This window comes from Cucumis melo, chromosome 6 (genome assembly GCF_025177605.1).
Source record: "Cucumis melo cultivar AY chromosome 6, USDA_Cmelo_AY_1.0, whole genome shotgun sequence".
Taxonomy (NCBI): domain Eukaryota; kingdom Viridiplantae; phylum Streptophyta; class Magnoliopsida; order Cucurbitales; family Cucurbitaceae; genus Cucumis; species Cucumis melo.
This window is the reverse complement of record NC_066862.1, coordinates 14,803,101-14,875,189: the sequence shown is the minus strand read 5'-3', so window position 1 is coordinate 14,875,189 and position 72,089 is coordinate 14,803,101. Positions and strand designations below refer to the sequence as shown.

The 72,089-nt window shown below is 34.6% G+C and overlaps 1 protein-coding gene and 1 long non-coding RNA gene across 13 annotated transcripts in view; both read left to right on the top strand.

Annotated features, from left to right (window-relative positions):
* Nucleotides 1–32,694: 32,694 nt before the first annotated feature.
* LOC103503978 (uncharacterized) lies at nt 32,695–38,973 on the top strand. Of its 11 annotated transcripts, none has more exons than XR_007821376.1 (11): nt 32,695–32,912; nt 33,218–33,349; nt 33,781–33,929; nt 34,434–34,604; nt 35,234–35,547; nt 36,074–36,196; nt 36,889–36,921; nt 37,391–37,477; nt 37,760–37,853; nt 38,553–38,603; nt 38,770–38,973. It is a non-coding gene; the product is annotated as an uncharacterized LOC103503978 (long non-coding RNA). The 11 variants fall into 11 exon arrangements; XR_007821373.1 differs by having other exon boundaries at nt 32,705–32,912; nt 33,239–33,331; nt 37,361–37,477; nt 37,750–37,853; XR_007821378.1 differs by having other exon boundaries at nt 32,705–32,912; nt 33,239–33,349.
* Nucleotides 38,974–68,832: 29,859 nt separating this feature from the next.
* Nucleotides 68,833–72,089, top strand: part of LOC103496845 (pyridoxal kinase) — a 7,988-nt gene continuing 4,731 nt past the window's right edge. Inside the window, exons 1-7 of one of the 2 annotated variants that reach the window (XM_008458855.3) lie at nt 68,833–69,209; nt 69,614–69,707; nt 69,860–69,964; nt 70,230–70,313; nt 70,685–70,758; nt 71,019–71,083; nt 71,661–71,724. In XM_008458855.3, the coding sequence (XP_008457077.1) occupies nt 69,132–69,209; nt 69,614–69,707; nt 69,860–69,964; nt 70,230–70,313; nt 70,685–70,758; nt 71,019–71,083; nt 71,661–71,724 (564 nt within the window). In that variant the 5' untranslated portion in view covers nt 68,833–69,131. The remainder of the gene's footprint in view (nt 69,210–69,613; nt 69,708–69,859; nt 69,965–70,229; nt 70,314–70,684; nt 70,759–71,018; nt 71,084–71,660; nt 71,725–72,089) is intronic. The other variant, XM_051085516.1, reaches the window with a different exon arrangement.

The following is a 72,089-nucleotide window of genomic DNA, read 5'->3' as shown; positions in this document are numbered from 1 at the left end:
CAACCAGGCTGCTGATGCTCTAAGTCGAAAACAAGAACATGCAGCCATATGCCTGTTAGCTCACCACCGGGGGAGCGAGATTGGTGGGTCGGTTAGAGACACCTTGAGATAGTTCCTACAGAAAGATCACGCCGCTCAGAATGTCATGAATTTAGTGAAGGCGGGTAAAACACGACAGTTTTGGGTCGAAGAAGAATTGTTAGTCACAAAGGGCAATCGGCTATATGTTCCTAGAGTAGGGGACTTAAGGAAGAAATTATTGTATGAGTGTCACGACACTCTATGAGCTGGCCATCCTGGATAGCAGTGGACGTTTGCCTTGCTGAAGAAGGGCTACTCTTGGCCGAATATGAGAGATGATGTCATGCAGTACACTAAGACGTGTCTCATCTGCCAATAAGATAAAGTAGAGAAAGTGAAGGTTGTTGGACTTCTTGACCCTCTACCGGTTCCAACAAGACCTTGGGAGAGTGTATGGACTTTATCACCCATCTTTCTAAGGTAGGCAACTTTGAAGCCATCTTAGTCATCATTGATCGTTTTTCAAAGTACGCCACCTTCATCCCCACCACCAAACAGTGTTCAGCCGAAATGACAGCTCAATTGTTCTTTAAGCATGTTGTTAAGTTGTGGAGAGTCCCGACAAGTATAGTGAGTGACAGGGATGGTAGATTCATTGGCTCCTTCTGGACGGAGTTATTTTCCTTCTTGGGGACAAGTCTGAACATATCCTCAAGCTACCACCTCCAAACTGACGGCCAGACTGAGCGATTCAACTGCATGCTCGAGGAATACTTGCGCCATTTTGTAAACGCAAGGCAAAATAACTGGGTCCAACAATTGGACGTAGCCCAATTCTATTTTAATGCTCAGATAAGTTCATTTACAGGGAGAAGCCCGTTTGAGATTGTTTCTCGGAGGAAACCAGTATTGCCACACCTTGTTGATCATCCCTTTGCAGGGAAGAACCCTCAAGCCCTCAATTTCACAAAGGAGTGGAAACAGACAAACGACATCGCCCGAGCGTACTTAGAAAAAGCGTCGAAGCGGATGAAGAAGTTGGTGGATAAGAAGCGACGGTCTCTTAAGTTTTGGATAGGAGACCAGGTACTCATCAAACTACGACCAGAGCAAGTCAGGTTTCGAGGACGCAAAAACCAGCGTCTCGTCAAGAAGTACGAAGGACCAGTTGAAGTGCTGAAAAAGGTAGGGAATACTTCTTACAGAGTAGCGTTGCCCACATGGATGAAAATCTACCCAGTAATTCATGTTAGTAACCTGAAACCGTACCATCAAGACACTGAGGACCTGCAGCGAAATATCGTAACTCGCCCAATTATCGACCTTAGTCAGAAGGAAGACAAAGATGTTGAAGAAATTCTGGTCGAGCGAGTAAGAAGGGGCAGAAGACCCACACGAAGGATCCACGAGTATCTGGTAAAGTGGAAGAACCTTCCTATGGAGGAAACCAACTGGGAACGTGTCGAAGATCTTGAAGCGTAGAAGCAGAAGATAGAAGATTTCCAGCTTCGCCAGTTGACGGGGACGTCAACCATTTAGGTGGGGGAGAATGTCAAGGGCATACTTGTCCAAGGTATTATTTATCTATGGTCGTATGCCCGAATACCCCTAAATCGCTTTATCTTTATGTTTTGAAAGTAGTCTAGGTTAATTCTTTCGTTTTCGTGTCGACGAGCCACAGTTTGACATTTCGGCTTCCTCATATGCAAGCCTGCCAAGGCTAAAAATCTCAATATGTACTATAGGGGGTATATGAGTAGTCGTACACCCGCCGAGCCTTGTTGCACTCTTTGCAAACTAAGCTTTTTCTTTGCAACTGACAGTCTTCAATGCTCACTTTTATGATGTTTTCAACAATTTATTTTCTCTCTCACGTTTTATAAAACCATTTTCTCAAGAACGTGAAGGGAGGCTACGTCATACCGCGAGTTTGTCCGCGGATTCCGAATTTCGAACGGCTGACTTGTTGATTGAGCTAAGCAAGTGTCGCACAATCGTGTTGAGAAGTTACGATTGTGACATAGAGCGCGTTTGACAACCTCAATATATTCTCGTATAGCATCAGCCCACTAAGGAAGTGGATTGGAAATCTATCTCTCATGCACACACAAATGATGTTGTTAAATGGAACAACATCTGAGATATTGGCTTGGCCTCATTATGTAACGTTAATGGACATAACGTGAAACGCAGCTCTTCTCGCGAGATTCCAGGCATATTAAATTAGTCATAGATAGAGTAAAAATTGCGGATGTGAGCTGAGGATCCTCGCGTGGATGTCCTCCAAATTGTTCAGCGTTCTATATCATCTGGAGCATGACATGTTTAAATTCAAACCTTGCATTCTTGCCAAATACAGGGTGTGCGATACCTGGATTGAAGTCATACATGTTTGGTGAGGCGTATGATATAATGGGTCGAATCTAAATCATGGGCTAGATAAGAAAAAATCTATCCTCAGGCATTTTGGTTGGCAAGGTTGTTTTGGTTCTTCATTCACTATTTAACCTCTACCTCTCCCGTCTGTTTCTCCAAAAGGTTCACCCTATTTTAGGGTTAAGTCTGAATGTAGGTTGTTCACCATCACTCATAAACTTGTTCGGGTACTCTCTAACTAAAGCACGTGATTCGGCTGAAACAGAACTTCTGCATGATATTAACGCAAAATTTAGTTAAAAGGAAACATTAAATTCCCCGAAAATGGTTCCAAAAACTTACTTGTTTGTATGTGTGTTATATTTTTACAAATAATATGTTCATAGATTCGATATGATGGAATCTAATTGAGTGACTGTTAGGCGACTAAATAGGGTTATGCATTAAAAAATGCAATCGTGTTCATGCATTGCTAAATCACTAAAGATATACGTTATCGTGCAAGTTTTCCTCTTTATCGTCCAAGTGTAAGTGGAGAGAGTTTTCTAGTAAGTCCAAGGCGAATACAAGTAATTTATGCTTCTAAGTTATCCTATTGTGCAACTAAATCATATGGTATATGCTATACAGTAAAGTTATAAACATTATACTAGTTATCCTAACTATTTACACTACTGTGCTTGGCGATGTAAGTTGGACATGGCGAGATGGAAAAATAGATTATAAACTCAATATAGGCATGCTGGGGAAGAAATAGTCTAATTATCTAAACATAATAAATTGTGCTTTAATACTTCAAGGCGATACAAAACATATTTTAACTCTGAATTAGGTCGAGCAACCTCTCGACACTTTCGTCATACTTACTCGCCTTTCGAGATACAAATACTCAAAGTTAAGCTATGATTTATATCTAATCATCTTGAATATGCTAGTAGTAACTTATCCTAAATTAAGGCAGGCAACATCTCGATGTTATCGCCACACACATTGGTCTCTCGGTTATATATGCAAATGATGAGTTTGGCGATAAGATTGTATTGCTACAATCTTCTTACAACTCACTTTGCTAAATGTTGGTTCTCACTTGCCAGGCGATTACAATCTATATCATTGTTCTTCTCTCGAATGTACAATGCTTAGATGTCTGTGTTTAACTTAGCAAAACTCATAGTACACACATTCTGATTCTCTAAATATTAAAAACACATATCGTTGCTAGCTAACTAATCAAACAGATTGAACATGGAAAGTACAAGAAATATGGGAGAATGAAAGGAGAAATGCATTGCTTTAATAAAAATAACTCTAGGCCTCTCGACCATAGTTACAAAACAATACATAAAAATACATACTGGAATACAAAAGAAGGTGTTACGCCGTAGAGTCTTATTTCTCATATTCTTTGGCTCTAATTTTTGCCTATTGATGAGGGGGAAGATGAAAGAGATAACTCTCTCTCTCTCTCTCTTATTCTAAGCTTTCACCTAAAACTCAAGAAAGGAAAGACTTAACGATGTAAGAACTTGCTCTCTGGCCAAAATGTGCACACTTTGTTCTGAAGCGAGAGGTTCTTGATGTTGACAAGACATTCCATGCATTACTAATGCCTTTGAAAAGCTGCATCAGCGTCGTGCATACGTCATTTTGTCCTTTTTTGACATTTGTGCCAACGAAATTTGTCTACTAGTACATCATGTCACCTAGCTTTCACTGTTTATCGTCGCATAGGTTGAGCACGTCTCCTCGCATAAGTATTATATCGTTGAGCATCAGTTCTTTTGCCTAAAATCCTGTGATTAGAAAACTAAAACACAATAAAACAAGGATAAGGTTCTTTTGTATCATGTGATTCGCAGATGAATCAAATCGCATACGGACTCAAACAAGCACCTCGAGTTTGGTTTGAAAGGTTAAACTTTTTTCTTTGCTCCTTAGGATTATGTTATTCTAAAGTCGATCCTTCATTAGTATACAAATTTACTAAAAAGGAAACATGTTATATGCTTATTTATGTTGACAACAGTGTGATAACATGCTACTCAGAAAATAATAAACCTGTCAAATGAAAAATTTTCTTTAGATGATCTTGGGAGATTGGCATATGTTTAGGAGTTGAAGTATCATGTCCCACTATTGGAAGATTATTTCTTTTTCAAGAAAAATATATTATATCAATCTACTTCACAAAGTTCAAACGTTTGAAGCTAATGCCATTGCAACTCCAAGCATTAGTTCTCTAACACTTTCAGCTATTCAAGGTGATAAATTTTAAGACTTTTTTTCCCTATGGAAGTACTATAGGGGTTATTCAATACGTAACTCTATCTAGACCTGAACTTTCCTGTCGTGAAGCTTGCCAATTTACCAAACCCTACATGGGCAATCCAAGAATAACATAATTCCGAGTTGAAATCACATTCTAAACTATCCCATGATAACATTTTTTTTGATAAATAGGCTGTCTCATTATACCATTTAGGTAAATTTCAATACATCCCCACTTCATGCCTATGAGGATTGTACGTACCTAGAGTGACCACTTAAGAATTATTCTTATTACTTAAGAATTAATGCATTTTCTATGCTCAAAATACTACGCTTAATTCTAATATGTAATATGGTTTCATTTGACTTTAGGCCATTTACATGTATTTTTTGAAAGAGTCTCGTAAGAATGGTTATGTCAGGCATGACTTGATATCAGAAAAGTTCACAAAACAATAAATCTTCAAGGCATGGAACTAAATAGGGCTTTGCTATTTTCAACTGAATCATGTTTCAATCATCTAGAGATCAGAGTTCCAAGATACTTAGTCTAGAACGTGAGCTTCAAACATTTTCGTATGAATGACAGAATGCTTATTATATCATGCCTAAGAACTTGCATTGAAAAGTAAAGTTACTCGAAAATTTGGTGAGATTAGTACCGTGCTAGCTAAAAGTGCTCACAATTCATAGACGGAATACATTTCAATAGAGCAACCTTATAAAGTAATGACAATTTATTATTCAAAGAGCTACAACCTGCATGAAAAGTGCTACACGGCTACATAGCATAGAACTATTTTTGATAAAATAGTTCCACAAAATGAATGAAGGTGGGGTTTTATTGGTTAAATTTTAAAAATCTTCTTCTTTAATCAAGCCCAACGAGCAACAAATCGCAGCACTAGAAGAAAAAACGAGTGGAGAGTTTTTTGCATAGTAGACATGAAGATATGAAAAGAACAAAAAGAATCCCAAACATGAGATATTTTACCTTTGTGCTTAGTAAATTTGATTTTTATTTTCAATTAATAAAGAAAGGAGAAGCTCTAGTTATTACTATTTAGCCTTGAAGCTAATTTTATGAGTCTTGGGCCTGAACGCGGGCCTAGAGAGAGTTTTAAAACATGGATCCATAATAGGGGGCTACAAAAGATTTCTCCAATTAAAATGAAATTAGCTCATGCCAAATATCCTTGAAAAAATAAACTTAAGATTAGGGGAAACAATGTTAACATTCAGATGATCTATGTGCACTTCTTTCGTAGCCATACAAAAGAGCAGTCAGATATAAGAAGATTCAATGATTCAAATCCATTCCTTTAGTAAAAGAATACTCCCACCGTCCTGGATAATATCACAATAAGTTTTACATAATAAATCGTACCAATCATTCACAACATTATCCATTTTCTATATACTGTTCAACACATATCTTAAACTGAACTTAACAAAATCTCTCCCCCTCAAACAAGAATTTCATAAATTCAAGTTCATGAAAACTCACCTTTCTATAACTCATTTCTCTTACAGAATACAAACACATACACCAAACACAATAAGATTTATACTTATTATTAGACTACAAACAACAGTTCTTAACAGGTTATTTATTGTTGCTGTTACCTTCACAAGAACTCGGAAGGTGAATTGGCATCAGGCTTCCCATTGTCATCCAATTCACCAGGATGTTGCAAATTCTGAAGAACTTGAGGTGGCAAAGCCCCTAATCCGCTGCCTAATCCATCATTTGCAGACCCAAAATATTGACAAAGAAGCCTTGCAATTACCCCCAATATCTGCATTTGATTCTGAAATGCTTCAGCTTGCATTTGCATCATCTGCTTCTCATGTTCAATCTGCATTTCTACTATTCTCTCCCTCCATTCCATTTCTTCTTCCTCCATTTTTTCTTCCATTCTCATCCTCTTTCTTCTTTCCTCCTCAAATTCCCTTTCCATTCTCATCCTGTTCTCAAATTCCCTTTGCCTCCATTGCAACTCTCTTTCTTCAATCTCCAGCTCTCTGTTATCCAATTGCTCTTCCTTTTCATTCATCAGTTTCTCCTTCTTGAACTCTATGTTCTTCATCTTTTCTTCTCTTTCTACCTCGTTTTTCTCCCTTCTGAATGCTCTGTCTCTCCTTTGTTCTTCCCGTTTCGCCGCCATGTCTCTTAACTCCAAAACTCGCATCCCCACCATTCCCAATCGCCTATTCATTGCAGACCCCTTCTTCGATTTTCTCGTCTCTGAAACGCCAATTTGACCGAATCCGCCGCATTTCCCTTCATTTCCGAGGACTTCCACCACCTGAGGACCACCGCGGTGGTCTTGGTCTTTTCCACGGCCATGTTCTCTCCGTTTCAGATCTTCATCCTCCTCCTCCTCCTCCTCCTCCTCCTCCTCCTCTTCCTCCTCCTCCAAATCATCAGAATCAACACCGATTCCGAACTCCAAATCCTCACTCCCATCGAAATCAACCGCAGCGCCGTTACCAAAGACCAGCCTCTTCCCCTTCAAATCGAGAGGCAAATCCCCGAAAACCTGCTTGTATTTCATGAAATTCTGCCAGTGATTCTCACCGTCCTTCCAATTGAAATCATCATCGGAAACCCTAATCTTCTGCTTGACGCCGAGATACTGATGGCGCATGTTCTGGACCTTGATGGATACGTCCCGCCATGACCAACGGAAGGGGAAGGTAAGAGGATCCTGAAGATGGTGAACAGAATTGACATGATCGGCAATGGGCTTGAACTTCTTCTCGCGAGTTTTGAGCTTGGCTAGGGCTCCACAGTTGAGAAGGTCGGAGTATTTTGAAAGAAGGGTTTCTTCTTCTTGCTCCGACCATTTCTTCCGCTTCATTCGGCCCCCTTGTCTCAAGAATCAACACCCATTCCATCCCCAAAATTAGGAAGATACTCCTTTTCTTTCTTAATTATATAAAATACCTTAATATTTGTCTCGAACTCTCTTTAATACTTTGCTCTTTTAAAACTAGCCTCCTCTACAAAGATCGTTTAAATATCTTTTCTAAATCTATCCACATTGTAACAATTTCTTTTAACTCTTCCCATCTTAGCTAATTTATTTTATTCGGAGAAACTTTCGACATCGAGATTTATTTCAAATTTGAATATATCTATTCTTTTACACTATATATAACAATTTAAAAAAAACACACACACGCAAGCCCACAACGTGAAATAACAAAAATACTTCACAACTAAGCAGTCACACATGCGTGAAAAATGATTTTATATCCAGTCTAAACGATCTCTTAACAACGATCTCATAGCAATGATCCTTTAACAACGATCTCTTAGTAATGATTCCTTAACAACGATCTCGTAGCAAGTCTAAAGGGTCTTGTACCCTTGTACCTAGTCTAAATGATCTGATCTTGTACCAAGAAGAGAAAAAAAAAAAAGAAGATGAGAAATGAAGAAATAAATTCTGAAAGAGCAAATGAAGAAATTGATAATTATTTACATAAATAACCATAATATTGTAAAATGACGAAGAAGTAATAGTATGAAGAAATTAATAATATGAAGAGTGGATGAATAAATCACAAAGAAGAAGAAGAAAAAGAACTGAAAAATGGTCAACATTATTCAAGGGCAAACTTGGAGTTTATGAAAATATCATGGACTTTTTTTTTTTTGTTACACGAACTATAAATATTTTGGTGTTTTATTATATTTATGAAAATTGACCTATAATCTTTCCTAATTTTATACCAAATCTTAACTAATTTTATCCAAATGATCTTAAATAATTTTTTTATACAATTTCTCAAATCTTTTACTTTATTGTATGTGTTAATTGAGTTGGCAAGATTACAATAGTAATCTTTTTTACTACAACAATTTTATATAAAATTTAGCAAGATTATAATAGAAAATTTGACGAGACTTAGTTATTGGTAAAAGATTTCATTAAACTCAATTTATTTCGGATAAAATTGTATCGAGAAAGTCTAAAATTATCAGTTTTTTAGACTTTTCCAGTACAATTTTGCTCGAAATGAACCAATATTATCAAGTTCTTAGACTTTCTCAATAGAATTTTTTCCAAGATGAAACGAGATCTATAATTATTTTTATTTCAAATATCGGTTATCTGCATAGTTTATCAATTATATTCTTAATATTTGAAAGGATAACTTTCAAATTTTGAAAAGATGAAAAAAATAGTTAAGATTTGGAAAAATATTTGGGAAGATGTGAAAAATGGTAGAATCTCAATCTAGTTACTGAGATGCACCAAGAAAACCCAAAACAGCCAAAACAATCAATAATTTAGAAAATGGTAATATTTCAGAAAAATCTCGGTAGTTGATCTCACCCAAGACGGACCAAGAAAAGATGTTTAATCGATTTCTCAAAAAGGGTGTTAGTTTTACTAGATAAAACCTATTAAATGTTGTTTCTGACAATTTTCCCACATTCTGAAAATTGTCCAATACGACCCATTCTAGGTTTATCATTTCAAAAATATCACACTTTTTGTATATTCGTGATAGTGTTTTTCCCAAGCAATCTCGACCAAAATCATCCCTGAGGTTTCCAATTTTGTATTTAAAATTCAAAATAAAGGTATGCTACAATTACCAAAGTATCCTTTTTCACCGAATAGTTGATATTCATATTTTCGAAACCAGGTGCTCATTTTCTGTCGAGTTTGAATTTCATTGCTCTCAAAATCTATCAAGGGCTAAGGAGGACATGGGCAAACTTACCTAGTGTATTCTGGAACTTAAATCTGTAAAAGTTATGGAGGATCTATCAAGGCCCAAGGAGGACATGTATTGTGTTTTTTTATAAAATATAAAATTAATTGTCTGTATAGTTTAAATAAAATATATGTGCCCCCACCTTAATTAAAATCTAGCACTTTTTTTATATTTTTATAAATTAATCGTTGACTAGTTTTTTTTAACGTTAATTTTCATAAATATAACAAAACACCAAAATGTTTATGGCTCGTGTAAAAAATTGAAAAGCTCATCAAGCTCCTTTCCATCTTCTTCCTTCTTTTCTTCTTCTATAATTTTTTTATATATTTTTTAAATCATGATCATTGTTCTACGATTATTATTATTCTTTCTTTTATATTTTTTTTTCACTTCTTCACATTCTCACTTGGTAAACGATCTTCGTCATCTCTCATAATTTTCCTCTTCCAGATCTAAACGATCGTGTACCAAGATCTAAACGATTTTTGTTCAAGATCGTGTACCAAGATCCTTTATATTTGGTACACGATAGTTTAACTCTTGGTACACAATCATGTACAAAATCTAAACGATATTGGTACAAGATCTTGTACCAAATATAAAAGATCTTAGTACACAATTGTGAACCAAGATCGTTTAGATTTTGTACATGATCGTTTAGCTCTTGTTACATGATCGTGTACCAATATCTAAACGATCTTGGTTCATGATTGTTTAGAAGAAGAATTGCACGCACTCGTGTGGCCGGTGTTGATACTACCTACACAATCGTGTATCATTTCCTACATGATCGTGTATCATTCCTATATGTCTTGTGTCATTTTTTATATGATCGCATATCATGATCGTTTAGAAGAACTATACGCGTGTGTGTGGTCGATTAATTGCGTGTTAACTGGGACATTTTTTGTATTTCCCATTGTAGGCCTGTGGGCTTTTTCTGTTTTCGAAATTGTTCTATTTACTATATTTATTTTGTCAGTTTGTAATATTTTTTTAAAAAAAAAATCTTTTTTTTAAAATACATACTGTTCACACGAGATTTTCGAAGAAATTTAATTCGTGGAGTTGAACTTGTATTGGTGTTGTATATATGTTGATTTGATGCGATGTGATTCGATCTCCAGTATTTGATCCTCTGATTCTCTCTCGGTTGGATGCCTATGCTTGATTTAAAGAAGTTGAGCACATGACGTTCTTGAAGTTGGAGTCTTGGAAGAAAAGCTTGTATTTTCAAAGAAGCTTCAATCTTTTGGGATGGTTGGCTTTAGGAGTGGGGATGGTTGGCTTCAGAAGTAAGGCAGTCTTCTGGCTCTTAGGAGAATTCTTTCTAGACCTTCTAGAGTCAAAGATTTCTAACCTCCATAAATGAATATAACTCCTCTATTTATAAAGCTCTTTGAGGGTCTTTATAGGCATGGGCCTGGTTGGTACATGGAACATACTCATGGGCTCAATCACATGGATTTGGGTAATATTTAGTATTTAGGATAAATTAAGCTTATTTTTAGGCTCAATTAAACTTTAGTTCAAATAAATAATATTTAATTGGACCAAAACAATTAACTTGATTCAACGGTCATAATGAAAACATGTGGCCTATAAGAGATCTCGAGTTCAAAACCTCCATCCTATTATAATACATTTGCCATCGTGAGCTTAGCTTAACTGGCATCTGTATGTACCTGTGAACAATAGATCTTGGGTTCATTAGAATTGGCCAATTTATGTCTTCAATTTTAATTTGTGACACATGCCAATTTTTTAATTATTCTCAAATTCAATTATTTGTATTTTTCATCACTAATTTAGTAAATGATGTGCCAATTTGTGACTAGTCTCAAAATTTCTTATTCAACACATACCTTTGTAACTTAATTTCATTTTTATTTGTGTGCACAAGTTTCTATACAAATATTTTTGGAATTTTAGACTTGTTTGGTTTGTAGTTTATGAAAATTAAAACACACAAACTGTTGGAATTAATGTCCTAAAACTTGTAGTTTGTAATCATATTCATTTCAATAAAGTCGTTATTGAGAATTTGAAAACTATATTCTTAAATCCAATGAACATAGTTCCCAAGACTATTTTTGAGTAAACTTGAACTTTATGTAGGGCAATAAACATGGATTAAGTTTGAGTAAATAGTCTAGATAGTTTATAGTATATGATTAAAGGTTGGTCGCTTTATTTTGAAATACTATCGATGCGACCCGCTTTGTAAATAATACAAACGATGTAATCCTAAATCGTTCATGTAGAGACATGAAAGAGGGAGCATCCTATGTAAAAGGTTTACATAAGACAGAACCATGAAATAGTCATTTTTACGTAATAACGTCGTTTACTGTTTAAAACTGACTATCTCGTTTATTGATGACCTAGGTAACTTAATCTTAATCCTGAGCTAACTGTGAACTCCTATTCACACGAGGTTATCCTTAGATCTGCATAGGTGAAGGAAACTCATTAGCGTTGGCCCAATAAGCCTCCCATTTCAAGGATAAGATCGGGTGAATAGTTGAGAACATAGGGTGCAAGACGGAATTCACTCCTACCCGTTTTAGAGTTAGTAGATAGGTTCTTCCCTTAAGAACTGAATCCAAGTCTTGAACATAGGGGCCCCAACCTCTCAATGGCCTGAGAGGGATTCGGTTTATAGGTTGGACCTTAAACCAAATGTTCAATAGTGGATCAGTGGGACTTAAGGAACAAGATGTAATCTCAAGGGTAAAAACAGTATTTTGACCCAGCCGAGGTTATGAACAACCTGTGAAGGATTAACTTACTGATTATGGTTATATCAGATGGACAGAAATATATCTATAGTGAGGGGAGTGCAGCTACAAGACTTTAGTGGAATGATTCATTAGTTAACGAATGTTGATTAGCTTGGTCTAAAAGAGTTTAGCCAGTTAATCTCGGATCGTTGGAGCCCATGATCTATAGGTTCATTAGGTTCCCCTGCTAGCTCATATAGAATTAACTTAAAACAACATGTTGGAATGATTAGAATTGTTCGAATTAGGTAAAGAGAGAAAACGATGAATATATATGTGATATAATTGTCACTTATAAGACTTTATATTCAAATGTGATTTGAATATCAAGAAAATGAATGCGGATTCATACTTGAGAGGTCGAAATTAGTCAAAATGGACAAAATGGTAAAAAGTAAAAATGTTGACTTTTGACTTGAAAAAGTCAAAGTTTGACTTTGACTAAAATGGTCAAATGACCATTTTGTCCTTGAATAAAATTAATGGAAATATACAAAAATCTCATTAAATGGAATGGTGAGTAAATCCACTAAATGTTAGTGGAATACAAAGTGTTGAAAAATTAGCTAACTAATTACATGCAATTATGCATGTAATTAGGTTATAAATAGTTCTTTTTCTTCAAGCGATAAGATGATGTTTTTTGGCTAATTTTATCAAAAACTTCATTCCATATTTCTCTCTAAAATTTCTTCATTTGACAGGTACCACAACCTGCTTCTTAGTCCTAAGAATAGCAGGTGAATTCTGGTGGTGGTTTCGGATGTGTGATAGAGAGAAGGTTTTAAGTATCAAAGAACTTCAAAGGTAAGGAATTTCTTTTAACCCTAACCTTTGTAATTAGGATTGTTTTAAGCATGTTAATTACTAAAGTGTTCAGTTGCATTTAGAGTAATTTTTTGAACTGTTTCCGCTGCGCTTGTATGCTTTCCAACACAAACTTCCTTTTCACATGTAATTTTTTTTGTTTTGTTATTTACTTTAATAATATTTTTAAGAAAACTTTTCATAAATATAACAAACTACTAAAATATTTACGGCTCGTATAACAAAGCCCATGAAGTTAACCATTTTTTAAATATTTCCGGTTTTCCTTCCATCTTTCATCTCCTCTTCGCTGAGATTTTTTTTATCTTCTTTCTTCTTTTCCTCATTTTTTTTCTACTGTATTTATTTCCATCGTCTTACTTCTTTTTCTCTTTTTTTTTTTTCTGTTATGATTTTTTTACATTGTCTTTCTTCTTTTCCTCTTCTTTTTTTTTTGTTACGATTTCTTTCCAGTATCTTTTTCTTTTTCTTTTCTTTTTTTATATCGTTTAGATTTGGGTAACCAAATCTAAATGATCCTGTACAAACAATAGCAAAATCTAAAAGATCATTTATGAAGAATCTTGAGAAAAATTGTTTAGATTTGAGTAGCCAAATCTAAACGATCGTGTAAAGAAAATAAACAATTGTGTACCAAAAAAATAAAAAATAAAATCGTTTAGCCAAATCTAAACGATCGTGTACCAAAGAATCTTGAAAAAAATAAATGGTCGCGTAAACAAGTCTAAACGATCGTCTATAAAAGAATCTTGAAAAAATTCGTTAAATGATCGTGTACTAAAATTATAAAAAAAATAAATCGTTTAGATTTGGGTAGCCAATTCTAAACGATCAATCTATACGATTGTATAACCAAATCTAAACGATCGTGTAGCAAAATTAATTAATTGTGTAATCAAATTATTGAAAAAATAAATCGTTTAGATTTGGCTATCCAAATCTAAACGATCGTGTACTAAACAATCGTGTACCAAATAATTGTCAAATCTAAACGATTGCATACCAAATATATTATATGTGTTGTTGAGGGGCATTTTTGGTATTTTCCATTGAGGGCCTATGGGCTTTTTCTGTTTTCGAAATTATTCTATACAGTGTAAATATTTTGCCGTTTTGTTATATTTTAGAAAAAAAAAGCCCTATTTTTAAAATATCATTTACTAGTTTAATCTTAGTTTTTAAAATTATAACTAATAATGATTTAAATTTTTAATTTTGACTAAATTGAAAATTTAAATTTTTAATTTTGACTAAATTGAAAATTTAAATTTTCAATTTAGTACCATTTTCACATGCACTCTAATAAGTCTTTTAGATGTATAATATCTAAACTTCCAATCAATAATTTGAAAATCTCATAATATAAAAAAAAATGTTTAGAAATTAATAGTTGTATTAAACAAATCTTAAAATTTTAAATCTGTAACTAATAATTACATTACTTTTATGAAAATAGATATGTATGGTACAAATTATTAGACACACAAATTGAGAAGTCACTTGTCTAGTATATCTTTGGAAGTTTCAAAACCATATTTAACACATATTTAAAGGTCAATGATTTAAAATTTTAAACTTATATAAAGTTGTGCTCCCTAATAAAATTTTAGATTTGGTCACTATTTGTATGTGATGGAAAGCATACAAGCGCAATGGAAGAACATATCTAATTTAGTACTCTAGACACATCTAAACTAATTTAGAAGTTAACATGCTTAAAAAACCCTAATTAAAACAAATTAGGGTTAAGAGAAACCTTACTTCTAAAGCCTCTCGATCTTCGTTTTCTCACAAACACGAAATGGGACTATGATTAATGTTTATTCTCCCGACTTAGAATTGGATTGTGGGACCCGTTAAGTGAAGGAAAAAGAGATATGGAATAATTGAGGAAGGAACCAACTTTTGGTTAAGAGAGAGAGGTGAGATAATTTGTTAAAAAATTGAATAGTTTCTAAAATTATCAAAAGTCATTACTTGTAAAAAGATTTTTCAAAACCTTTTATAAAAAACTAACATGCAAAATCTACATCTTTTCAAGACACCTCTTTTTCCACTTAATCTTAGTGGGCTTATTGTTACATCGCATGTAAACACTTGTCCCCCTAAGTGTTAGTGGAATTATCCAACAAAATATTGGATTTTCCCACTAACTTTAGTCCAAAGGAAAAATGGTCATTTGATCATTTAAGTCAAAGTCAAACTTTGACTTTTACCATTTTGTCAGTCTGGACTAATTTCAATCTCTTGAGCATGAATCCATATTCATTTTTTGGAAATTCAAATCAATTTGAATATAAAGCAAGTCAAAGTTTGACTTTCTAAAGTTAAAATCAACATTTCGACTTTCACAACTTTAACCATTTCCATTAATTTCAAGCTTCCGAATACGAATCTGTATTCATATTTTTAATATTTAAATTACATTTAAACATAAAACTCCATAACCGACAACTATATTATATATATTCGTCGATTTTTTTCTCTCTACCTAATTCGAACAATTTAAATTATTCCAACATATTGTTCTAAGTTAATTCCATATGAGCTAGTAGGAGAACCTAATGGACCTATAGACCATAGGCTCTAACGATCCGAGATTAACTAGTTGAACCCTTTTAGATCAAGGTAATCAACATTCGTTAACTAACGGATCCTTTCACTAAAGTCCCATAGTTGCACTCCCCTCACTATAGATATATTTATGTCCATCTAATATAACTATGATCAGTAAATTAATCCTTCAATTCATAGATTGTTCATAACCTCGGCTGGGTCAAAATACTGTTTTACTACCTAGATTACATCTTGTTCCTGAAGACCCACTGATCCACTATTGAACAATTGGTTTAAGATCCAACCTATAAACTGAATCTCTCTCAGGCCAGTGAAAGGGTGGGGCCCTTTGTTCAAGACGTGGATTCAGTTCTTAAGCGAAGAACCTATCTATTAACCCTAAAGCGAGTAGGAGTGAATTCCATCTTGCACCTTATGTCCCTAGCCATCCACCCGATCTTACCCCTGAAATGATTAGGTCAGCACTGTTGAGTTATCCGCACCTATGCAGATCTAAGGATAATACCGATTGAACAAAAGTTCATAGTTACCTCAGGATTAAAATTAATTTACCTAGGTCATCATAATTGAAATAGTCAGTTTTATACAATTAACAGTGTTATAACTTAAAAGTCACTATTTCATTATTCCAGTCTTACGTAATCTCTTTACATAGGATGCCCACACGCCCATGTCTCTACATGAACGATTCAGGATCACATCGTTTGTACTAATTACAGAGCAAACGACATCCATAGTGTTCCCAAATAAGGCGCTCAACCTTATTCATACTCTATAGATCATTTGGGTTATAAACTTGAACTTAATCCATGTTTATATCTCTACATAAAGTTCAAGTCTACACTAGATAGCCTCAGGACTTTAGTTTATTGGATTAAAAAATATAGTATTCTATTTTCTCTAACAAGTTCTCAATAACCACCTTATTTAATAGAATATAATTTTAACTACCAACTACGAGTTTTAGGACATAAATTCCGATAGTATGCTAACTAGTTATGTTTGCTTTAGCAACATTATATGATTTGAATATCATATCAATGCGTTTAAAATTATATATGTGAATTTGTGCCACCCTTACATAAAAGCCTAAATCTGCCACTAGTAGAGGTATTCCACTTTTAACAATTTGGTATTTAGGACTTTGTTTTAAGTTTTACTATAGGGTTTTTTTTATGAAATCTGAGGCGGCTGCAGGTGTATACTTAGTTGGATTGCTGAGTAGTTGGTTTTTAAGTTTATGCATGTGGTTTCATTTGATGAGTGTTGCAATTTCATCAATCTAGACTCATTTAAATGATGAACTCAGCTGAGATTGTTGAGATTGCACCAAGATTTGTTGAATGTGTCTCGTGATTGGTTTAGGTTTGTGCTTCATATGCAATAAAGTTTAATTAAAAAATAAACTTTATATTATAATGTATCACCATACATTATATTAATTTTCATAGTAAATTTGAACATTTCAAATTACAACCAATATATATTAATCTCATTACCTTTTACGAGTTAGGAAGGGGAACTAATGGACCTACATATCAAAAGCTACAATGATATGCAGTTAATTGGTTAAACTCATTAACCACATTAATTGATATTCATCAACTGTATGTACCCTCCACTAAAAACTCACAGCTGAACTCTTTTCGCTGTAGATATATTTCTGTGTCCACAGATATAGATCAATAACAGTAAGTTAGTCTTTTACAAATGTTTATAACACCAGTTGGGTTAAATTACTGTTTTACCCCTACGTTACTTCTAGTCCTTAACTACTAGTGCTCCTCTAATGAACAACCAATAAACAGAAATCACTCTCGTGCTATAAAGAGGGTAGGGCCCTTTATTTATGTTCTCGATACACCATTTAAGAGAACACTCATCTACTTACCCTAAAGTCGAAAAGGAGTGAATTCTCTCCTATGTGATTATGTTTCCAGCTCCCCCCTTGGTCTTATCCTCAAAATGATAAACATATTGAGTCGAAAATTTGGCTACTCTTACCCGTATAAATCAAAGGACAATCCCTTGCAAACAATAGTTCATAATATACTCAGGATTAAGGCCAAGTTACCTAGGTCATACTAATGAAATAGAAGTCTAACTAGTTAATGGAGTTACATCTAATGGCTATTACTTCATGGTCAAGTCTTATGCAAACTCATTGCATAGAATACCCTCACTTATATGTCACCTACACAAACACATCGGATCATTATGTTTGTATCAAATATAAAATGAGTCGTCTCCATAGTATTACCAGGATAAGGTACCCAGCCTTATCCTTATATTATAAACCTTTTAAGTTGTATCACAAACATTAATTCTTAAACCCTTCTATTTTAAGTCTCAATTGATCTCGGGATATATGTCAATAAGATTTAGAATAAAATCGCATCTGTTTTTTATCTCAATTGATTTAATTGCGCCTGAGATTTATAACATAAACCTATAGAAACACAACTGGGATGTATATCATAATGAAGTTAAAAACAAAATGTGTACATATGCAGCATGATATTAATGTCAATAAAAAATGAAATCTAGTTTTAGTTACAAATTAAAAATAAAAACAACCTATTGTTCATTGTCCATAAGTTCAGCTCTACATGTAATCTGATTGTGACCTACAGCCATGCAACGAGAACACCAGAGAATCTTTTTCTTAATTTCACCATTCGATGGGATTCACCCCATTTGACGATGACCAACTTGTCCAACTATTCATAGTGATATGATGACTCTATCGACATCCTTCTACTCTTACATTCAGAAGTATTGCAAATCGAGAAGACAGGTTCGGCGTAACTAGCCAATCAAGCAAAGGGAGCATGGGAACACAAGATTTCATAGTAACTGAACTCCCCACACATACAACTCTCGTGTAAATTAACCCAATAATTTAGATGATTATCTATAATCTCTAACTCATGGTGGTCAATTGTCGCATTATATATCTTCTAGACTTCACATCAACAAAATTCATTAGTGACTCCCTATGGTCAAACAATATTGATTCTCGTTTTGATGCAATTTTCCTACACTCGGAGAACCATTCTTGGGTCATACCTCTAATGTGGTCCTAGAAAGGAGTGATTGATAGTGTATGCGCGCCTTTTAAAATTGCATTGATGCACTCCATAATATTAGTAGTCATCTGATTGTACCATATACCACTTTGGTATACACGAGTCCACCTAGACAACCCTACTTTGATAAGGTACTATTGAACCCCCTATACGAAGCCTACTTTTTCCAGTAGTACTGAAATACAGACTCACGACATGCTTTGGCAGCAATATAAAAATTCGCACACACATTATCATTGTTAAACTTCGTCATCAAGTTCAAGCTTAGATGATAGATACAAGTGCGTGGAAATTATCTGGAAAGACTAATGGGATGAATTTAGCAATACTCTTATGATGCTCTAATACAAACACTAGTCCATTAGCAGTGGTGATAGTTATTTGTAATCTTCTCATGAACCATGTCCATGACTCATTGATCTCCTTATCACCCAACCCAAAAGCTATAGGACATACTTGCTTATTAGCATCAATGGACACCGGTACAAGCATAATACCCTTATACTTTCCCTTGCAATGTGTAGCATCTACCACAACAACTAGCCTGATGCAGTTTAAAAAACCTCTAATAAATGTCCTAAGAGCCATATACACGTACTTAACATGACCATCGGATTTCATCTCCAAATCGTATTGAGTACCAAGGTTAGAAATCTCCAACACTTCCCCATACCAAGTTAACAAAGTATAAGATTCTTTAAGGGACCCTCTAACCATGGACAATGCAACTTCTCGAGTCCTCCACGCCCTTTCTAAGTAATGTCTACCCTGTATTCTTTTAGAAAATTTTGAATTATTTCCCTTGACCTATAACCACGACTAACATCTTGATACTTCGACTGAATTGACCCAAATATTAGCTTGCGTGTGATCTTGTTTCTATAACATCTTTTGGTATGTGTGAGTACTAACGTACTTAGAAACTTTAACATATTAGAATCTCTCATTTTAATAGCCCTTAGTTTCGATAAACAGCCTGAATCAACGTATCTTAGAACATATAACTTCTTGTTTGATCTATCAACACGGTATTGAAAAGTCTTCCTAATGGAAAATACAGACAATTTCTTCCTTAAACCTTTCTTACTTAAAAACAAATAACCAACCTGGATATCTTCAATGGATGACTCGGCTAAGACGACAATGATATGATCCATCAAATTTTAAAAATGCTTCCGCTTCTTAACACTGACTAATTTTCGTCATCATTCTCCACTAAACCCTCTACCTAATCATCACAAGTCGGGTTACTTTCACTTACAAATCTTCTTTCTTCACTTAATTTTACACTAAACGTCTATTCTACCTTTGTTGCCATTGTTACATGATCGTCTATCAATTCAATATGATGTGCAGGATGAGTACTAACATCCGCCTTAGATACCTCAAACACGTCCACATTTACATCGACGTTATAATCTGATGACATCTCCATGCTAAATGCATTGTCCTTGTCGTTAAAATAATTATCCGATGACTCTGCATGTACCATGCTAACCAATCCATCTGTATCATCTCTTAGCTCAAAAGAACTTACGTAGTAGTCAATGGACTCAAATCTCAGACCTCATTCAAGACACTATTGTACTCTAGATTAATTAAAGGTTGGGTTTAGGTAACGATAAGTTAATTTTTTTTGGACAATTGCAATAGTAAATGACATTGAGGTACTCCAAGATTAACAGGTTGGTATTAATACCTTAGAAACCATAACCGCAACTTCAAACACATCACACCGATTAGAAAAAATTTAAGATGTTCTTGATTACAATAACATAAGCAGATATAAAAGCAATATACAAACATCTCATAATCAAATCATACTCAATTGAAATTATCCACAAATTCTATAAATTTCTCCTAAAATTTCCTCAAATTTTATAATAATGTCGACATTCAACCCTTTCATTTGACCTCCAACTTATTCTTTCTCAGTCTCCTTCCATTCACTACCAAAACCAACAAATACACGAGGCAACCTGCAAATATGTACAGAAAATTAATAAAACAACCAAAATCATGGGGTGAAATCATTACAAACTCGGTTGAGATGTAAAACCCTACATTAATCTTGGGGTAAATATAAATAAACTAGATCGAGATCTTTAAATTAGCATCAAGATTACATAGGAAAGAACATAAATGAAACAATCTGTAGCCTCATCAATATGCAAATGACAAAAAAAACTAAGTTGTAAACAAAAGTAATCTATATTCACCTTATTTTCCTTGATTTTTTGGAAAATATGAAATGTGGGTGTGGATGAGGAAAGAAATGAGAGGAAAGAATCAAACACTTGTAAAACTTTTATTTGGAGTTGCTCTGAAACATCTTTAGCAAGTCGTAATAATTAATATAATAACAATATTTTCATAATTGAGGGCATTTTCATCACAACCGAAAAAGTAATCTTGAGATGGATTTAACTATATTCTCTTAAATGAGGGACGAATCTCGAGCACACAAACTTCACATGAAATCTCGAGGACGATTTCGGTCGAGATTGTCCAAGAAAAGCATTATGACAAATATACAAAAAATGTGCTCTTTTATAAATGATAAACCCAAAATAGACCATTTTGGACAATTTTCCCACACTTTCTTCTCATTCAATTTATTACCCAACACCTCCTTGTTTTCTTCTTTTCTTCTTTTTATTCATTATTCATTCATTATCCTTTACTCATTTACTTCTCACTCCGTTATCTCTGAGCCTAACCTTTGAATCAAAAGAAGAAAATGGATACTTTAGCGATAGTTTAGAACAAGTTAATGTGTTTTGTTTAGTGTAAATTTAAAAAATTATATTGAGAATTTGGATTATAATTTTGAAGACACCTAGACGACCTATTGACAACTTATCTACAATTTTTATATGATATCTCTGGCAACATATTTGCAATATTTTAGCAGTATTTCTTTGAAGTAGGTAGATGTTAACTATTAGCTATCGTATGTCTATTGTTCACCACTATATTGGTAGATGGTATTAGTATAAGTTTTCTCTTTTTTGTTTTATTTTTTTTTTTTTTGTCGCATAATGAGTAAGTCTCTTTCTTCATTGCTAGTTGGCTTTCAAATGATTATTGATACATAAAAATGAAATCTTTTGTTATAAGAGAAGTAGAAGTGATGTGCATCATTCCATAAACGAAGTCAAGTTGCTTTAATAAAAAGAAGCTACCAAAAACTTGGGAAATTGCAAAAGGTAAACCAATTTTGGAGGGGTTGGTGTCTTTTAGGAGTGGGTTTAAAAAAAGTTGAGTTCTAGAACAAACTGATAGTGAAAAATCAATTTTGCCCTTAATGAAATTTCCCTTCTCCTTAACCTAAAACACAAAGTAAAAAAGAAAAAGAAAGAAAAGAAGATCATTTGATGGCCTTCTCCTTCAATAGGTCCACGAACCCTTCTCCTTCAACATGTCTACAACATCGGCAACGACAACAGTGAACGTCTACAACATCTCCAATGACCTCCATTCAAACCCATTTTCCCTTTCCACCTTTGTAAGGTCTTTCTCATTCCTCATCTCCGGTGACCTCCATTTCAAACTTCTACAAACAAAAACCCATCGTTTTCACCTACCTTTTTCCCCACCTCTTCATTCCCTTTTCTCAGCATTTTCATCTATTTATTATGAAGTTTGGAAGTTTTGTTGATCGGTTGTGATAGTATTCTTCAGTTATAGAATAATTTGTTACAGAAACCATGTGTTCGTTAAAAGTCATGAAAGAAGCAGTTGTTGAGCCTTTGTAGAATTTTCATTTCTGACTTCAAAAGTTTAGGCTTGGTCATCACTGAAGTCTTGGCTGGCTATCCATGTGATTATGAAGCTGTTCTGTTGCTCTTTATTTGTGTGGGGTTTTATACCTTTTGCTTGTCAATGAATGTTGGTTTTGTCTTAAATAGAATGACTTACTAAATTTATTGTTTGTTGATTATAACAAATTGTCTGTTTTCTATATGCTAGTTGGGCATGCTTTTTCCTTTTAAGATGAGAAAAATATGTCTGGGATGAAAATCAAGCTTTCTTGTGCTATTTGTATTAAAAACTAGCAATAATTTTATTAAACGATAGTGTTGGAAGTTAAACAATCGTATAGAAAGTTAGTCGATCGTGTAAGAAGTAAACGATCGTTTGAAGGTAGAAAGCTAAACGATCGCGTAAGAGGGTAAACGATTATTTAGAAAGCAAACATAGTTATAATTAATTCCCAAACATCTTATTCCCATGCATAATTTCGTTTTAATTTGAATGATTTGTTCAAATAATTTTTCATTCTATTTTCATTAAGTTTTGAAGGAGCATTTTGTTAAACGATCGTGTAGGAAGTTAAACGATTGTATGAAAAATTAGTTGATAGTGTAAGAAGTAAACAATCATTTAAAGGTAGAAAGCTAAACGATTGCATAAGACGGTAAACTATCGTATAGAAAACTAAACGATCACGTAAGAAGGCAAACAAGCGCATAATTAGTTGGTGCCAGATTTGTTAGATAGTACTAGATTCTTTACTAGTTGGTGTCAGAGTAAACAATTGGCATTCCAATTATGGACTAACACTCTTATGTATTGAATTTGTTCTGAAATCTGTAGGAGTTGTATATCATGTATGTTGCGAAATTTGTACATAAATCAGTTCAATTAATCTGTAATGAATATCATGGAATGAATATCATTGTAATTTTTGGGCTTAGGAGTCGATCTGGAGAACATATTTGCTATTATATTAATTATTAATTTATGTATTTCGAATACAGGCTTCAAATTTGTGAATAAGTTCATGTCTAACTTTCAATTTTTTATGGAATACAGGTTCCAATTTATGTTTCTATCGACCATAAGTTCCAATTTATGTGCAGATTTTGCATTAATTTGGGGCTGTAATTTTTTTAATTTGGTACTTTTTTATAGTATATGAGTAACTAAAATTAACTCTTTACCACAAACTCTCATCCAAGCCAGCTTCAGCATTAATTTGGGCTGTAATCAATTTGAAAACTGCACCTTTTTTACGGCAAAATTCTTTTAACAACAGAATTTTTTTTTTTTTCAATAGCAGAATTTATCAACTCATGGTCCATTTTAGATAGTTCACCCTAAATAGTTATATTATAAATACTTAAGAGAGGCATAAATTCAATTTTGGAACGCAAAGTAAAAGTTTGGAATGTACGAGATGTATATGAGATATGTGCGAGATGATACATAAGTACCTAAAAGTCTTTCTCAACATGCATAAAATCACTCCAAAAGACTCAAGAGAGGCATAAATTTGATTTTGGAATGTTAAGTAAAAGTTTGGAATTTGCGAGATATGTGTGAGCTGTGTGCAAGATGATACATAAGTACCTAAAAGGCTTCCTAAACATACATAAAAGCACTACAAAGGACTTTAGAGAGACATGATTTTGCAATGCAAGGTAAAAGTTTGGAATGTGCAAGATATGTGCGAGATGTGTGGGAGATGATACATAAGTACCTAAAAGGCTTCCTAAACATGCATAAAAGTTTGTAAGAAAATCAACAAAGAATAATTCACTACAGTGGTTGGAGTTTGAGAAAATTTTCTAATTTGTAAGAAAAAATGATGCCAACTGCCATCCTAGTCTGTTGCTATCCATCGTCCGTTCATGTCGCCATCATTCGATGAAAGCACTTTTCATCGTTATTGCTGAGTAGTTGTGTACGAGGGGTATGTTTGTGTAAAATCACCACAACTCACCTAAAACGAGTATAGAATTAGTTCGGAGTTGAACAAAAATTCACTATATTTTTTCCATACTCCATTATATAACCAATAAAAATTCAAACATAGGTCATAAATCTTGGTGGTAGGGTGTAGATCATGATACACAATTGTATAGCTCATTTTAAGTAATATACTTTAGTAATACATGATTGGCCACACGATCGTTTACCATAGCTACACGATTGTGCTGACCATGGTTAATTGATTGGACAATGTAGCTAGGCTTTCCTTCTCTATGTTTTCTCTTGTTGGCCTTCTTGGCTCTTAACCAGTATGTCGAAGGGTTGTCCAACTAGACAGAGAAAGAAGAAACTAGGGTGATTGAGCATCTAATCAGGTTGAATCGATTAGCCATATGAACACCACATAGTGGGCTATAACATGAAAGAGGATAGAATGGAACTCGTGATGTAAGGGGTCTTTTACCTACAGGAAGGACTCTAAGCAATTGAAGCAGCAAGAGCCGTCTGCTGACCAGAAACAACGTAGTGGGCCACGCAAAAAGGGTGTGTCAGTGGCTTGGCTTGCTTCACCTATTTGTCAGTGGCCTTGCTCTAGTGGTTTAAAGTTTAGGTCTCGAGCTCTTTGACTTGGTTCAAAACGAAGGACTGTTGACTCTTTCTGCTTTCTATTCAGGATGATTCAAGGAAAGAGATCCATTCATACCTCATCAAATATCTTTTTTATAAGGCCAAATGGGAGTTTTTTTGTAAATACCCTAGATTTGGGCATTAAAGACTAGTTCAATTTTTCTAAGATTCGTCACCTAAAGCCAAAAAAGAGAGCATATTCTGGTACTGATTCGACCCTCTAACCTCAAAAGTAATGATTCGATCTTTTAAACTAAAAAGAGAATTCCTCCCTTACCCCCTTTATTATAAACTCTTACATTCTGATGTTTGAACCATGAAAAGCCAGTCATGAATTGAATGAAGATCATCACCACTCAAAAGAGGAGCAAAGTAACACCTACTCTCTTGTTTTGGTCTTTGTTCATATCTTCTTCGCTAGGCCATCTTACAACTAGCCCTATCAAGTCCTGGCCAAAGATCTTTACCGCTCTGTGGGTCTATCTGCTCTTCGTATTTTCTTCTTTCTCTCTCTTCCTTCTTAAGAAAATACAGCTTTCCCTGTAAAACTAAAAATGTCATTGAAATTCACTCTTTCATTAGAGACATTCTCTCACCTAGGCAAAGAGTGAAACTTCTTGTTCATTAATTGTGTGAAGCTCTGTGGGAAGCCGCTTTGCTTCGTGCCTTATTAACGGGTTTCAATTTCTTCTTTTGATTCTTTGAATGTGATAAATGGAAGAAAGAGAAAGAAAACCTAAGTTATGAAATAGTGAGATTGGTCCGGAGGAATCATTCCACATGCTTAAAGAATTTGAGAAGGACTTTGAATGAAGGATAAACTTTCTTTTCACAATGTAGATGTATCAAAGATTCCACACTATAATGTTTGAGGAATTTTTCCATGTAGCACTTTGAGCTATTATTGGATGGAAGAATTCAAGACTCAAATCTCCTTCCTGAAAGAGTTAGCGAGAGAAGGATCATGCTTTCCTGATTCATTCCCCACGGAGCGGGGAAGGAAGTTAGCTTAGTCTCAAGACGACCAAGATAGGCTTTGAGTCCACCATTTTGCACCATATGAAAAGAAGATGGAAGAGGTGAAGTTTTTCTTTGAGCCTCTTATTCTTCTAGCTCCTTCTTTGACTTAGTGGATAAAATGGAAAACCTATTCATAGAACCCATCCGAAGGACTCTCAAATCTACCATATTCACTTTGTATGGGTTCGAAGAGGACTTTTATATATCCATATTAACCTGTTCCATCTTTAACTTAATGGATAAAAGAGGTCCTTACTTTCAGGATGAGGTCCTTCCTATCCGCTCAGTATTCGCAACCTAAGACCAATAGAAAAGCCTAAGTAAGCTAGGTGGCAAGCTTTTCTACGTGAATCACTAGTAGAAGATAGATCCACACCATAAATTGAGTAGGAAGAGTCTTCTGCCACATCTGAACTTGACTGAAAGGAGGAAGTAGACTAGCCGAGCCGTCTTTAGCCTCGGATAAGGGTTCTCTAGTGTACTTTTCCTCTTCAGATCTTGCTTCCAAAGAGAATACACTCTGTTGATCCATCTGCGTCAAAGGGAAGGCTCTTGGCAGGAGCATCCATCTCGATCTAACTACTATTTAAGAGGTCTAAATATGAGATAGACTATTATTCACCTTTACTGAGTTCATGAGAAGGATGAGAACCTCGACCAAGCTTTTCCTTGGATTGATTAGTATTTGCAAAAGTTCACCTTTTTAAAAGGTTAAATTCAAAATCATTGGAAGAATTCTTTACAGCGCAAGAACAGGTTCACAGAATCTAAGGCATGAGTTCCTCCATCCCTTGTTAGACCGAACAAATGGACAGGTTGGAGTTCTTACCTTCTTGGGACTCTATGGACCAAGATCCCTTCTCTTTTAATGGAATTCATGAATCCTCCGGACCTGTCGAACTTGTTGTAAATGATTGCTTTCCATAGGGTTCACAATCGTTTAAATTGTTTACCATAGTAAACTTTAAATCTAATGATCATGCTGACTATGATAAACGATCATGTAGTTGGTAAGCAATCGTATAGATGTGGTGAACGATCATTTACCATAGGGTTCATGATCATTTAGATCATTTACCATAGGGTTCTCGAATATGAGAAAGATCAAGTAAGTCTAATGAACAAAAAGGCACAGAAGGCATCACTTATGAGTCAAGTAAAAGACATAAAAGAAAAATGTGGATAAATTAAAGAAGATAGAGGATAGTGGTTCAGAGAAAGAATCCACAAATAAAATGCAATTGGGGGGGGGGGGGAAGGGTAGGTGAAATGGTGGGTTTTTGTATGTAGAAGTTTGAAATGGAGGTCAACGGAGATGGGAAAAACGACAAGAAGAAAGCTAACAAAGGATGAATTAATTAAAATGCAAAAATAGGAAATTTTCTCACCATTGCCGATGTTCCAGACTTTCACTATTGCGTTGTCAATGTTACAAACGTGTTGAAGGAAAAGGTTCGTGGACATGTTGAAGGAGAAGGTCATCAAATAGTTTTCTTTTCTTTTTTACATTATGTTTTAGGTTAAGGATGTCACACCCCGTCCCACTAGCCACTTCATATGACTAGAAGGAGGCATGCTGCCTAAACACCCAAGCGTACCTCTCTTCGAGATAATGACTTAAATGCCTAGTAAGTGGAACTTCTCAAACCAATCTCCAACATAGAGTTCCAACTTTGAACTTAGAAGATCTTTACAACTCAACGCAGCGGAAAACACTTAAACAACCAACTTAGCATAATTGCCTAGACTACAACACTTAAACTTTTCAGCAACTAAGCGATAAGCACAACAAAGATACACAACCCAACACAGTGGAAAGAAAATGGAAAACACAACTCTGCTTTTATTACTTGATCCAATACTTTACAATTACATTTCTTTTCTCGCAAGGCACAAAAATAAAACCTAAGCTCTAAGCTCCCTGACTTCCTTCTTCAATTGGATTGCTACTCTTCACGTTAATTAAGGTGTTTAGGAGTATAAGAACCCCTTTCTTATCCTTCTTCTTGATCGCCTAGCAATCCATTTCAAAGACAAGACTCAATTCACACATAAAACTAGGATGCAACCCTCCCTACACGTAATAACTTTAAACCATTCAAAGACAGATAACTCAATCAACTTTCCTGCGTAACAACCCATCTTACTTTCCTTACTTGTCATCAACATCTCAACACGTAAGTCAAATACTTAGTGAGTGAAGATTTTTGAAAATCTTTTTGGGAATACAAGTCAAGCACAAATTCATTTTCATTTCTCAAACATGCCTTCCAACGCCTCATTTCATAAATCACATAAATCTCATATTAGCTCTTCTTATTCCTTTCTACCAAGAACATGAATCCTCCTCCTCGCCAAGCCTACTATGATTCACTCTTGTTAGTATCTTGTGATTGAGCTATTGTGATGTTCACTCCATCCAAAGAATTTGAGAAGTTTCATGATTCATTTCTTGTTGCACCAACCGTTCATATAATGTCATTCACATTATGTGCACGCCACATAATTACTGCTCATTTGATAGGAATAAGACTAATGGTTTGCATGCATTCATCACAATAAGCACATAGAAAGCAATAGTTTTCTCTTTTCAAACAATAACAACAATGATAATAATAACACATAGAGATACAGAACGAGTTATGCATAGCTCAGACTCAGAAGGAATCTATTAAGAAAACATTATAAAACGTTTAGCTTGAGAAACGCATGAGTGTTTAGTTCAAGAAGGTCACTTGTGCAGGAGTGTTTAGTTTAAGAAGGTCATTAACACAAATTTTTGATCCTCTTCTTCCCCAGATGTCGCTCCTCTCCTAGTACTTCCTTAGCATCACTCAACTCCTTGCACTCTCTTGGCAAAAGCTCAAAATAACAGCACTTCATTTCAGGCCTCCACCTGTATACTTTGGACCAGTTACTTCCTTTGCGCCCTAGTTTCGAATTACCACTTTACACATGTCATCTTACCGCCTTCTTGCACCACGCAACCAAATCCAAACTCAACACGTAAACCGATGGTCACTTCATATTAGACATTCCTTCGAGAGAACTTTTATCTCCTCGAAAAGCCAAACTCTTCCTTGCCTACTACTTCTCAAGAAGCTAAATTCTTTTTTCTGCTTTTTTCTTCCTTGTCTTCTCTTTCTTGCGACGGACCACAATCACCCACTTCTCTTCTGACTTCACTTCACGTTACTTTTTACCAGAATGCCTAACTCTTCTTGCGATAGAACTCCTTTGTTGTGACACTCTTCCTTCATCACCTCATTTCAAATGCAACTTCCTTCTTTCATTTGAACTTTATCTTTAGAATAATCTTTCCTTTCATTTTAAAAAGATCATCCCACTCCTCAGCGCCTTTCATTTTAATTTAATTATATATTTCTTTTAAGTAAAGCAAAAAGAAAAGGAATAGGAAAAGGGGTTGGAGTTCTCCACATTTCAACTCAGACTCTACTCAGTCTCAACTCAATCTCTTAATCTCAACTGCCATTTGCAGGTTTGTTGAGAAGCTTTGAGATTTGATACTCTTCCCTCCTTTATAAATGGGAAGAAACAGAAAAAAAAAAAATCAAAAGCACAACACTTCTACTTCACCATTCCTCTGGGTTCATCTCCTCCTCAAATTTGATTCCTTTTACTTCGTATTCGGGAGAAAAGAGAATGATCAGCCGACAGAAAGATGAACTTCTTTTTTTCGTCTAGTGGAAGAACGAACGTCAGATATCATATCTCCCAACGCCGTAACTGAAGCGTCAGGATATACACGAACTCCGAATGCCATAACCAAAGCATCGGGATATACATGAACTCTCACACTTAAAGTCATACGTCGAGCTAAATAGCAATACTCCTGATGTAAGACTCGTGCCTAAATGGAAGGTTTTAAAAAAATATTTTTGTTAAACGATCGTATAAAAAATTAAATGATCGTGTAGGAAGTTAAAGGATCTGTAAGAAAGTTAGACTATCATATAAGAAGAAAATGATCATTTAAAAGGATAAGCAATCGTGTAAGAGGATTGAACAACCGTATAAGAGGGTAGACGATCATGTAAAAGGTTGAACAATCGTGTAGAATGTTGAATGATCGTGTAGGAGATTTAAAGAGATTCCCAGGGTTATAATTATCATATTAGAGTTGGAATCTAGGTGTCTTATGCATATTGCATGCATTTTGCAGCTAAGCAGGAGCAGACAAAATTATAAGAGTCCTATCTCTACCAAACACAATTCCCAAGTCATAGAAGTAAGGAAATGGTTTATTTAGTAGGCATCGAGCATTGGAGTGTCCCTACATGAAGTTAACAAATGTAAGTATATTATATTTCACTTTTATAAAAAGTATGAATTGTATTCATCGTCTTACCTTAAACCAGTCTTTGAACACAAATTTCTCTAACTCAATGCACTTTCATTCCTCATTCCAGCCAAACCCACTACACACTAGCTAGCCCCATCATCTCTGCTATGGCAGTGTACTGCTTCTTCAAAAGTTTTGCTCTCAACTCTAGATTTGGAGTTACTTGTATGTTGCTTCCAGGAATTATTTTTTTCTTTCATTAGTTTTTGTACTTGTACCAAATATCTTGGTTTGAATGTCCCATTATCATACCTCCAACCACCTTCCTCCACTAGTTGTAATAAGCACTCAACTAATGCCTCATTCTCAATGGTTGTCCACCGATGCTTAGTGGCTTTTGAATTTTTTGACACCATTTAAATTAGAACATGAATTTCAGAAAAGTTAATGTATACAAAATCTATAGATTGACATATAGATAGCTTAGTTCTCATAATTTAGAGGGAAGCCCCATGTATTTCTGACTACAATTACACACAAAAAATAGTTCAAGTACAAATCATGTGATAAAATAACATAATTATATGGAAAACTATACTACATATATTAGTCAAACATTATTACACTCCTCAAATATTTGGTTTGAAAGATTATCCCTCCATTCAGTCCAAACATTAGTTGTATCTATGAAGCTTACATTCTCAATGTTCATCTCGCTTGAAGCACCTTCACCAAGATGTGGCTCCTCAAATGTTGCCTCTGAACCCATTTCTCTATGTATCAAGATATGTAAGAGGCAACATGTCGTTATTATTCTACATTGCATGTCAATGAGGTAATGGGATCTTCCTCATAGAATGGACCACCGACCCTTCAATGATCCAAATGCTCTTTCAATAACGTTTCTAGCTGAGGAATGCCTTATGTTAAATAGCTTTTTTGAGCATGTTGGGTGGGTTTCCTCCACGCCATTCAATTAGATGGTAACGTTGACCTCGATATAGAGTGAGGAATCCTTCAGCATTTTGATAACCAAAATCACACAAGTAGTAGTAACCTGTCCTTGTTGTGTTTATAATGAATTAATAGGGTATACCATATTAAATGAGCATATTGTCTAACACCATTGTGTGGGGAGAAGTGAATGCACCATCTTACCCTTTTAGACTTTTAGACTAGTAGGTCGTGACACTGCATCTCTAAGTATCCTCGAATCTGATGCAAACCCTTTCCATCCAGGCAGGACAAATATGAACTCACCGTTTTGCGAACACACACCAAATACATTTGTGGTAACGTCGCCCTTTCTAGACCTATACCCTGGGCGACCACTCATACTTACATTCACCTTGATGTGTGTATAGTCTAATGCACCTAGACAATTTTGTTAAGGGGTAAAAGGTATTTTATTCGTCGTTTCATAGAAGCACATATCCACTGTAAAGTAGTAGGCGGGTCGATTATATACCAGAAACCATCGCCACTTCTCGTGCAAACATGAATGGGTCACTGGAAAAAGTTGCTTAAGAAGGATTTCATGGAGCCTAAGAACTGCGTTAAAAACAACATTGAAATGTCTTGACGCTATCTCACCGGACCTTGCAAAATGTCGTCCAGTTACTCTATCTTAACATTGTGTGCTACAATATGCAAGAAAATCACAACCATCTCTTCAATGTCCACATATTGAGCGGCTTCCAATCCCCTCTTGTTCTTACATAGTACACAAGATAGCAAAACATCTTCGATTCATTAGAGTACTCTTTTGACAAGCTAGAGCACTTTCTTGAATTAGACGAAAAAAAAATTAAGTTGCCTAATTTGGTCTTAGGTGTGGTGATTGATTTTCTATTCTTCTGTCTCCAAATATCATTATCATGTTGATCATTGGCATCCATTGTTGTGTTGTGCAAATGACAGTAAGCCATTGCAATCAACTTGTGTGGTTCTATGCCCATGCTATTGAGTTCCTAGTACACGAGGCTCTTGAAGTCTTAATATTGTTTGTTTCCTAACATTGGGTTCTCTAACACAACAACAATCTACTTTTATGGTTCAAGTTCTTTTGCTAGTGTGGCATAACTAAGGTTGGTGTAATGTCCCCCTAAATGAACACTACAAGAAAAACCACCTACTATGACAATTGGTTCCATCCCAAATTGAAGGAGGGAAATAATAACTGTTATAAAATGCCAAAAAATGCGTTTTTGGCGGGAAAAGACGGAATTTTTCGGATTTGAAGAATTTATGACAGTTTTTAACTGTCTTGAATCTATGACAGTTTTTAAATGTCATTAAATATAAATTTTCAAATTATAAGTATTTATTTTAAATTACATAAAAAGAAAGAAAAAGAAGAGAGAGGGAATTGGAGTTTTTTCTTCACCATCTACTTCCTCTTCTTCTTCCTTTGCTAGGGCACAACAACAACATTGCAGCATCCCAAATTTCGTGATCCTTCCACTTCTCCTTCAGAACCTCTCTCCTTTGTCGATTCAAGCTCTCCCTCGCTGGTTTTCCTCTCCAAAAATTGTCAGCAACAATGGAGGAACGGATGTTTTGGTTGGTTTCGTTACTCTTTTCTCTCTCTTTTTAGTTTTTTTGTGTGGAGAGGAGAAGACAACGCCCTTTTCTCTCTTTCTCTCTCTGTCTCTCTCTAAAAAACCCACTTACACAATCCTCCGTCAATCCTATATACATAAACTTTTCGTTTTCTTTCTCTGTTTTTCCCTTTTTGTTTTTGTGTTTTTTTTAAGGAAATTGGATGGTGGGTTTTTGATTTGATCCAAATTGCTGCTCTCCAACTGCTCTATTTTGTTGGAAATGGGGATTGGGTAGTGGGTTTTGATGGGATGAGTTCTTAACAGGCGATGGGACGGTGATTTTAGGACCATGTTCCTCTACGATGGAGTACGATTCTGGAATACATATGTCTATGACGGAGGGACACTCCTCTTCCCTTGCACCATCCTTGCGCGAAGGTTCTCTTGCTAATTTCGGTATTGTTTATTTGTTTCCCTTCCGTAGATTACAATTTCTTTTTTATTTTTATTTTTTATGTGGACTTTTGTGTTGTGTATTCGAGTGATCTATTTCGATGTCCAAATGCTCTCTCTGATTGTTTTTATGTAAATTCTAAAGTTGCTCATGTCTTCTCTTGAATTTTTATTTCAATCTGTGTTGTTTGGTTCTGTTTTGCTAGTTTTTTTGTTCGTGTTGGAAGTGTTTCTAATTATTCTAAGGAATATATGGTTTTAATTTGAATGTTCTCATTGTTGTATTATCGTTTAGTCTAACGTTTTTGGCTTAAAATGTAGAAGATGTTAGAAATTATGAAGAACTTTTAATTTCAACCATCGGGTGATAACGTACATGTAAATTAAGCTAACCTTCCATTCTGCTGGTCTTTTCTATATTGGTTTACAAACAGGAGAAAATCAGGAACCAACTTGGAAGGTTAGAGACTGACCTTATTACTTTAAATGAAAAATAAAGTGCTACAATCTCTCAAATTGAGAAATACTATGAGGCAAGACGAGAAACTGATCGAAGACTGGATACTCAATATCAACGTGAGATGTACGTTTTCTATTAGTTTTGTTTGGTGTTTTATCATCTTGCTTAATTCAAATCTAGGAATCAATGTGTCACATACCTTTAGTTAATTTGTCACAAACTCTTTTGTAAAGAAGAGATTAGTATGTCATATATTCTCTATAGTATAGTTATGTTCACCAAGTGATGAAGTTGAAGGTACTTTTATAATTGTAAAATAGAAGTTAATGCATTGAATTCCACCCATGGAACTTTTATGTTTACATTTTTCTTGTGTCTCTCCTATTTTTAACAATGCATCCCCCTGCAGTAGCTGAATTGTATTCAAAAATTCCAACCTTGAAATTGCAATTTTTTTCTTCCCCAGCTTGAACCCAGGTTATAATTTTTTTTAATAATGTTCTAATTAGGTCTTTATGATTCTTTTCTATTCTTAGCCACTTATGAATGAGTCAATGACAGAATGACTATGCAAAAGTCCTCTTTAACATATTTTACTTTGTGCTTATTCTCTATCTCTACTTTTAGTGCTGAAGGCCTTGATAAGTCTTGACAACTGTTCAACAACATAATGAACAAATATCAAAAAGAGAAGAAAGAAAAATTAGAAGTGATGCAGCTTTTGAGGAAGCCAAAAGAAAGGAGAAGACAATTCTATTGGATAAAAAACGTCAAGAAAAGCTTAAAACAGAAGTTGAGGTTTGTTGCCAGCTATTTGAAAATGATGAATGTTTTTTCTTGTTTGTTTGTTTAATTTTATTTCTTCCTTTATTTTTCTATATGTGTGTTTGTCATTTTACTAGTATAGATGACTTCGATGTAAAATTAAGATAATTTTTTGGGTTCTTTGCTTGTACCCAATTCTATTGACATTTTAACTCTATCAACCATCCTTTGCTTCAATTTGAGGATCATTGATCTTAAACAATGATCCACCCTATTTTTACTCTTTGATCAGATAATATCATCAAGGAGTTAATTCCTTCTTCCAATGGTGAAAAACACAAGAAACTACGGGACCTAACTACATAAGAGTGGAACAAACACCCTTTCTAAAAATAAAAAAAAAGGGTCTCCTATGGACAAAAATGTTTATTGCCATTATGTGGAAGTTATGGGATGAATGCTTGGTTGTTCAAAGGCAAAGATAGATACTCTAACGGAATCTGAGATCCATCTTTCCTTTCTATTTTTCGATATAAAGATCCACAATAGATTTAATTTAATTTTTCCCATTTTATACTTCTTTGGATTATATCATCTCATTTAATCAATGAAATTGATATTTTTCAAATTCAAAAACAAAAGTTATGTTTACATTTTTTTAGGTACTTGACAAAAACCAAGTCTACAACTTTGTATTTTCACGTTGCTCTTAAGCCCCCAAAGGATTTTTGCACTTTACTGCATCTCACACATCTAAAAACACATGTGCAAGCAAAAGCCAAAGTTGAGGAAGCAATGAAAGCTGTCATAGAAGCTGAGAGGAGAGCAGCGAAAGAAGCTGCTGAAAACTTAAAAAAAGTTGATATTGTACAAGTGCAAGAAACTATGGTTAGGTCGCTAACTACCAAACTAGTAAACTCAGTTGGCCAACCTAAAGGGACTGCTCCGGATGAAACATTTGTGTCAAAATCACCAGGTGACTTTCAATATGAATATGACAATTTCTTTTCTGTTTTTGTGAATGAAAAATGATATATTTAAAATTTTGTGACTATATATTTCTTTTTCTATTCTATCTGGATGTTTTCATGTTCATTTCTCTTTATCCAGAACGTAGATAACCATATGACTTTTGTGTGGTCTACCAACTTACGTGATATCAGGGTTTCACCTAAGATGGAATTTTCTAGGCCAATCTTATGGCAGATAGCATGGTTCTTTTGTCTCTTCTCATTTGAATTCGAAATATCCTTGTGCGTGGGAGACAATATCCTTGTACAGTCAAAACTGGATTTTTTTAAATTGGACTTTGTTAGTGAATTCACGAGATGTTATTTAAAAGGACCTCAATACAGTCTGAAGTTGGTTCAATAGACACTGATTATGTCTTGTTGATTTTTTGTTCAATAAAGGTGATGGCTGGATGCTTTATTCATGTCAATTTGATTGAGAGCTAGAAACACTTGGTTGTTTTGGCTTTATTCACTTTTTTGCTTTCACAGGAGATAACAGCTCGAGTCTTTATGCCTCTATTTGAGTACCCATCTCAGCGTTGTAGAACAAACCAAACGAAAGGCAACTTAATTCTTCAACTTAGAGCATCCAAATTTCTGAAGTTTCAGGAGGTTTTTCAATTACTTCTTTAAAGGCATTGCTAGAAAAATATTTCCTTTTCTCTTCCGTAGTTTGATTGATATTGGTCCTAATGCATGTCGTTGCATTTGGTTTGCAGGCCAAACTTCAAGAGTTTGGAATATTAATTTTTGTAGGGTCTTAATTTCTGTATCTTATCAACAAAATGTAAAATTTTAATTTGACACCTACTCATTAACTTGTGCAGAGACTGCATTCTGTAAGTTTAGAATGATTTTCATCAGCTCTTCACTGATGAAACTAAAAATTGAAATTCCAAACTAATTAGTCATTACAGATTAGAGGAGACTTACATATTTGTTTGATGGGTGATTCTAGGTTAATCATACTATATCAAACTTTTGTTCACTTGATATTTACCTTTTGCTGTTGTTGCTTATATGCTTTGACGAAAGGGAAATATATATAACTAAGGTCTTAATGTGAATATTGCCTCTACCTACATTTTATTTGTGCTCATGGTTGAAGAATTTTCAATTAAAACTCCCTCTGTAAAATCATTTTCCAAGCAATAATTTTATGTCTTGCTAATTTTTTTTGTTCAATAAAGGTGATGGTTGGAGGCTTTATTCATATCAATTTGATTGAAAGCAAGAAACACTCGGTTCTTTTGGTTACCTTTGTAACTTGTGAATGTCTAATTCTTTTAAGTTTTATCTTTCAGATGTTGAAGAGTTCTATCAACAATGTGATCCTGGTACATGCTTGTATCTCTATTTGCTTCTTCTTATCTTCTAAGCTACAAATTTATTGTAAATGAAGTTTGAGTTGTGTGTTATCGTTATCTGGAATATTAACTTTTGTCTCCATTTAATATTATGTGCATTTAATTTGTCCATTTTTTTCTTGTCTCTTATTTATCACAAGTATTGGATTTTACATTCTTGATCTTAAGTTTAGAACTCCCTTCTTAGATATGTATATCGGTTCTTGCATTGTGAGTTTTTCAAGTTAGATTAGTACATTATGTGTTTGGAGTTTGAAAATATGATGACTGTAGTTTGAACATATGATGGTTGTGTTTTGAGTTTGAAAATATGTAGTTTGATCTTTCTTTTTCAGCTAATCTCTTATTTGCAGCATGAGAATGATAGAAAATGAAACCCCACCCTTTTTGTTTGTTTTTCGATTTTGAGATTAATGCTTTAGGTTACCCTAAAGTGAAGGTTCTTATGGAGAAGATGGATCTTAATTGGAATCGCATGTGATGAACATTGTATCCTGGAAAATACTAATGCCTCTTCTGTCCCAAGGTTATTGCTTCTCTTCTCTGGTTTCTATTTTTTTTTTCATTTTCTTCATTTTTTATCGAGATTGATTGGGGAGTAAATCGTTGTTAATTACATTCTGTCATTTGGAACATAGAAATTTTGCAATGTGGAGGTGTTTCCAGTTTGAGTGTGGTCGAATAGGCCGGCTAACATTATAAAAACAATAATGTGTATTTGTAATATGTCTCTTCAATCGCATATCTTGCAATTAAACATTGAGAATTTTGCTCAGCAAAAATGATTGCTTGGTTTAGATATTTGCAGATGGCAGATTGACATTTAATGGATTAAGCAAAACTGTAAAAAAGTTGGACGGAGTTCAAAGGAAAGTTTGGTTTTGGAGCCTCTTTGTGATGAGGTACTTCTAATTTCTTTCCATTTCGATGACTCATACTCTTGCTTAACACTTTCACATTTCTTGGGTAAGAACTTTAGTCACTTAGCAAAACCAAGGTTTAAAGTACTTGGTAGAGAAATCTCATGAATTTTGTTGATGCCAAACTTTTAAAATAGTTATTGTCATGGCCTTTCCAATGGTCTTGAGTACATTCCAATTTGAATATGTAGGTTGATTTGTTGATTGAAGAAAGTAAGAGATTTAACCAGCTTGTGAGTTTTACGAATCATGTGTTTTTTTTCCTTTTTAGTGTTTGTAAAAGGGAATATTATTGGAGTTTTAGTGCTGTGGCAGAAAGTGGAGAAAATGGGAGAGCAAATAATGTCGAACATAAAAGAGTGTTGTAGATAAAGAAGTGTTGTTGATCTTGAAGTATGTATGTAATTATTGTTGAAGTGTGTTGTTCATAAAAGAGTGTTGTAGATAAAGAAGTGTTGTTGATTTTGAAGTGTGTATGTAATTATTGTTTAAGTGTGTTGTTGATAAAAGAATGTTGTACATAAAGAAGTGTTGTTGATATTGAAGTGTTGTTGATCTTGAAGTATGTATGTAATTATTGTTGAAGTGTGTTGTTGATAAAAAAGTGTTGTAGATAAAGAAGTGTTGTTGATCTTGAAGTGTGTTGTTGATCTTGAAGTGTGTTCTTTTTGGTTTTGCTAGGTTGACAAAGGTCTTAACAAGGCAAAAGGGAATCCTATGGCATTCTATAAGGTATGTACTCAATCATGTTATGGTTGAATAGGCAAACATATTTGAAGTGTGTATGTGTTCTATGTTGTTGAAGTGTGTTGTTCATCATGAAGTGAATGTGATGTGTTTATGTGGGTGAATGTGTTGTCTTGTTGAATTATTTTGTTTCCTTTTCTTTTCTTATTAGGTTTTGCCACAATCCATTGGAGCAATGAAACCATGGATACGCCAATTAGTTGATGTATAGCCTTTTTTATAGGTTTGGTAGGAAATTTTTTTGTTTAAATGTAATTATTTAAAATAGTTTGTTCGTACCAAAAAACATTTGTACTAACAATTAAAGCAATATTAGTAAGTGTTTATTTCTATTAAAGCGTTCACCTTTTTTCCATTTGTTATTGTATTGGTATGTAATGTTATGTGTAATGGCAGGGCGACAACAAATACATAATTCAATAAGAAATAGGGCTTTTGAAAAAAGGGACTAAAAAACACAACTATGACATTTAAATTGAAAATAAAACTGTCATCGAAAAAGTTTTATTGACAGTTAATAAAAGTCATGGTAAGTAAAATGATGACAGTTAAAAAATGTCATAAATGATAAATAATGACATTTAATATCAGTCATAGATTATTAACAATGACAGTTATCTTCCGTCATAAAATGTCAACTATGACAGTTATAATCTGTCTTAAAATATAAACAATGATAGTAATTAACTGTCATCGAATATATAATAATGACAGTTATACTCTGTCATAAAATGTTAAACTGTGATAGTTATTAACTGTCATCGTAGCTAAATAATGACAGTTATATTCAGTCATTAAAAAAAATCTTTAGTGACAGGTATTATGTGTCATTGAAACAACATTTTGTGACAGTTTATACAACTGTCATAAAATACTTTCCATGACTGCCGCATCAATGACTGCAAAAAACTGTCACGAAAACCTTCAATGACAGCATTTAACTGTCATTGTAGGCCCTTTTTCTACTAGTGGAATAACAAAAATGAAATCAAATCTTGATACTCATAATACTAGTATGAATCTAATTACTATTTTTTAAGTTTTAGTAAAAAAATTGTCTTTGTTTTTTAATCATCGAACTCTTTCCTCTATATAATTTAGTAATGAAGTTTGAAAATTTTCTTAATTTAGTTATGAAGTTCGAAAATTTTCTTAATTTAGTTTTGATTTTAGAAAAGACAATTGTGTCTTTTTAAAAAAAAAAAACTTGTGAGACTTTTGATTTTAATTTAGCATTGCTTTTAAAAAAGTACAAGATTATCTTCTTTTACAATTTTTCTTTGAAAACAAAAGTTTTAACATAATGCTTTGTAACAAATTTACCAACATTTCAAGAAGTTAGTAATAAGTTGTTAATTTACCTTTCGTTTTAAAAACCAAAATAACAAAAATCCTTGTAAAAAAATTGTTTTTCTTCTTTAAACTTTTCTGTCATGTTTTGCGGCATGTTGGTTTTTTTATTTTGAAAATTTAAATTTATATGAAATTTAAATTTTATAATTTAATTTTGCTTTTTAAAAATATGTTAAAGCCAATCATTTTTTAAATTCAATTTCGTACAAATTTCATGCATATTTTTTGTATAGCAAGCCAATATCGCATCAACCATAGTTTTTCTTAGGCAAATTTTTTTAAGAAAAAAGTTACCAAACATACTCATCCCATTTGTTTCTAACAAAGAAATTAAAAACGCAAAAGTTCATGTACAAGTGTGGCAAAGAAAAGAGCACATTAAGTAATGGTGAACGTCTAAGTGTGCAAGGCAAGGCAAGATAGACTTTAAAAAAAATAGTCGATGGGATGAGATAAGTGGAACTAATATATAAAATATTGTCGAAAGTCACATTACCTTCTAATAACAATAGAGCTTACTTCATGATAGTTGAAAACAAAGAAAAGTTCACATTAACGAAGCAAAATGCACATAGTCCAAACAAAATATCAAAAAACATGGAAAAACAAAGTGCATTAGTTGATAAGGAAAATAATAATATAAGAAAAAATAAGGTAATAATATATAGAACAAAGTGTATACAAAAATAGATGGAAAATAATTTACCACTCAAAGATAAGGGGGAATGGTATGACCTCAACCTCGATAAAGTAAATTTTAGATACAAAATAGAGAAGTGATGTGTTTAAGAAGAAGAAGTGTTCCATTTATATTAAAACAAAGGGTAATATTAGCAATAAACTTTTAGTTTCAAATCACTCAACTACCGTTAATAAATAAAGAAATAATAATTACTATGTATTGAACAGTAACAACTACCACATATACAAATAAAAATAAGATTTTTAAGTTTAAATCTCTCAACTACCAGAAATAAATATTAGAATTATTCAATACAAATACAACTACCACATATACAAATAAAAATTAGATTTTCAAATTTAAATCTCTCTCAACTATCAAAAGTAAACATAAAAATTATCCGGTGTCAAATCTCTCAAATCATATGTTTTGTCAAATTTAAATTTCTCAAATACCACGTAATTGAAAAAAATAATTAATAAATAATAGAGAAAAATGATATCAATCAAAACAAAATTGTAAAATTAATGTGAGTAAATTTACAATAGATACATAAACAATCCAAATAATTCAATAATAATGTATAAAAGAAGAAAAGACATTAACAAAGAATGTAACTAAAATTTGAGAAGAGAGGATCCTACAAGAAATTAATCATCATTTTTTTACCATTCGTTGAAACAAATCAAGAGAATAAAGAAAGTTCTTCAATCGAAAAGCAACACTAAATTAAGGAAAAAGTAAACCAAAATGTTTTAAAACTTAATCATGAACACCACTGTAAATCATAAAGTTTGATTTACAAAAGTAATAAAAAAGAATTAAAAATTGTTAATAGATTGGTCCAAAAAAAAGTGTATCTTGCAACCAAAACACAAAAGAAAAAAAAAAGAAGAAAGAAAAGGCATTACAAAAGATGCATAAGGGAGGAGATGAAAAGATTAAGGTTTGAATGAGAAAGTAAAGGAAGAGATGAACATATATCCGAAAATTTGATGGAATAAAGAGGAGAGAGACTTTTTCTAATTTTTTATTTTCTATGTGTAAAAAGATAAAGCCCTCCATTTATCCCATTTGTTAAGCTCTTCATTTTAGACCAAGGGCCAAACATGGGGTTGACATTAAATGTCAAGCTTACCTAATTCCAAACCAATGGGCCAAACAATCTCTTAAGATTTTGAAATCATAAAAGAAATAGTTAAGAGCATTCGTGGGTCTGTCATAATGGTAGTGTATCTATCCATTGATTATTAGCTCAAAGATTGTGAAGTTTAAAATGTGCAACTATAACCCAAGTGTCAGTTACAAATCATCATATCATATAAACAATCAAGGTCAGTGGTCGAAGGTATGTCCAAATATGCCTAAATATTCTTCCATCTTCTCTACTGTATAGCTACTCATAAGCACTAGACTAACTTGAGTGTTAGAATGTGTGAGATTAGACTTCACACCCACGCTTACCTTCTTTTGACTTGCAGGTGCCCAGACGAATCTCCCCGTAAAAATAAATTCCACGGTTGATCTATTTTTGGCATCAACAACACTGAATGCTATTTGACAACGATTTTTATTTGACATTGATTCCTAATGACATTGAATGCTATTTGACAGTGGTTGTTATTTGATACAACATGCTAATGATATTTATTTGTTATCTAATTATTGTGTGATTGCTATTTGATATCAATTATTACTAAATATATTGTTGATACACTTTGAAATGTCAGATAAATTGCTGATACACTCTTGTTTTAGTAAGTATTTATTGACTGATGTCTGATGCACTCAAAAATTAGGTCTAATATCATTATTGTTGATATGTCTTAATTTTGTTGAAGTAAAATAACCAACAATGGTGGAAAATTACTTGATTATAGATTTTGAGTTTCTCGCCCTAACCTCTCTTCAGTTTATTCCAACAATATCATTCAAGGGAAACTTACATAAATGTAACAAAACACCAAACTATTTACGACCCGTATAACAAAGCCCATAAACTTAACCATTTTTTAAATATTCTAGGTTTGCCCTTCCATCTTTCTTTTGTGATTCATCTTTCTCCTACTATTTCTTTCATCGTCTTCCTTCTGCAATTTCGTCTTTTCTTTTCTATTTTTTCCTGCAATTTCTTTTCATCATCTTTCTTATTTTTTTAATTATTTATTTACGCCGTTTAATCTTTACATCGTTTTTCTTCTTTTCCTTTTCCTTTTTTTTCCTTTTCCATCGTCTTTCTACTTTTCCTCTTCTTTTTTTTTTTTTGCTACGATTTCTTTCTATCGTCTTTCTTCTTTTCTTTTTTTTACGTTGTGTACAAAAAAATAGCAAAATCTAAAGGATCATGTATAAAGAATCTTGAAAAAAATCATTTAGATTAGAGTAGCCAAATGTAAATGATCGTGTAAAAAAAATAAAAGATTGTGTATAAAGAATCTTGAAAAAAAAATTATTTAGATTGGAGTAGCCAAATGTAAACAATCGTGTAAAAAAAATAAAAGATTCTGTATAAATTGTAGTCATATCTAAATGATCGAGTATAAATTGTAACCATATCTAAACGATTGCGTATAAATTGTAGTCATATCCAAACGATCGCGTATCAAACGATAACCAAATCTAAACGATGGCAAATATATTACATGCAATGACAGCGTGATTGACGGGGCATTTTTTGTATTTTATAAGGTGGGCCTCTGGATTTTTTCTGTTTTTTAAATTGTTCTATATAGTGTAAATATTTTGCCGCGTTTTTATATTTTTGAAAAGATCCCATCATTCTATATAAAAAAGGACCAAAATTGATTGTGTATTAATAAATTGAAAAAAGAAAACCATCGCGAAAACAAAGTCATTAATCCCCTCAAGCTGCATATCACTGAGGAATTTAATTTAGTATCATTTTAGGGTAATTCTAAAAAATATTTGTAAAAATAAGGATTCGTAAAGTATTTGCAAAAATAGTGGTTTTTCTTTTTTCTTTTTTTTTTTTTTCATATTCAATTCATGGTTTGTCTATTAAAAAAAAATCAATAATACATTTCCTTTAAAATACTTTTTGAAAAAGAGTTTAAAATTTAAACATGTACATGTTTGGTTAGATTTTTTTATAAGTGTTTATATGTGAATTTTGTTTGATTTGTCATATACCAAAAATGTTTATATTTAACTCAAATTATTATAAAAGACTACGACTTAATTTTATAAAGAAATTCATATATTTTGATTTTTTAAAAAGAATTATTCTTTGAAATAAATGGTACGATATCTTGAAACTAATTGTTTTAAAATTTTAAAATTAGTAAAGTTAAAATCAAACATTATTTTTTTCGTATTAAATATTTTTAGATAATTTTATTTTAGAAGAAGCATAAGTATCTTGATATTTAACTTCATAATCATAAAAACTACATTTATAATTAATCTCCAACAACAAAACATAATAATAATAATTTTTCTTAAATAATGTAATGTTGAATGAAAAATTCTTTACGCGATATGCAATGATTTGCGACAAGGACCAATCTATACGATTGATAGTTTTGAGAGTTCTACACAATAGAGTTATCGAATTTTGTAAATTATGTGTTATTGATTATGACTATGCGGTAATGCTAGCTTTGCGAGATAACTGTGCGAGATATATCTCATCAAATACGTTGACATCCAACATGGTCAAGCAAGATGAGATATAATAAATGACATATCCTTGTTACATAATTAAAGAATCAAACATTTTATTACCATTTTACATTTAGTTCTCAACATAATCTTTCCATTAACTACAAACGTTTACATAATTAAATCCTCATATTTAATTAACAGCTATTTTGTCTCCTCACTATATAAACTCATTTCATTCCTCATTTTGTAGATTTAGAAAAATAAGAAAAGCTTTCTTTAAAACTTTCTTTATGAGATTCCGAGCAAATAGTGTCTATTTTGAATGTTGAGATTCCAATTACTTTCCAGTGCAAGACTGACTGAAGAGCACGACTGTTTTATTCTAGAAACGACGAGGTATTATAAATTCGTTTGCACAAAGAAGAAAAATCGTAAAACGTCTTAAAGAGAGCAAGATCTGCGACTCAGCCATTTCTTAACCAGTTTCTGTTTTACAGTTTGCGTTTTGACCACCAGGCATCTTGATCAGTTGGAGAGGTAATCAATTGGCGAGGTGATTACTAGGCGACTTTATCAAAGAGATACTAGTATCTTACGCGAGATACAAGGCAAGAAAACACACGTTCTTTCTAGACGTTGAAGCTTCTCAACTTACAACTCTTTCTTAGCGAATTGCAACAACATATAATATCAACTAGACATGAGAAGTTGTGCAATTCAATCACGTTCTTCATTCACCTCCATTTCTATTTACTAGAACTTCAATAGAAATAAAGTAGAAGAGACACAACCAAAATCAAAAAATAAAGCTATAGAAAAAAGTTATATACGTGAATTCATAACCAAAATATAACTACATATAAAAATTATAGAATTGATCCTATCAACAAAAAGGGAAAAAAGGAACTCAACAAAAGCAGTTGGTCTTTTAAGTTTTGGATCTAGTTTTCAGGTAGTCTTTAGTTAATAAATATTATCATTATCAACAAAAAAAAAAAAAAAAAAAAAGTGGGTATTTGGTCAAATAAATTTTGAAACCTAAAAGGTTAAATGAGACAAAACCTAAAACTCAACCATCAAATTGTAAGATTTTGAAACCTAAGATTAAATAGAATTTAAATTCAAAATTTAAGAGTGAAATATAACATTTTAAAATTTAAAAACGAAAGGAAAAGTAGTCGTGAGATATCAAAAGAAACCGTATTTATTTTCTAGCTATTATTCATATTAGTCAATAATCATCGACTAATGAACTCCATTTTTTTTTATTTCACTAATTTGATTAATAATATAATAAGCTAAAAATGGGGAAGTAAATATTTTTGTTTTAACATAAAGGAATAGAATGCAACAATTGAATTGGTCCCCTTTGCTAGTTGAGTCAAATTCGAATGATCCAGTCAACCATAGACTGCCAGATCAGATTGTGAGAGTAAAGGCCGTTGAGAAAAACGAAATGGAGTAATTAGTATGGAAGGCATTTTCATAATACTAACCTAAGATGAAATCTTTTTTGCAAATTCCCAATCAATCACTTCAGAATTCATTTTCTAAAAATATGGTTTTCTTTAATGATTTCTCTAAAATAAATTATTACATAGATCAATTTCTAAAAAATGAATTATTTGAATTTGTCGAATTAACTACAATTTTTTCAAAATAATTTTTTTTCTAAAATTAAATACTTCAAAATCTCAACCAAACAGATTAAATTCCTTTTCTTTTTTCTTTTTTCTTTTTTCTTCTTTTTTTTTCTTTTTTATTCAAGTGAATTGTGTGCTTTTTTCTTCCAATTAATTCGTTTTTTGTTTTAATTTTTGCCATTTTGTTATTTAATTGTCTTTTCTATATTGGATACATTTTTTAATTGCGGTTTTCTCAATAATAATAATAAGTATTTATACTTTATAGAAAAAAAAACACTAAAGATAAAAATCAATTATGCTTGATTTTTGGAGTCAGTTAAAAAATATAATAAAGCGACAAATATATTTACACCGTATAGAACAATTTTGAAAACGGAAAAAAAAAAAAACAAAGGTCTGCAATGAAAAATACCAAAAATGTCTCATCAACAATGTCGTCAACAACGGACGTATATATTTGGTGCACGATCGTTTAACATAATATATTTGGTGCACAATCGTTTAGATTCGGCTATTATTTGGTACACGATCATTTAGATTTGAGTAGTCAAATCTAAATGATTTTTTTCAAGATTTTTTGTACACGATTGTTCAATTTGGTTATACGATCATTTAGATTTAGTACACAATCGTTTAGATTTGATTGTTTAGGTTTGGGTAGTCAAATATAAACAATTTTTTTTAAAGATTCTTTGGTAAAAGATCGTTTAGATTTTGTTACACTATTGTTTACATTTGACTACACAATCGTTTAGATTTGGCTAAACGATTTTTTTCAAGATTCTTTTGTACATGATTGTTTAGATTTTGTTACATTACCATTTAGATTTGGCTAAACAATTTTTCAAGATTCTTTTGTATATGATCGTTTAGATTTGGCTACCTAAATCTAAGCATTTTTTGTTAAGATTCTTTGGTATACGATCGTTTAGATTTTCTATTTTTTCAAGATCTTACATGATTTTGAACAACCAAATAATAATTTGAAAATATAACATATCTTTTATATTTGGTACACAATTTTGAACCAAATAATAGTTTGAAAAAAAAAAGAAAAAGAGAAAGAGAAAAAGATGATAGAAAGAAAAAAAATCTCAAAAGAGAAAGAGAAGAAAGACGATAAAAATGAAGGGTAAACCTAGAATATTAAAAAAAAATGGTCACCACATGGGCTTTTACATTTAGTTATACAGGCCGTAAATATTTTGCCGGTTTGTTATATTTATGAAAATTTTCTTTGATTTTTCTATGAAGTAAATATTTTGTCAATTCTACTATTTTCTATCATTTTCCTTTTTCTATTTTAAGTTTTTTAATCTTTTATGCATTTTTTATAATTTATTTTTATATTTTGTCTTTACAAATTTCAAAATTGGTAAAGGAAATATAGTTGTTTTAAACTACAGCTGGTGACTAAATCAACAAGTTTAAAATAGATAGTTCTTTCTGAAAACCAATAGTAAAATTTGTTTAGTCATCAAAATATCAAACAATAAATATGTAAAAAAATGAAAAGTAAAAGTTAGTTTTACCCTCATTTTACTACAATAAGATTATTTACGATTGAATGGTTACAACTCAAAATAGCCAACTTCCCCTCCAAAGTTTCCACTAACCACATTCCATGATCACCTCTAGCAGCCAACTCCAGCGATCCAAATTTCGGCAAAAGTAAGCCATTCAACAAAATTTGTTTATCATAAAAACTTGTGTTTCTATCACATGCAAATGCACGTGTACTTTTTTTTCTTTTTCTTTTTGTGAAATGTGTGCTTTTTAATAATTTGTATCATATATTATTTACATAAATAAAAATATTAGTTTTTTTATGGTAAAATTTTATAGGGGCATTTTTAAAAATAGCAAAATGTAACGACCCAACTCCTTATACTAAGCCGAGGTCCTTTAATTTACAACTAAATAAAATTTCTTATATAAAAAAATAGAACATAAAACAAATCCTCAAATTACTCATTAAAAACATAATCAAATGTATGTAGAAATAAGTTTAAATAAAAATACTAACTCGGGCTCTATCTAGTTTTAAAAATAAATAAATAAAATAAAATAACTTAAAAAGTGCATCTGATCAAATGACATAAGCAAGAAGCAAACATGATCCCTATGGCTCGCCACGGTCACTTCTTGTCATTCGCCAGCTTCCCTCTGCCCTTACCTCTACCTCTGCCTGTAAAATTAAACAAGAAAGAGTGAGTATAAAAATATACTCAGTAAGAGACCCATTACTAGACCTGCTAGGTGCCTGTTAACGTTCTATTAGAATCCTATAAAGTGGTACTCCTAAACTGGCACTCCTAAACTGGCACGTTCCCAAACACATGCAATCTGTCATCCCATAGGAACATATCTGGTCTTCGGTGAACCCAAAGGAATACCTAGGATAAAATGGTCTTTAGTGTACCAAAAGAAGCACTAAGACCATCGGGCTATGAGTGACCCCGTCGAATCACTCATAATCATGTCTATGTCTATGTCATACTAGACTGGTGATCTCATCGGACTACACAATCATAAAAGGTGGTAATCCCTAGGAACACCCATGCAGATACGACTTTAATAGCTAAAGCTAACAGCACAACCTAACTATAGCATGTAACATAACATACATCATCATAAACATGGCATAAGTATCGATCATATCATTCTTAATCAAACATCGTCATCAAAGACATAACACAGTCATCATCATCAATATACTACCAGTTATAAACATAACATCAGCCATCATCATCAATCATCAATATAATGACAGTCATTATCAATAGCATCAAGTTATTCATTTTAGCTACCATCAATGCATAATCATAAATACATGCGATCTCTTAAATTCAATTCGAAGGTCTAGTAGTAGAATCTCTTACCTAGAGATTAGTTAAAACCAAAATTATTCTAACCGTCACGGTTAAGCTTTCCAACAGTTAAGTCTTAAACAGAAAGGGCAATTTACTAAGTTCGATAATTTCTCGCATTTGACTAAGGATCCAAAAAATCCAGTTAATTTAACTTACCTAAAGTCGAGGTCGAAACCAACTTATCCTTGGTTAGGAAAAAATCCACAGTTCAACTTTAAGATAAAGTCTAACTAAATAAATCCAAAAATTATTTAATTAGAGTCCAAAATTAATATTTGTTGGGTATGCCCAAAACCTCGTCAATCTTACCAAGACTTACCAAAAATAGGTGAAAAGGACCAAAAATAGGCTAGATGACTCAAATGGCTTAGTCAAAGGGGGCTCGGCTCGGTTTGAGGCAAAAAAACAGCTTGCAGATGCAGGGGCGGCTCGGGTAAGGGTCAGCTCGGAGGCTGGGGAAGCGGCTTGTAGCGCAAGGGCGGCTCGGCTAGAGTTGCACGTGGCTCGAATGCTAGCTCGACTCACACGAACGGCTCGGCGACTTCACACAGGCGCCCACGCATGACCCAAACTTCACGTGCATGGCTCACACTGACGAAGATGGCTCACGACTGCTTCCGACGATCGACGAGGCTCGGATTTGACGGAACGACGGAGACGGCCGACGACAAAACGAGGCAGCGGCTAACAGAAGAGATGACACGAAACTCGGAAAGCCGACGACAAATAGACAGAGGAGTGGCTCAGGTCGTTGGCTACGCGATGCGGATCTTGCGCACGGGTTCGGGTAGTGACGGCGACTGACGACAGAGGAAAGTAGCACACGTGAAACGAAATCAAGAAGGCTCAACGGGGCTTGGGACAATGAGGATGAAGGAGATCGGACGGAGACGGAGATACAGTGGCTGATGGACGGAAAAGTAGAGGAGGCGGCGGCGGCGGCTTGCTAGGGTTTTTAGGGTTAGGGTTTCTTCGAGGAAGATGATGAATGGTGATGTTTCCAATGCCTAATTAATTATAATAATAAATTATTATTATTTTTTTTCTTTTTCTTTTTCTTATTTTTCCAATTAAACCAACCAAATCTACTCTCACTTCATTTAAAACCCATCAAATCCCCCTTTTAAAAACAAATATTCTCTCTCTTTCCAATCACATCACTTTATTTTCGCAAAAATATAATAACCTTAAATAATTACATTATCTTTATAATATAATTATTTTATCCTCAATTCACTTAATTATACCCTTAAATAATTATATTATAATCCTTATAATATAATAATATAATTATTTTAACTTCACAATCAATTAATTATACAATCAATGTACAGTTAATCAAATTTCTACAGATACAGCAATTGGATATTTTTCCAAAATATCTAATAAGTTCCAATTCTACCGATCAAATATTTCAATAATTAAATAACACCAAAAAATCCAAAGATTAAACTTAAGATAATTACAAATAAATTACCTTAAATTTGGGACGTTACAATCTTCCCTCCTTTGAGAAACTTTCATCCTCGAAAGTTCTAATCCATGAACACTTTAGGGTACTAGGCTCTCATGTCATTCTCTCTCTACCATGTGGCCTTTTCAGCTCCATGGTTTCGCCAAAGAACTTTGACCAGTGCAATCCCTCTATTACGGAGCATCTTGGTCTCTCTCTTGCCAAAATCTCAACGGGTCGCTCCTCATAGCTCAAGTTCTCATTAATGTGCAACGACTCAAAGTCAACTACATATGTCGGGTTTGTGACATACTTTCTCAGCATAGAGACATGAAATACATTATGAACTGCAGAAAACACTAGAGGCAACACCAAACGGTAAGCTACGGGGCCAATCCGCTCAAGTATCTCAAATGCCCTACAAAACGTGGACTTAGCTTTCCCTTCTTCTCGAACCTCAAAACACCCTTTATAGGTGCTACCTTCAGAAACACCATGTCTCCCACATCAAACTCGAGATCCTTACGTCGTTCATCAGCATAACTCTTCTGTCTGCTTTGTGTTGTTAACATACGAGCTCTAATCTTCTATATGGTTGCATTGGTGGTCTGAACTAACTAAGGGCCTAACATTCTCTGCTCACCAACCTCACACCAATATACAGGAGATCTACAACACCTACCATACAGAGCCTCAAACGGTGTCATGCCAATGGTAGCCTGGTAACTATTATTATAGACGAACTCCATCAAATACAAATGAGAGTCTCAACTCCCTGGAAACTCCAATACACAAGCTCGCAGCATATCTACCAAAATATTGTTCAACCTCTCTGTTTGACCATCAGTCTGAGGATGAAAGGCTATGCTGAAATCTAACCTCGTACCCAAGGCAAGCTGAAGTCCTTTCCAGAACTTTGAAGTGAAACGAGCATCTCTGTTAGAAACGATAGACACAAGTACTCCATGCAATCTCACTATCTCAGTCATATATAATGGTCCCCACTTACTGGCAATGTAAGTGGATTTCCCTGAAATAAAGTGAGCTAACTCCGTGAGCCTGTCCACAACAACTCAGATCACCATATAGTCCTTCAGAGTCCTAGGCAGTCCTATAATGAAGTCCATCGACACACTCTCCCACTTCCATCGACACAAAATATTGAAACTATTTACAAAAAGTAGGAAAATTTATCAAACTCTCTATAGTCCATTTGAAAATGTGGTATATTTTGTAAATAGTTTCATTTTTTGTGTTATTCATAACAATTTTCCAAATTTTTTTTTATATTTGATGAGTATAATTTTGATGTAACAAATTTTGATACTTACTTTCGAAATTTTAAAATATTAGTATAACGTTATAATCATTATGTATGTAAAAAAAAATCATTATAATTACTATAAAAGCAATCAACTCATGATATATTTTGATTATTGGATGAGTTCATTTTACTCCATTTATAGGAATTCTTTTAGTTCATATAAAAGATTTACTAATTATTTTGAATGTCGTAATCTAATATATTCAATAGCATCGTTGTTTGTCAATAAGATTTATCTAATACACTTTACTAATTATTTTGAATGTCATAATTTAATATATACTATATATTTATGATAGCAATATCATGGTAGTTTTAAGAATTAAATATGTAACTTAAGCTCAATTCCTAAAATTAATTATAAGAAATAAATATGTAATTTAAGTCTTTTAGATATCTAGCTCTTCACATTCTTTTCAACTCAACTAATTATTAAAATAGAAATGATATCATTTGTAAATTTAGAAAAATGAAAATAATCACCACTAAATAGAATGTTTGTTAACGTGTACTTTTTATGTTGTTTTTTTTTTTAATTGTTATTCAAATTTTGTTGATGACATTTTTTGTAAACGTTAAAATTAGGGTGAGAAACATAGTCATCCATTTTGTTTTTGGATTGTTACTTTAAGTATAGTATAAATATAGACATATATTTAAACATATAAAACAAATGTTACTTTTGAAATTTTTTGATTAAATATAACTAATGTAAAATAATTAATTTTAAAATAAGTATGCAAAACTTCTCACATTCAACATTTTTTTATGTTATTCGATTTTTACATTCGTGTAAATTAAAGTAATTAAAATTTGAAAATGATATGCTTAATATTGGTAAAAGTAGATCATACAAGATATGAATTAAAATGTAGCTTTTATGGTGGTACTTTAATAGAAGAAAGATTTAGAGAAAAGACCTAGTTTGACTACGATATTTCACAAATATCCTAAAATTAAAAAAAAAAATCTTGATTAAGATTTCTTATATTTTATGAAAATTTTAACTTTGTCATTAACATTAATTATATAGGCATTTCGAAATTAAATAGTATATATTTCCTTATTTACATTATATTGATCATTATTATCTAATTTATATATACTCATTTTTATTTACCATAATACATATATTTTGACATCCAGTAACCGAAGAATATTATATGTTTGTTCTATGATTTCTTATGTATATACCTCTCCTTAATTACAACATAAATTATTAGTGACATATATTTTTAATATTTTTTTTTGCAGGATGGCCAAAATTGCAGTCTACTTCGATGTTTTTTCAATAAATCGAACATTTACATTAGTTTTAGTGTGTCCGAAATAACAGTTAAATGAACATATGTGCTAAGAATTGTACACTAGCCTTAGATTCAAGTTAGGCAGTTCTATTGATATGAACAATATTGATATATTACCTTTACTTATGTCTTATAGAATGTTTTTAAGAAGAATTTGTTAATTTTTGTGTTTTTTACTTTCAATTCTAATGTTTAATATCTGTTAATATACATAATATTATTACATATATATATATATGATAATTTTCGGTTATACTTTCAAATTCAATTCTTTAATTATCCTCTAATTTTCTGAATATTCCATATCTATCAATGATGTTTACATTATTTTCTTTAGTTTTATAGTTGAAAATTTGCATTGCACTATTATATGCGTAATATTATTGCAAATATACTTAACACAAACACTTTATCACATTTTCCATTTTAATATATATCAAATTCTAATGTATAATATCCATCATATACATAATATTATTACATATATATGATATTAAATCCAATGTAACGTATTCATTCCAGTGGTTGAATTGATTTATGAATAGAATATATGACATAATACATTGTATATTTTATGAATGAAAGGTTGTGTTTTCAATTTGTTAAATTGGTTTATGTATTTTATATGTAAAAAATAATAAGTTATGTTCGAAACAATAGTGATTATGTATAAAGTAGTATATTAAATATAATAAATTGAGGAACTTTGATTAGTATGCCGAAAATTTATGGAAAAATATGGAAATAAAATAATTGAACTAAAAACTGGAATATGAATATTTTAAATAAAATTCGAAAACAACATACTAATAGTCAAATAATAAGAAGGAAAAACTAATTCAATAAGAAAAACTTGCATCTTTTTCGATTATGGCCAACACGTCCACAACGGACACATTTAACACGTCTCTTGAACTCCATTTTTGAAGGAATTCTAATCTTCATTGGTCGACCAACTGAACGTTTTACATTCGGTGGGAGGATGACAACTTCAATTTCTGTATTATTAAATATATGCAGTAGTATATTTGCAACAAATCACAGAACATAAATGTATTATGCAATAATATATATGTAAGAAATCAAAGAAAATACTAATCGAATCGAGACAAAAAATTAAAGAAAATGATACGAAACATGAAGGAAAGAAAACTGAACTATATGTATCACTAAATAACAGTTTGTAACGCCCAACAAATTCGATTTTTTTTTTGTTTGTTCATTGTCATTAATATTTAAGTGTGGTTATGGGAAATTTAAATTTATTGGAAGAACCTTACCATTTTGAAATTTCGATTAATTAAGGTTGGAATCCTTATTTTGTTTAAGATAATAAGTATTTTTATTTGGAAATAATTGGGGAAGTTTTATTAAACTAAAGTTGGTTGGTTAAGGGAGAAATGTGGGGACCTAGTTGGGGTTAATAAAGAAAGTTTCAAGGGATTTGGAGACATAGGAGGAGGTTGGTTTCCAAATTAATTAAAGGAAATAGAAAAAAAAAAGAAAATAATTTTCTTATAAAGCTGCGTTGGGACCCGTGCATAAGAAAAACAAAAAAAAAGAGAGAGGAGCAATTAAGTTCTCCTTGAAACCCTAGCCGCCGACCCGCGCCGCCGCCTTCGCCGCCAGCTTCAAGCACAAGCGTCGGAGCCAGCCGCAGTAGAAGCCGAACCACCCTCCCAGCCGCGCCAGACGAGTCAAGCCGCCGCACGCCTAGGAGGAGCTACGCACACCGCGCCGTGTCTGCAGCCGTCTCTCGCAGCCGTCGCCCGAAGCCGAGTCAGCGTCACCTTCGCGCGTCGGAGAATAGATCAAGCCAAGCCGCCGCACGCCGCGCTCGCGTCTGTCCCGCCGACCTCAAGCCGCCTGACTCGCGCCGTCAGCTGCCCGACTCCGCCAGCCGATCTTCCACCGTCCGCGTCGCGCCGCAGCCAAGTCGCAAGCCGCGTCGCACCCCGATCCGAGCCACACCGCCGCGCGCTAGCCGTCAAAGCCGCGAAGCCCGTCGCTTGACCCGCGCCATCTTCCGGAACCCGACCCGCGCCCGCGTGCATCCGCGTAACCGAGCCGCGTCCGCGTGTGAGCCGCGCCGCGTGCTTCTGCGTAGCCGAGTCGTGCCCGCGTGCAAGCCGCGCCGCCTGCACCACAAGCTGAGCCGCGTCTCCCTCATGTCGCAAGCCGAGCCGCACGCGTAAAGTTCCTGTACCGAGCCGAGTCGAGTCGCGCCTGTGCCAAGCCGAGCCGGTCCCTGTCCTTTTCCAGCCGAGCCGCCAAGACTAATTTGGCTCCATCCACCTAAATTTTGGTAATTAAATTAATTATTGTGGCATTACCCAGTAAGACTCAATGTTTCGGACGCTAATTAATTTAAATTGGGACTAAATTAAATTATTTTCCTTAAGGGACGTCTTGGACCAAGTAACTGCTGCAGCGTAGGATTTCTTCAGTAGGGGCTCGAGCACTGCAACCTCTTTCTAGGGTAAGTCATTTCAAAAGAGTCTTGAACCGTTAGTCGTTGGTGACCTAATTACGAATTTTGGCATATTAAACAGTTAGGACCTCGTCGCTTGGAAAGCATACTGCCTCGCGGTTAGGACTCGTCAAGTAAATCTCCAGGTAAGAGATTCTACTACTAGCCCGTGTTTAGAAATATGAGATTACGTACACTTCAATTGTGCATGTTGAGGACTAGACAGTATGATGCATGAAATCAATGATAGTATGATGCAAATGACGATATGGTTATACTATAGCATGTTGTGTGGTGGCGAGAGCTGTTATGGCTGTACGACGGATGTCGAGATGGATAGTGTAATGATGATTTATCTGTTATGTTATATGCTGATGCCATGTGTATGTATACTGCGATTAGGGTACCTGTTAGCTTAACCTGTTAGAGTCGTACCTGCATGGGTGTCCTTCGGGATCACCACCTATTGAGGACTGTGTGGTCCGACGAGACACCAGTCTAGCATGGATATAGATATGACTCGAGTGACTCGACGGGGTCCTCGCATCCCGATTGTCCTAGGTGTCCCCCGGGGCACCGAAGACCAGAGTTACGTTCCTACGGGAGCGCATGTTGCACGTGTTCGGGAACGTGCCAGAGATTGGGTACCAGTTACAGGACTCTGACAGGAAGTTAACAGGCACCTAGTGGGACTAGTAGTGGGTCCCTTACTGAGTATTTTTTTTTCTCACTCTCTTCATGTCATGTTTTCAGGTAGAGGACGCGGCAAGGGCAAAGGCAAGCTGGCGAGCGACCCGAAGTGACCGTGGCGGGCCATAGGGACTTCTGCTTCCGCTTATCCTTATTTTAGACTTTAGTACCTGAGTTTGAGTATTCTTCATTACTTATCATCTTTTTATGTAGATAGGGCCCGAGTAGGACTTTAGAACGCATCTCATTTTTTTTTTTTTGCATAACTACCTTGTTTGAATTTTCATAAATAAAATTTCTCAAACCTTATGCGTTTTATTAAATTTTATGACTAGACTAGACCTAGAGATAGGTGTGTTAAGTTCTTGTGGTGAAAAGTTTGTTGGTGAATTTTAGGGAGAATGTCGCCACATAGAGGTGCACGCCGAGGAGGCGGTAGGGGAGGCAGAGGAGTCGGTCGTGGCCAGCCGGAGGCGCAACCTGCTGCACCGGCGGTCGACCCTAACGCACCGGTCACCCAGGCAGATCTCGCCGCGATGGAGCAGCGTTATCAGGACATGCTGCAAGCTGCTTTGGCGCCTTTCCTCGCCGCCCAGCAGAACCAGGCCGCCCCTGTCCAGGCCCAGGCCGTCGTTTCTCCAGCCCCTGAGGAAGCTCAACCCGTACCAGTTCAACTGTCGGCCGAGGCTAAACACTTACGGGACTTTAGGAAGTATAATCCTAAGACCTTTGACGGATCCATGGACAACCCCACAAAGGCCCAAATGTGGTTGACGTCCATAGAGACTATCTTCCGGTACATGAAGTGCCCAGAAGACCAGAAGGTGCAGTGTGCGGTCTTCTTCTTGGAGGATAGGGGCACCGCCTGGTGGGAGACTGCTGAGAGAATGCTGGGGGGCGACGTCAGCAAGATAACTTGGGAGCAGTTCAAGGAGAACTTCTATGCTAAGTTCTTCTCTGCCAATGTGAAGCACGCCAAGCTGCAAAAGTTCCTAAACTTGGAGCAAGGCGATATGACGGTGGAGCAGTACGACGCCGAGTTCGATATGCTGTCCCGCTTTGCTCCCGATGTGGTAAGGGATGAGGCTGCAAGGATGGAGAAATTCGTTAGAGGACTCAGGCTAGACCTTCAGGGCATTGTTCGAGCTCTCCGGCCAGCCACGCATGCTGATGCACTACGTATAGCACTGGATTTGAGCCTGCCTGAGAGAGCCGATTCGTCTAAGGCTGCCGGCAGAGGGTCAGCCTTGGGACAGAAGAGAAAGGTGGAGACGCAGCCTGACGTAGTACCGCAGCGAACTTTGAGGTCAGGAGGTGTCTTTCAGAGACACCGACGGGAGCTTGCAGCAGCCGGGAGGACTCTGAGAGAGCTACCCGCTTGTACTACCTGTGGGAGAGTCCACGGAGGTCGTTGCTTGGCTGGAAGTGGAGTCTGCTTCAGGTGCAGACAGCCGGGGCACACTGCTGACGTGTGTCCTCGGAAACCCTTTGAGACGACACCGCCCCAGCCTTCTGCTTCCCAGCAGGGGAGAGTTTTTGCCACTACCCGGTAGGAGGCCGAGCGAGCTGGTACAGTGGTGACAGGTACGCTCCCAATTTTGGGGCATTATGCTTTTGTGCTATTTGACTCTGGGTCATCCCACTCGTTTATATCCTCTGTTTTCGTTCAGCATGTGGGTTTGAAGGTAGAACCTTTGGGTAGTGTTTTGTCGGTTTCTACTCCATCTGGGGAGGTCCTGTTGTCCAAAGAACAAATAAAGGCATGTCGGGTAGAGATAGCGAATCGTATGTTAGACGTGACCTTACTAGTGTTAGACATGCAGGATTTTGACGTGATACTAGGCATGGATTGGCTGTCAGCCAACCATGCAAATATAGACTGTTTTGGCAAGGAAGTTGTCTTTAACCCTCCCTCCGGGGCTAGTTTCAAATTCAGGGGAGCAGGCATGGTATGTATACCCAAGGTCATCTCAGCCATGAAGGCTAGTAAACTACTCAGCCAGGGTACTTGGGGCATCTTGGCAAGCGTAGTGGATATTAGAGAGCCAGAAGTTTCCCTATCTTCCGAACCAGTGGTAAGGGAGTACCCTGACGTTTTCCCAGACGAACTCCCAGGACTTCCGCCTCCCAGGGAGGTAGACTTCGCCATCGAGTTAGAGCCGGGCACTGCCCCTATCTCGAGGGCCCCTTACAGAATGGCTCCAGCCGAGCTAAAAGAGTTGAAGGTCCAGTTACAGGAGTTGCTGGACAAAGGCTTCATCCGGCCCAGTGTGTCACCTTGGGGAGCCCCAGTATTGTTCGTGAAGAAGAAGGATGGGTCGATGCGCCTTTGTATTGACTACCGAGAGCTGAACAAGGTGACAGTTAAAAACCGCTACCCCTTGCCCAAGATTGATGACCTGTTCGATCAGTTGCAGGGAGCCACTGTCTTTTCCAAGATCGACCTGCGATCAGGCTATCACCAGTTGAGGATTAGGGACGGTGACATTCCCAAGACGGCCTTTCGTTCGAGGTACGGACATTACGAGTTCGTTGTGATGTCTTTCGGCTTGACTAACGCTCCTGCAGTGTTCATGGATTTGATGAACAGGGTGTTTAAGGACTTTCTAGACTCGTTCGTCATAGTCTTCATTGATGACATCTTGATTTACTCTAAAACTGAGGCTGAGCACGAGGAGCACTTGCACCAGGTTTTGGAGACTCTTCGAGCCAACAAGTTGTATGCCAAGTTCTCCAAGTGTGAATTCTGGTTAAGGAAGGTGACGTTTCTTGGCCACGTGGTTTCCAGTGAGGGAGTTTCAGTGGATCCCGCAAAGATTGAAGCGGTGACCAACTGGCCTCGACCGTCCACGGTTAGTGAAATTCGAAGTTTTCTGGGCTTGGCAGGTTACTACAGGAGGTTCGTGGAAGACTTCTCACGTATAGCCAGCCCGTTGACCCAGTTGACCAGGAAGGGAACCCCTTTTGTCTGGAGCCCAGCATGCGAGAGTAGCTTTCAGGAGCTCAAACAGAAGCTAGTGATTGCACCAGTCCTGACAGTGCCCGATGGTTCGGGAAACTTTGTGATCTATAGTGATGCCTCCAAGAAGGGACTGGGCTGTGTCCTGATGCAGCAAGGTAAGGTAGTTGCTTATGCCTCCCGCCAGTTGAAGATTCATGAGCAGAACTACCCTACCCACGACTTGGAGTTAGCAGCTGTAGTCTTTGCACTGAAGATATGGAGGCACTATCTGTACGGTGAGAAGATACAGATTTACACCGACCATAAGAGCCTGAAGTACTTCTTCACTCAGAAGGAGTTGAACATGAGGCAGAGGAGGTGGCTCGAGTTGGTGAAAGACTACGACTGCGAGATCCTGTACCACCCAGGTAAAGCAAATGTAGTGGCTGACGCGCTGAGTAGGAAGGTTGCACATTCAGCAGCGCTAATCACCAAGCAGACCCCCTTACTCAGGGATTTTGAGAGAGCCGAGATTGCAGTCTCAGTAGGTGAGGTTACCGCACAGTTGGCTCAGTTGTCAGTTCAGCCAACCTTGAGGCAAAAGATCATCGCTGCTCAGCTGAATGATCCTTACTTGGCCGAGAAACGTCGTATGGTAGAGACAGGGCAAGGTGAGGACTTCTCCATATCCTTTGACGATGGCCTTATGTTTGAGGGACGCCTGTGTGTGCCGGAAGACAGCGCAGTTAAGACGGAGCTTTTGACTGAGGCTCACAGTTCCCTGTTTACCATGCACCCTGGGAGTACGAAGATGTACCAGGACTTAAGGAGTGTCTATTGGTGGAGGGGCATGAAGAGGGAAGTGGCAGACTTTGTCAGCAGGTGCTTGGTGTGCCAGCAGGTGAAGGCACCTAGACAGTGTCCAGCCGGGTTGTTGCAACCCTTGAGTGTGCCAGGGTGGAAGTGGGAGAGTGTGTCGATGGATTTTATTACGGGACTGCCCAAGACTCTAAAGGGCTATACGGTGATCTGGGTTGTGGTCGACAGACTCACGAAGTCGGCCCATTTCGTGCCAGGGAAATCCACTTACACTGCCAGTAAGTGGGGGCAGTTATATATGACAGAGATTGTGAGACTACATGGAGTACCCGTATCCATCATTTCAGACAGAGACGCTCGTTTCACATCGAAGTTCTGGAAAGGACTCCAACTTGCATTAGGTACGAGGTTGGACTTCAGCACGACATTCCACCCTCAGACTGATGGTCAGATAGAGAGATTGAACCAGATTTTGGAAGATATGCTGCGGGCCTGCGTGCTAGAGTTTTCAGGAAGTTGGGACTCTCATCTGCATCTGATGGAGTTTGCCTATAATAACAGCTACCAAGCTACTATCGGTATGGCACCGTTCGAGGCTCTGTATGGCAAGTGCTGTAGATCCCCTGTCTGCTGGGGCGAGGTTGGAGAGCAGAGGATGCTAGGCCTCGAGTTAGTGCAGACTACCAACGCAGCCATACAGAAGATCCGAGCTCGTATGTTGACAGCACAGAGCAGACAGAAGAGTTATGCTGATGTACGACGTAAGGACCTCGAGTTTGAAGTGGGAGACATGGTCTTTCTGAAGGTAGCACCTATGAAGGGTGTTCTGAGGTTCGTGAAGAAGGGGAAGCTGAGTCCACGCTTCGTAGGGCCGTTTGAGATACTGGAGCGGATTGGCCCCGTGGCTTATCGCTTGGCGCTACCCCCATCTTTTGTTGCAGTGCACGACGTATTCCATATCTCCATGCTGAGGAAATATGTCGCAGACCCAACACATGTGGTGGACTTCGAGCCACTACAGATTAGCGAGAACTTGAGCTACGAGGAGCAGCCTGTCGAGGTCCTGGCAAGGGAGGTCAAGAAGCTTCGCAGTCGAGAAATTCCACTGGTCAAAGTCCTTTGGCAGAACCATGGAGTGGAAGAAGCCACGTGGGAGAAAGAAGAGGACATGAGAGCTCAGTACCCCGAGCTGTTCGAGGATTAGAACTTTCGAGGACGAAAGTTTCCTAAGGAGGGAAGATTGTAACGCCCAACAAATTCGATTTTTTTTTTTGTTCATTGTCATTAATATTTAAGTGTGGTTATGGGAAATTTAAATTTATTGGAAGAACCTTACCATTTTGAAATTTCGATTATTTAAGGTTGGAATCCTTATTTTGTTTAAGATAATAAGTATTTTTATTTGGAAATAATTGGGGAAGTTTTATTAAACTAAAGTTGGTTGGTTAAGGGAGAAATGTGGGGACCTAGTTGGGGTTAATAAGGAAAGTTTCAAGGGATTTGGAGACATAGGAGGAGGTTGGTTTCCAAATTAATTAAAGGAAATAGAAAAAAAAAATAATTTTCTTATAAAGCTGCGTTCGGACCCGTGCATAAGAAAAACAAAAAAAAAGAGAGAGGAGCAATTAAGTTCTCCTTGAAACCCTAGCCGCCGACCCGCGCCGCCGCCTTCGCCGCCAGCTTCAAGCACAAGCGTCGGAGCCAGCTGCAGTAGAAGCCGAACCACCCTCCCAGCCGCGCCGGACGAGTCAAGCCGCCGCACGCCTAGGGGGAGCTACGCCGCGACGTGTCTGCAGCCGTCTCTCGCAGCCGTCGTCCGAAGCCGAGTCAGCGTCACCTTCGCGCGTCGGAGAACAGATCAAGCCGAGCCGCCGCACGTCGCGCTCGCGTCTGTCCCGCCGACCTCAAGCCGCCTGACTCGCGCCGTCAGCTGCCCGACTCCGCCAGCCGATCTTCCACCGTCCGCGTCGCGCCGCAGCCAAGTCGCAAGCCGCGTCGCACCCCGATCCGAGCCACACCGTCGCGCGCTAGCCGTCGAAGCCGCGAAGCCCGTCGCTTGACCCGCGCCATCTTCCGGAACCCGACCCGCGCCCGCGTGCATCCGCGTAACCGAGCCGCGTGCTTCTGCGTAGCCGAGTCACGTCCGCGTGCATGCCGCGCCGCCTGCACCACAAGCTGAGCCGCGTCTCCCTCCTGTCGCAAGCCGAGCCGCACGCGTAAAGTTCCTGTACCGAGCCGAGTCGAGCCGCGCCATCGCCAAGCCGAGCTGGTCCCTGTCCTTTTCCAGCCGAGCCGCCAAGACTAATTTGGCTCCATCCACTTAAATTTTGGTAATTAAATTAATTATTGTGGCATTACCCAGTAAGACTCAATGTTTCGGACGCTAATTAATTTAAATTGGGACTAAATTAAATTATTTTCCTTAAGGGACGTCTTGGACCAAGTAACTGCTGCAGCGTAGGATTTCTTCAGTAGGGGCTCGAGCACTGCAACCTCTTTCTAGGGTAAGTCATTTCAAATGAGTCTTGAACCGTTAGTCGTTGGTGACCTAATTACGAATTTTGGCATATTAAACAGTTAGGACCTCATCGCTTAGAAAGCATACTGCCTCGCGGTTAGGACTCGTCAAGTAAATCTACAGGTAAGAGATTCTACTACTAGCCCGTGTTTAGAAATATGAGATTACGTACACTTCAATTGTGTATGTTGAGGACTAGACAGTATGATGCATGAAATCAATGATAGTATGATGCAAATGACGATATGGTTATACTATAGCATGTTGTGTGGTGGCGAGAGCTGTTATGGCTGTACGACGGATGTCGAGATGGATAGTGTAATGATGATTTATCTGTTATGTTATATGCTGATGCCATGTGTATGTATACTGCGATTAGGGTACCTGTTAGCTTAACCTGTTAGAGTCGTACCTGCATGGGTGTCCTTCGGGATCACCACCTATTGAGGACTGTGTGGTCCGACGAGACACCAGTCTAGCATGGATATAGATATGACTCGAGTGACTCGACGGGGTCCTCGCATCCCGATTGTCCTAGGTGTCCCCCGGGGCACCGAAGACCAGAGTTACGTTCCTACGGGAGCGCATGTTGCACGTGTTCGGGAACGTGCCAGAGATTGGGTACCAATTACAGGACTCTGACAGGAAGTTAACAGGCACCTAGTGGGACTAGTAGTGGGTCCCTTACTGAGTATTTTCTTTTCTCACTCTCTTCATGTCATGTTTTCAGGTAGAGAACGCGGCAAGGGCAAAGGCAAGCTGGCGAGCGACCCGAAGTGACCGTGGCGGGCCATAGGGACTTCTGCTTTCGCTTATCCTTGTTTTAGACTTTAGTACCTGAGTTTGAGTATTCTTCATTACTTATCATCTTTTTATGTAGATAGGGCCCGAGTAGGACTTTAGAACGCATCTCTTTTTTTTTTTTTTTTTTGCATAACTACCTTGTTTGAATTTTCATAAATAAAATTTCTCAAACCTTATGCGTTTTATTAAATTTTATGACTTAAACCACTTGTTCCATATTTAGTAACGACTTCGATTCAGTATAAGGAGTTGGGTCGTTACACAGTTATTGTATATATATAGATGTATATAGTGCTAACATCATCTATGTATGCAGTGATATATAATGAAATTCAATTACAATTTATGTATTATCGAATATATGTAGTAGTATATATGTAACAAATCACAGAACATAAATATGAATAAGATTTATATATCTGATAAATCACAATAGAAGTAGATTAAACAGTGGTATATAAATGTATATATTGTTCACGAAAACTTTACTAAACAAAAATATGAATAAGATGATCGGAACATACCGTTATTATTGAATATATGCAGTATTATATAAGTTGAGTAGACAAAAATTAAAGAACATGAGAAAAAATCTGTGTATGTATTATTGAATATATGCAATAGTATATAAATTGAGTAAGAAAAAGTTAAAGAACATGAGAAAAAATCTGTGTATGTATTATTGAATATATGCAGTAGTATATATGTAACAAATTACAAAACATAAATGTATTATTCAATAGCATATGTGTAGGAAAATCAAAATAGGAGTAACATTACTGGAATATATGCTACGAAACGGAAGAAGAAAGAACAAATCTTTTAAGGAAAAAATATATGCTATGAAATGGAAAAAGAAAGAACACATTTTTTAAGGAAAAAAATGCTAAGAAACAGAAGAATAAATAATATACGAAACAAAAAATAAAAGACTAACTGTATCACAGGAATCAAATTGAAAGGGAAGAATAAAGGATAAATTTTTTTGTAATAGAAATCAGAGAAGAATGCTGATGCCGGAATTGATGATCGTCAGAAAATAATTTTTGGTTGGGCATGAAATTGAAAATATTTATTTTGTAGGATAATTAAAAATATTATTACCATATAAGATAGTAATTTATACCATATTTAAATCATTCAAAAGGTAATAAATATTACATTACTAAATACAAATATATATATATATATATATATATATATATATATATATAATAATTAAGGAAGTTACAATTGATATAATTAACATGTGATCGTTGATAATTAAGGAAAATATGGTTCAAGATTAATGAAATTTTGGTAATAAGGAAAATTGAAGTATTCTTTTGTGAAAAATGTTAGCTCATGTAGGACTTTTATGAAATATATTAAAAAGAAAGTTTCATCGTGTATTATAATATAACAATTTAGGCTATTCTAGTTGAAAGTCCTTAATAGAATGTGAAAATAATTTTGTTACATTTATGAGACTTTTTCGTTGAAAATTAAAATAAAAGAATTTTAATGGCAAAGGAAAAAAAAGCATGTAATTGGAAAAATTCTAACCATTTCTAATTAAAGTAAAATAACTTAAAACATATAATAGGAATAATTTATAGGAAAATTGCATCATATGACAAAAAAAATTAAAAAACCCATAACACCTATTTTTTGCATATTGTAAATATGACAAGTTATTAAATATATTAAACGACTAACATAAGACTATCCGCTTTTAAATTTGTTACTTTTGCAATTTAGAAGATGTAGTAACATTTGTTCTATTATCATAAATGTTTTTGCTATTTTTGCAAACGCTCGTAACTTATACCTATATTTGAGAGCATATATTTTGTTGAAGTATCTTCTTCTCTCATAAATTTGAATAACACACAACTTTATATTTATTCAAACAAACAGTGAAAACGTGAAGAAAAAAATTGAGACTTGAGAGAACAAATAAAACAAACTAAGGAGGAGAAGAAGAGATACTCAATGGGTTATGGAGAAAAGGGTAGATGATAGCTATATCTATAAGTAGGAGAAGAGAAGGTTACAAAATTCCTTTAAATTCCATTATTAAATTAAATATAATTAATATAGTTATTGACTTTGTAGTTTATGAGAAATTTAGATAGTCAATAATTAACACAATGGAAAGTTACATTTGTGAATATTTAATGCAATTTAACAACTATGCAATAAATAAGTAATAAAAATTTAAATTTAATTTCTTAAAAGATTAAAAAAATTTAAAATTGAAGTAAACAAAACCGTGCGAAAAGAAATCAAATTAATTTAAGAATCAATAAATTTTGTTATACTTTATAAATAATTTTAATATTTTATTATTTTTTAAAATACTCTAAAATAAAATTTTTAAAATTTAAAATTTTACTATATTTAATAAATTTATAAATATCGAACACAATTCTACTAAGTTCTAATTTAAAATAGTCAAAACATTAGAATTTCTTTTTTAATAATTATCCTATATAAAGTGAACCCACGAAATAGAGGATGAGAATGAAATTAACCAATGATTTTGATTGAAATCTCAAAGTGAAATAAGATTTCTAAAATTTGGGTTTTATTCTCATTACTCATTTTGGGCAAATATCTTTCATGAGAGAATAAAATGCATTCCCCATTTTTTATTCTCATTCTTTTATTCGTTTTTCACGTTGTTAAATACATTTGGATCATTTTCTAAAATTAGTAAACAACACGTGAATCATATACGAAAAAATTATAATTTTAATTTAACTTTATAAAATTAGAACAATTATTTTAATATTCTCCAAATTCGTCATCTTCTTCTCCTGTGTCTATTTGTTTTTCCATTGATCGAATGTTGATTTTGATTTCTTTGTACAATTCAAATTTCATTTCTTAACATCTTAAGCTTACACATTGCAAACTTTACCATCTAATCTATATATATACAAATAAAGTGAAAGATAGAAAGGTTATTAGTTGTGTTATAACATATAACATTATCTAATGAAAAGGTAGAAACATGCACCAAAACCATATTTCTTTTGACATTATGAAATTATAAATGTGAAATCATAATTTTTTCAATCATTTTGTAGGTAAAAAATTAAAGGAAAAACTTTAATAGTTCCTGCCTTACACATTTTATTACTTTTATGTATAGTTTATAAATTCCAATAATACTTACATTATTTAAATAAAATCAAAAGTATAAGTCATTCAACCATTTCATCAATAAAATAATTTTGATAAAAAAAATTAAATGAAGAAAAAACCATGAGCAAGATTCTCATGCTTACATTAAAAATAGATTCTCAATATTACATGACTTAAACATAAAAAGCATAGACATTTGTACATCCAACCATGAAGTCGATGGTTCAAGTTTTCCCAACTTTTGTTGTTTACTAAAAAGAAACTTATAAATGAAGAAATATGCACAAGCATACTTCTATATAAAAAAAAAAAGGCAACAAAAGAAATTAGAAGAGAATAGAAAAACATGATTTGATTTCTTCTTCACCCTTAACATTTTGTTGTGACTTGCGAACATGAATTAAAAAATGGTATTTATACCTAAAGATTTGAAAAGGAAGAATTTGAAAGATTGTAAGAGATACAAAAGAGTTAATATGAGATAAAGGGAATGTTGGAAGATAAGGGAGAGAGATGAATGTGACTGAATTTGGATAAATTTAAATGATATAATTAATTGGAGCGAAAATTTTAAAATTTTGAGAAAAGCTATAATAAGGAGATGAAAAGTTAACAAAGTGTAACTTCTATCTTGTTGAATGTGTGGAAATGACCACAAACATTAAATTTATGTGAATGACAAAATTATCACTAACACAATACTAAAAGAAAGTTATAACGAAAGGGTAAAATAGGACTAAAAAGTTTCTCTACTTTCACCCTTTTATATACACTAGTAATAACGTATGCGATGCACGTGAAAATAAAAAAAAAATATATTTTTAATTAACTTTATAAAATTGTTTTAATTACAATTTGAAATCCATATAGGCATACATCATTACTATAAAAATGCATGATTCAATAAAATAAATATCATAATTATATTATAATTTTTTTTGAAAAAAATGTCATTAGGTAAATCATTAATTGGTACTTGAACAACTTAATTCTTATTATATCATAGATTTTTTTTAATGATTTTATAGATAAAAAATTAAAGAAAATACTTTAATATTTCTTGCTTTACACATTTTGTTACCTTTTAGTATATACTTAATAAATTTCAACAATATTTATATTGTTTGAACAAAATCAAAGTATAAATCATTCCACCATTTCATTAATAAAATAGCTTTAATAAAATAAAATTAAATGAAGAAAAAAACATGAGTAAAATTCTCATGGTTACACTAAAAAAAGATTCTCAATATTACATGATTTAAACATAGAGCATAGACATATGTACATGTCAACTGCAAAGTTGGTGGTTTAAGTTTCCCCAAACTATTTTGGAGACGTTTAAGGAAAAAGATAAGTATTATAGTTTTAGATTATTATATACATTATTTTAGTTCAAGTTTGATTAGTATATGTTTATGTATAAACTACCTTAAGTGTGAAATAATAAATAATGTAACAAAGAAAAAAAAATATAAATGTAAAATAGCAAACCTAAGCAAATAACAAATATTATAACAAAGGAGGATTTTGAAATAGTGTTTGAATGTAGCTAATTGAGAATTATAAAATAATATTTAGTAGTTATTATAGTATTAGAATAGTACTTCCTTCGAATACTGTCTACAAATAAAATTTTAACGATTGAAAATTAATTTGATGATTTTACAAAAAGTGTAAATTAAATATTAATTCTAAGAGAAATTGGGGCTAATAATGGGGTTTCTTTTTATATTCATTTTAGATTCCTTTAAGCAAGATTAGAGGTAAGTGAATAATTTAGAGTTGATGAGGTTAGAATATGGAAGACCAATAGCTTGATGGGGAAGGAGAGACATAAAAATAGCAAAAACGAAATGGTGTGTTTGGGATGGAGTTTTAGGGGAAAAGGATTAACAAATTGGATCAAACTGTGTTTGGCCTAAGGAATATGATAAATGATTATAATCCCCAAATAACCCTATCTTATTCTCTCTTTACTTTCTTACCAACCCTAGGTTACCCTACCCAACTGACCCAATCTAAATTCTATTACTATATTTAAAATTACTACAATCATAATTCTTCCAAAATTACTACAATCATAATCCTTCCCCCAAACATGTATTATTATAACACTACTATCATAATCCCTCCCCAAACAAATACTATTATAACACTACATTTTATATTCTTTCCCTCAAACACTAGGATTATCATAATCCTAGGATTATTATAATCTTTTTCTCCCATAACTTTTTCCCTCCTCAAACGCACCCAAAGTATCAAACGCAATAATCTCACTCCTATGATTCAAAAATTTAATTCAAACATACAACTATAGAATTTGAAGGATTTGAACCAAAACTAGACTTAAACTAATCCTAAATGATTAAAAATATAATTTGGACTAATATTAAGGAAACATGAATTAAGTAATTTAAAGCTTTTGAAAAGAAAAAATAGAAATAAAAAAGTGATTCCCATTTATAAACGCAAATATAAATAATAATAATAATAATAAAAAGAACTACACTTAGCAAAAAAGGAAATAAATGATAAACAAAACAACGTTCTGAATTCGCAATTTGACGCTGTGGTTCAACGGGCAGGACAAAAGGGCATCGGGCAGAGGCATTATGGTAATTCATCCCATCTCTTCCAAATCTCCAACATAATTTCCTTGTCTTCACTTACGATCATTTTTCACTTCCCTCTCTTCATCGTTGCTTCTTCTTCTTCAGCATTATTAAAACTTCCACAGTTTTCAGTTTCTTCCATTTTTCCTCAACAAAATTCTCTCTCTACTCTCATTTTCCTCCACCAATCTCTTCTTTCACGCATTCCGTTCTGTTGATTTCTATAATCTCCACTTCTTCCGGCCTTCCCTAATACTAAATGTCGCCGCCAATCCTCTCCTTAGCTCTCCCGTCCGCCACTGGTCGAGTTCTCAGTATTCAGTCCCACACTGTTCAGGTTTGTTCAATACTTTACTACGCTTCCGGTTATTTTGGTAGAATTTCATTTCGAACTCCATATTCACTTTGTTTTTGTTGCTTTCTTTAGGCTTCTGTAGGAGTTTCCTTCAGTTCTGTTGCCAATTTGTATTGTTAGATACTTAGACTTGGTGTTTTTGTTATAAGTGCTGTGTTTGTGGGATGTTTGACTTTATATTTACTATCTTGATGATGTCTGATGTTACTTTTGTGCTTTGTGTATTTCTGTGGATTGTTTGTTCTTATATTGTTCTTGATTGGCTTTATTTTCGTGCTATTAGTTTTACTTCAATGGATTGTTTGTTCTTATATTGTTCTTGATTGGCTTTATTTCCGTGCTATTAGTTTTACTTCAATGGATTGTTCTATTGTCCGCTGCCATAGGGATACGTTGGGAATAAATCAGCTGTTTTCCCTCTCCAACTATTGGGCTATGATGTAGATCCAATAAATTCCGTGCAGTTCTCAAACCACACAGGCAAGATGATTCTACTTGTTCATTCAAATGGTCTTAGAACTCTGAGGCTTAATTATATACGGTGCGGTGCCTTATGTCATTATGCATAGGTTCTGGTTTGATTTTGTTGTGTTACTGAAATTGGATTATGGTTCCTTTTGAAAATAAAACAGGGTATCCGACATTTAAGGGCCAAGTTTTGAATGGAGGACAATTATGGGACTTAATTGAAGGCCTTGAAGAAAATGAATTGTTGTACTACACTCATTTGTTAACAGGTACTTCAGTTTTTCACTGAGTGACTTTTTGTGTGGAGTATAATTTGGTGACTTTACAATATGAGGCTTTACCTATGAATTGCATGTTGCTACATAATAGCGGGCTGAAAAGAATAAATGTCTGCTAGAAAAGAAGAACTATGCTAAACTATTGCCAGCATTACGTATAAAGCTACTGCAGTAATTTGCATACTGTAAAATTGGCTATTCTTATTTTTCAGCTAACGTGAGATTTGTTGTAATATGGTACCTATGGATTTTGCAGGATATATTGGTTCTGTTTCTTTCCTCAACACAGTGTTGGAAGTTGTCGATAAGCTTCGCTTGGTGAACCCTAAGCTAACATATGGTCAGATAAATTCAAGTTCATGATGCTTCATTATCATTTCTCCATAATCATATACCGGTTTGGTAAATGTTTTCTCTGAGCTCTTGGTAACCTAGAATTGGTGAGCTGAGAGGGTAATGTTTTCCCAGGGAAAAAAAAAGCTGGGAGAATAATAATTTTCTAATGCGTTTTTGCACGCAATGGACAATCTTGTTCATGATTGATGATTCATTATCTTCAAATCCCAGAACTCCTTATATTCTATTGCCTTTGTTCCATGCATGTAAATATATGCTAGGGAAACAGAAACATTGTAATTTATAATGTGGAAAATTTTCAGGATTAGTCAACCACCCATTTAACCATCTCATTAAAAATAATGTTTTTTCCAGTATGTGATCCAGTGATGGGTGATGAAGGGAAGCTTTATGTTCCTGAAGAACTAGTATCTGTATACCGAGAGAAGGTGAGAAATCCAGCTCACAATGGCCCCTGGTGGTGCTTGATAGCTCATTCACCTAATCTGACTTGACTTAGATTTTTTCCTTAATTAGCATCGTCTATTGAACTTTTCAATGTTCAAGACTTTTGTATGTGGACCATTAAAAATGTAATTCTGTATTCCTGTGTATTGGAAGCTAACAATTATTTAAGTGTCTGCCCTTTATATTTTCTTTTTCATGTTCTTGTCCATAAATTTTTTTGATAAGTCCAATTCATGGTTAGGTAATCCCGGTGGCTTCAGTGTTGACTCCTAATCAATTTGAAGCTGAACAATTGACTGGGTTAAGGTAATTTGAATAGGATAGACATGATGTGCTAATGTTGTTTTTACTGGCCTATATAGATATATGGAAAGCGTATAATACACGTTTACTTTCGTCTTTTTGAATGGATGCACGTGTTGGTGAAGTGCAAGAAAAGATACCTTTTTATATGGCTCAATTAGCTGTGAAAACTTTTGAAACTCTGAATGTGGTGTATTCTAGATTGATATATTTCTGAAACTGTCTCTAACACTTAACCTTATTAGTGTTTTATTGTATGATGTCTATAACTAAATCATGAAATTAAGTGCAAACTGGTATGGTTGGAAGTGGAGACTGGGGTTCCTTGTCTTTTTGATGGAGCAAAACTTGATACACCCTTTCTTCAATTCTTCTGAGTTGTTTTTCTCCCACCTACCAATCTTATTATTTTAGACTTCTCTATGTAATTCTATGTAACAATTAGCGGTTTTTCTTTGAAACTCTAGAATTTTTAGTTTAAGTGAACCTCAATTTATCTGACTTGCAAGTGGTTAGTACTTCAGCATCCTTTTCTTCCTTGTCAGATAGAGTGGTTTTTAAGAATCCTTGCTTTTTGCAGGATCCAATCTGAAGGAGATGGTAGGGAAGCTTGTAACATTCTTCATGCTGCAGGACCTTCAAAGGTAAGAATTTTGAATGTGGCAATTAGCTTGCTGAGAAATCGATGGGCATAGGTATTTCTTTTTTAAAGGGTGCTTTTTAGTAGTTGTGAATTGGAGACATTGGAGGTCAATGAACTATTGTAGGAGTGATATCTTACATGTGAAATTTCTTTTTTAAAGGGTGCTTTTTAGTAGTTGTGAATTGGAGACATTGGAGGTCAATGAACTATTGTAGGAGTGATATCTTACAAGTGAATTTCACATTCATAACTTATTTAGTGTGAAAGATAGATGGCAATCGACACATTAGATGCCTGTCTCTGTTAGATAATTGATGCACCACAACGATAGTTTGGCTGTATGAATTGGATCATGCAACTAAGTAG